At 40.7% G+C, this 71,447-nt stretch overlaps 3 protein-coding genes and 1 long non-coding RNA gene across 4 annotated transcripts; all 4 read right to left on the bottom strand.

Annotated features, from left to right (window-relative positions):
* Positions 1–30,633: 30,633 nt before the first annotated feature.
* Positions 30,634–57,233, bottom strand: LOC148743489 (uncharacterized). Its single transcript, XM_088726541.1, has 26 exons — positions 57,168–57,233; positions 56,328–56,399; positions 55,945–56,016; positions 52,339–52,410; positions 51,822–51,893; positions 51,116–51,187; positions 50,365–50,436; positions 47,988–48,059; positions 47,234–47,305; positions 46,766–46,837; positions 46,008–46,079; positions 45,553–45,624; positions 45,175–45,246; positions 45,034–45,105; positions 44,351–44,422; positions 35,918–35,989; positions 35,370–35,441; positions 33,916–33,987; positions 33,676–33,747; positions 32,481–33,438; positions 32,170–32,251; positions 31,951–31,998; positions 31,772–31,831; positions 31,391–31,459; positions 31,145–31,204; positions 30,634–31,023 (listed from the first exon to the last, which is right to left on the bottom strand). Exons 12-26 carry the CDS (start codon positions 45,597–45,599, stop codon positions 30,971–30,973), a joined length of 1,881 nt encoding a protein of 626 aa, XP_088582667.1. The 5' UTR covers positions 45,600–45,624; positions 46,008–46,079; positions 46,766–46,837; positions 47,234–47,305; positions 47,988–48,059; positions 50,365–50,436; positions 51,116–51,187; positions 51,822–51,893; positions 52,339–52,410; positions 55,945–56,016; positions 56,328–56,399; positions 57,168–57,233; the 3' UTR covers positions 30,634–30,970.
* Positions 57,234–58,063: 830 nt separating this feature from the next.
* LOC148743488 (uncharacterized) lies at positions 58,064–61,682 on the bottom strand. Its single transcript, XM_088745041.1, has 6 exons — positions 61,611–61,682; positions 61,337–61,408; positions 60,089–61,016; positions 59,573–59,644; positions 59,299–59,370; positions 58,064–58,979 (listed from the first exon to the last, which is right to left on the bottom strand). The coding sequence occupies exons 3-6, from the start codon at positions 60,244–60,246 to the stop codon at positions 58,904–58,906; spliced, it is 378 nt and encodes a 125-aa protein (XP_088601167.1). The 5' UTR covers positions 60,247–61,016; positions 61,337–61,408; positions 61,611–61,682; the 3' UTR covers positions 58,064–58,903.
* Positions 61,683–62,342: 660 nt separating this feature from the next.
* Positions 62,343–64,636, bottom strand: LOC148743487 (uncharacterized). Its single transcript, XR_015999593.1, has 5 exons — positions 64,556–64,636; positions 64,046–64,117; positions 63,666–63,737; positions 63,288–63,359; positions 62,343–62,412 (listed from the first exon to the last, which is right to left on the bottom strand). It is a non-coding gene; the product is annotated as an uncharacterized LOC148743487 (long non-coding RNA).
* A 1,200-nt stretch (positions 64,637–65,836) lies between these two features.
* Positions 65,837–69,344, bottom strand: LOC148743486 (uncharacterized). Its single transcript, XM_088751331.1, has 6 exons — positions 69,236–69,344; positions 68,727–68,854; positions 68,396–68,460; positions 66,603–66,926; positions 66,255–66,494; positions 65,837–65,964 (listed from the first exon to the last, which is right to left on the bottom strand). The coding sequence occupies exons 3-6, from the start codon at positions 68,436–68,438 to the stop codon at positions 65,837–65,839; spliced, it is 735 nt and encodes a 244-aa protein (XP_088607457.1). The 5' UTR covers positions 68,439–68,460; positions 68,727–68,854; positions 69,236–69,344.
* Positions 69,345–71,447: the final 2,103 nt, after the last annotated feature.

The raw sequence follows: 71,447 nt of genomic DNA, 5'->3' as shown, positions 1-71,447 counted from the left end.
TTGAAATCCCGACCGAAGTGAGCACACCTAAAAAAGTATCATGTTTACATTTTGAATGAAGTACAGCACTGTACATTGTAAGTATAGTCACTTCTTCAAGTCAATGTGGCCACGTCCGGATGGTTTTTAAACTATTGCCCAAGTTAATTATTAGTTACTTAGTTACTTAGTTACTTTTGGGGAAATATCGTATATCTAAACCTCGTGTGCAGCATGGCGACTTACACCTGCAGCAACTGTTTGATCGCCCCTTTCAGAGGACACGTAGAAGGGGCTCGCCCCTTTCAGACGACACGTAGAAGGGGCTCGCCCCTTTCAGAGGACACGTAGAAGGGGCTTGCCCCTTTCAGAGGACACGTAGAAAGGGCTCGCCCCTTTCAGAGGATACGTAGAAGGGGCTCGCCCCTTTCAGAGGACACGTAGAAGGGGCTCGCCCCTTTCAGAGGACACGTAGAAGGGGCTCGCCCCTTTCAGAGGACACGTAGAAGGGGCTCGCCCCTTTCAGAGGACACGTAGAAGGGACTTGCCCCTTTCAGAGGACACGTAGAAGGGGCTCGCCCCTTTCAGAGGACACGTAGAAGGGGCTCGCCCCTTTCAGAGGACACGTAGAAGGGGCTCGCCCCTTTCAGAGCACACGTAGAAGGGGCTCGCCGTAGGTTTAATGAGGCATGTACGAAAAAGGTTCTACGCTCTCCAGTATCAGAGTGAGAAACATGAAAAGAGCTGCTGAGTTTGTCCAGTGTGCTGTTGTATTGCACAACCTCTGCATTTTATTTAGCTATAATGGCGATCTGTTGGACGATGCAGATCTCGAAAATGTCCACGATAAGTCGGATATCGGTTCTGGAGAGGAACAAGAGGACAGAAGGCAGCAGCTGCCGCAGCACTTCCTTCGAGTAAGAAGATTTATACAAATGACGCTGAATTAAAAGCTGCAGCTGATTCAATATCGTGCCAAATAGATAGGCCATGTTTTATCCAATTACGATAATCATTACGTTATATTGCACAAAGTAAACTTATACCTAGTCTCCAAAGGAAAAAGTAAGTGTACTTTTAGGTTGTGGTTCTGATATCACCTATCACCAATTTCCAGTAGTACTCCGACTATCAATAAGATCGGCAAATGTCTAAGAGGTCGCTGATATCATTATTTTAATTTACATTTTGGACGCCATTTAATAACATTAATTTTCAAGATCCTTTCTAACTTTTTTTTACCTCCAATCTCAGCTTAACGTTTTCTAGTTGGAGCTTTCTCTTTCTGTTGTCTTCATGCCTGCAGCTGATGATTTCCCATTAGCCTGAGAGCACCTCTTTCCAGCTGATGGCGGAGCTTGACGTCTGATTTTTGACGGTTGGCGTTGGTGTTTCGGCGACTGCCTGTCTGGGTAACATTTGTGGTAAGCTGGCACCGTTATGTCCCGTTGCAAAGTTCTACCGGTACCGTTTCACCAATCCCAGTTTCTGCGGTAGAAACCTGCACTTCCTCAGTGAAACTTGCAACGCCACCTAGTACTAAGAAATTGAACGTAACGATAACTTCTTCATACGCTGGGTTAGCAGACGCTCCCGTTTGTCCGTGTTGGGAAAGGGTAAGTGCCGCGGGGTATGGTTTAAGGTTTCAGGATTGAAGAGGAGGTACCTCTTCCGAAACAACTTGAAGATTTTAGTTGGTTTATAAACTTCTACTCTTGTTTGGCATCGTAGAATAGTTCCTCCCCCTTTTGAAAACGGTTTTTGATTTGTACATGAAAACAAAATTATGGTAACAAGAATTCTCATTTCATTACCAACAAGGCACGCACATTTGGGATGGTTGAAACATCATCATAAATATGGGTTATAATTATTTTACCTTCAACGCTAGAAGTTGTTGTGACAACGATCTCCAAATCGTCGACTTTCACAGCTCTATATTTTCACTTTCGCGGCCTAAAACATCGAGTACAGTTTCATCTTGCTCGGTGCGCTCTCCACTCCCCCCTGCACCAGTCTTCTTAGATTCACTAACTTTTTTGAGTGTAGCCCCGCGAATATTGGCCCATAAAGCATCTCGGAGTGTTTTGACGCTGTCCATGTTTGCGCCAACGCCGTTTAATTGCGTGTAAATCTTTTTCCAAGCTACTTGCTTTACTTTCTTTGTCACTGTCGACAGAAATGGCGCCAAAACTGTCATTCTGGGTATCTTCACAAGCAGAGCCAAAAGCAACTTTTGTTGCTTGGATAACATGCTCAACGGATGTTTACGAATAAAACTGAAAGCGAAGGAAGCAAAGCCGCATATCTTGAAAGGATAGCAGCGATTTTTTATCGCATATGTAAAAAATCACTTATTACATTCTAGCGCAGTTTACAGTTTTAAGAAAGTCTCAATGGGGTGAATCGTTAGCCGTAAAACAACAAAAGAATTGCCGTTGGGCATGGAAATTGACAATTTTAACAGTTAGTCGTAAAAAAGTTACCCGAAAAAAATCTTCTTTTAAATTATCGGGAAGACATTACTTATGAGCTTTAAAATCCATCGCACCATTGCCGGAGACCCTCAAATAATTCAACAATTGTAATTTACACTTGTGTACTGACTCCAGATACACATGTAAATTCCAGTGGGGAATATTGTTTTCTGAAATCTTTCTCATTACAGGTCGAACTATACCCGTGTAAATTACACGTGTAAAAGCTTCAAGTGTATTTTCTTTAGCAAATTGACCCCACAGGTTTGAAGACGGCGTCCTTCTTGAAATTACCACAATCTTTGAGAATATCAAAATATCTGCGTTACGAAGTTGAGCAGATATTTGTTTTCTGCACGTTCTGAATGGCATTTTGTGTTCATTAAGGAATGTTTCGGAATGTCTCTTAAGTGTTAAGTTATTTAAATAGCAGTATTTAAGTTGAGTAATTGGGTTTTCGTCCTTCGGGTCTTTGAACGCATCTGCAGAGGCAGTTAATTTCTAGCATGGACGAACTTCAAGCATCTCGCTTCTCGTGCGCAACGTAGATGGTGTACCCGTATTGGATCCATCCATGAAGCAAATAATTAGATCTGTTATTTCGACGTCGATCGGTTCTTTGACAGAAAATCTAACACAAGTTGTCGAATCTAGGGAATCTAGGTAGTCAGTTTCGCCCAAAGTTTGTCAAAAAGTAACGTACCCTGCGAGCAGAGCCTTTTCTTCTTCTTTTCTTCTTTTTAACCCTTCAAGGGAAAAGGCTCTGCCGACATCCTGTTGTGGCTTTGAAATGCCGAAAGCCCAAAACTCCGGGCTAGTCAAGCCGGTTTTGCCTCCAGTCAAATCGGTTTTTGTGCGCACGCCCTTGTTTTTCATTTACACGTATGACCAAATCTGTTCAAGGGGGCCTGGAAAAGGATCCGTTTCTTGGCAACCGCCGCGCATGTTCAAACGAGCAACAACAAGATGTTGGCAAAACCTCTTTCCCTTTTCGATTCGAGGACGGGTTTGATAGGCTCTGCTCGCAGGGTAAAAGTAACGGTGTTACAGTCGAGCAAGCTGCCAAGAAGGCATTTCGTGAGAACTACACATGTGTACGGAATGGAAACCAACAGAAACTCGACCATGAACTTCAAGTCCTCGATAAGTTGGATGACGCTACGAACGCCCTGAAAAGCAGTTCCTATGGAGAAAGCTAAGCGCGCCCTATAAAAAGGTACTGCTTTAGTATCGAAAAGGATAAAGGCCATAAATTTAAAGTTAGCCGACAAGAGCGAGTTTGGTTGGCTTATGGTCAACGAATATCTATCTGGTGACTGACGATAAAAAGAGAATGTTTTGGGCAGAGAAGAGAGCGGAGAGGAAAGCGGTTAAGGACAAGTGTCGTCGACAACAACGGGCCAGTTCTTCGCGCAGACCATCTAGTTACTCAGACAATGTGATCCCTCAAACTTCGTCCAATTCCTTAGCAGGCTCTCACCCAGCGCGTAGGGATTTTGGCAAATTCCATGGTTTAGGACCTTGTTTCAAGATTAGTATCATATTTATTTCTTCTTCCATTTGAAACTTTCACCACATCTTTCCTAGCTTTGTTTTTTGCTTCAGATATATGGCGTTTACCACACAGGCCATATTCCAGTATTCTCCATGATTTGTAGTATCTTGCAGTCATTTTGATTGGTGCAGAAATTCAACCTCAGCGATTGACTCTTGTCGCAATTTTAGCCCTTTTGCAGTGTTTTTCCTTTGGAAGCATTCTTTGGTTTCTTGTTTTGTCAAACTTGAGCGATGCGATACGTATTGGATGAAAGGATTAATGTACGAGTATTAGTGCAGGTATTCTCACAACACGGCGAGAAGTTTCTACCTTATAAAGTCGGGTAATTTTTTCAAAGGTCAATCAGATAATGTATATTTCGTTCGCCAGTAAAGTATAAGTCTTGAGAACACGCATCATTTCTGGCAATGGACGGAAGCAGGTTAGTGTTTATCGACGTTTTTGAAAGCAAATAAAACTTTGTAAACTAATTCTCATAGAAAGCTGAGTCATTTAAAAATTCGAGAGAGGTTCTAGGTTGAAGCTCCGTTTCATAAAACCTTTAATTCTTTCCTGTCGCTTGTAGTTCTGCTCAGAAGCTGTCAATTACCAGTAGACATTCCATAGTGTAATTTAAATTTCAAAATCAGCTTCTTTGGTATTTTTTTTGGAAAATGTTGTCGCGAGGAGAACTATTTCTAATCTTTCATCCTCTTTGCTTAAGTTCGGCATTAACATTATGGCGAAAACGCAGTTCGTGCTCTTAACTAATAATTTGTTACAAACACAGGGTCTTAATAAATATTATTTTTGACAGAGAGTGAATCTATTGCTTGTTCATAGAAACGTTAGTTTCGAACATTGTGCGTAATAATGTGATGTCTAGAGAATTAAGAAAATATTTCAATTGAGTTCCTCCCGGATTGAGAGAATTGGCTTCGTTTAATCCTTAAAATCCCGAGATGGGATCGTCGATTTTCCCCTTTCAGCTGCTAAACATTTCTTTGTCAGTTAGCTGCGAGAATTTGATGTCACGTGGAGATAAAAACTTCTGTGATAAATTGAAGTATTCCTATTACTTGTTTCTTGGATAAGGTATGAATATTATAGGATAAGCTACATGTTATCACTTCTCCGAGAAAATTTTAGGTAAAATATTGAAACTCAGGGGTTAAGCGCATTTTCGAACTGAATTCTTTAGGGGTGTTACGAAAACCAAGACCCTCGAAAACGAAGACTAATTACTGACTTCTACGTTTTGCCGACGGTTAACATCAGCAAGTAACAGTAGCAACCCTAGTTCCACTTCACAGGTTTCGTAAGTTCTTACCCAAGAAGTGATCGGCAGCGGCCAGGACAAATTGGAGAACAATTCTTGGGGAGTCCTAAGGAATACCTGGTTGCGATTTCCAGTGTTGGTGATTAACTCCTTTGTTCGGAAACAGATAAAATCGATGTTACCACTTTCCCATATTGCAAGTACAGCAGTGTTTTTGCCCGATTGATCTGTTGGTTTTTAATTTAATGTTCTCGGTCGTAATTCGACTTTGTAGACATTTTACAGAATGGTTTGGTTTTCGTAATTACGAAAACTAAGACCCCTAAATTTACCGTTAAACTTGACCTAAAACTCGGTGGAAAGGATCGGACACGAGATAATTTGACAGATTAGACCTGTTTTGGTTACAATTTGACTTTATATTTCGACTGATTCGATCTTAGGGGTTCTTATTTTTCGTAATCTCGAAAACTAAGACGGGTCTTACGTCTTCGTTTTCGAGGGTCTTAGTTTTCGTAACACCCGTTCTTTAGCCCGCCAGTGTAAATAGCCAATTACAGCATGTCAACATAAATGACTCCTGAAGGGTTTCTTGCGGCAAAAATTGTGGTCCCTGAATTGTACAGTGATTACGCTGGGTGATGATGGAAAATTACCGTAGAGAACACGCCCCTGATCAGTTAGTCTCGGCTCTTTGAGTGCATTGGCTTTCAGATCGCTCTAACGCGCAGCCAGTTTCGAGCTATTCGATGTTTTCCCACCCACACCACCCTTACTGGTTTAGTTTATGGACCTCTAACTCCAGCGTCTTTTTCTGCTGGTCACTTTCTGTGTTGCTCAAACATCACCTGATTTCGGTTGCACGTGGAGATCTTTGCCTTCTGTCTGCGGTCTGCGTTTAAGGTTGCTCCCCACCTTCGGGGGCCGAAAAAAATTTTTCTATTAGGCCCAGTTCAGACACCGTACTTCAGCCGAGCCGAATCGAATTCAACTTTAGGCCGACCTATATTAATTACTCCCGACTGAATTGATTCAGAGGGCGAACTTATTTCGGTCGTATTAATTAACTGAAGAAAATTTGTGGCTGGAGCCGGCGCGGTTTGAAGTCGAAAACTAAGACCTAAGACCCGTCTTAGTTTTCGAGATTACTAAAACTAAGACCCCCTAAAATGGAATCCGCCGGCGTATAAAGTCAAATTGTAACCAAACTAGGTCTAACCTGTCAAATTAGCTCCTGTCCGATCTCTTCCACCGTATTTTAGGTCAAATTTAACGGTAAATTTAGGGGTCTTAGTTTTCGTTATTTGGAAAACTAAGACCGCCCACCAAACCAATCTGTAAAATTTCTACAAAGTCGAATTACGACCGTACTAAGACTATAATCCATAAAACAAGCAAAAACTACTATCATACGCATGCTAGACGATTCGCTTCTTCAATCAATTTGCAGACATATTACTATCAGCAGTGTACCTACACATACACTTTATTTGGTATAGCAGGTTAAATTAAGGCAGCTAAAAATAGCTGATGTGGACCTGCTGTTATCAAAACAATTTACAATCACAATATAAATATATAAAACCGCATGAATTCCATAGATAAGATCAGTGATACAAATGAAGTTTGAAATTATGAAGAAACTGAGAAGCAAAACATTTATCATAACTTTAGTAATATATAAAAGTTTGGAGATCCTTGTTGTTATTTGTGCATGTTCCTTTCACAAAAGAGACTTTCTGTAGCGCTATTTTGCTGTCAGATATTCTTAGAGCCCTTTTAAAAGTCCCAATGTTCTCACAGTCACGAGCTGCTTTATCCAAACAGTTCCAAACAACAGGACCTATAAATAAAGCAGTCTCTACCTAAATCCAATTTCTTTCAGTGTATTACTATCAGTTTTCCTCGGCGTCGTGACTCCGTGTTTTGAACGTGTGGGGAAAGTCTACTTAACACATTGTATACACTATACACTTGTATTCTCTCGTATTTGCTGCTAAGCGAATATCATACATCATACCCACTAAATCCTGTGCCGCGGTCCACGGGTGTACTCGTCCAGCTCTTGTCTTATTCGACATGGTGTTTTTTACACAAAAAGTTTTGACAGAATGTGTCGATGGCGAGTTTTTGTGAAAAATGATCCTCGCTCTTATTTTTGTCAGGTTTTAAACATTGCCCATTTTCATCACGTGGGATGTAGAGACGAAGCCATAACTACATTTATTTTTCATGTATACTTTGGGGAGATCTAGCATGGCTAATCGAACCCGCGTAAACCGAAACGCTTAATCTCCGGTCCAATTTCTCTTTTTTATCCCAAATAACTCATGCGTAAGAGTAAATCCCACTAAACTAAAAGAAACATGTGCAAAAGTCTGATATTTATAAATCACATATCCACCATTTAAGTATTGGAAAGGGATCACTGGCAAAATATATCAGTGATTCCTTTCCAATCTTTTTTTTGTATCACACAGACGTAACAAAATTATAGTATTTTACAAGATCTGGAATTTTTTTGTTTTTTTGAGAAAGTGAAAAACATCAGGGGAGGAAATTAGGCTGGCCCCAGACAGTGCCTAACACCTGGGCTACTCCATGTCCTAAAACAGATGAACTATACCATAAGGTTTGGAACAAGTCCACCGTTTTCCACGTTTCGCGTCTAGGTTTTCGGGTGTTCAACTAAAAACGTAACAACAAGTATGACTTTGCAGTAAATGGTTTGAACCCGGGGGTAACATGTGAAGGTGTAGTCTGATCGTCCGGGTGAGTGTAGTCCTGAGAAGGACTGTTGTCGGTGGTAGTGACTGACGTTTCGACAACCTGTGCGGAAGTCATCATCAGAGTCAAGTGAATGATTGTTGTCAGTAGAATGTTCTTATTCCAGTTCCATGTTCTTATTCCAGTTCTCACACGAAATCAGGGGCGCTGGAGTGGCATGCGTAAGAGTGAGTCCCACCGCGCTAAGAGGCACATGTGAGAAAGAAGGGTGCAGGCTTGTACTCATGCATGCCACTTCTACCAAACGCATGACAACGCAGCCAAACTGGAATCCCAGGCTCACCAGACCCAGGGAACCTCGGGACTAGACGCGCAACACTGGGAAATCAGGGGCGCTGGAGTGGTATGCGTTAGAGTGAGTCCCACCGCGCTAAGAGAAATATGGGAGAAAGAAGGGTGCAGGCTTGTACTCATGCATGCCACTTCTACCAAACGCATGACAACGCAGCCAAACTGGAATCCCAGGCTCACCAGACCAAGGGAACTTCGGGAATAGACGTGCAACACTGGGAAATCAGGGGCGCTGGAGTGGCATGCGTGAGAGTGAGTCCCACCGCGCTAAGAGGCATATGGGAGAAAGAGGGGTGCAGGCTTGTACTCATGCATGCCACTTCTACCAAACGCATGACAACCCGGCCAAAATGGAATCCCAGGCTCACCAGACCCTGGGGACCTCGGGAACAGACTCGCAACTCCGGTAAATCAGGGGCGCCGGAGTAGCATGCGTGAGAGTGAGTCCCACTACGCTAAGAGGCACGTGTGAGAAAGAAGGGTGCAGGCTTGTACTCACTTATGCCACTTCTACCAAGCGCATGACAACGCGGCCAAAATGAAATCCCAGGCTCACCAGACCCTGGGGACCTCGGGAAGAGACGTGCAACTCCGGGAAATAAGGGGCGCCGGAGTGGCATGCGTGAGAGTGAGTCCCACCGCACTACTGTGCACATGTGGGACTCACTCTCACGCATGCCACTCCGGCGCCCCTGATTTCCCAGTGTTGCGCGTCTATTCCCGAGGTTCCCTGGGTCTGGTGAGCCTGGGATTCCAGTTTGGCCGCGTTGTCATGCGTTTGGTAGAAGTGGCATGCATGAGTACAAGCCTGCACCCTTCTTTCTCCCATATGCCCACCGCACTACTGTGCACATGTGCAAACCAAGAAACGAGGCTTGTACTCACCCATGCCACCTCTACCAAACGCATGACAACACGGCAAAAATGGAATCCCAGGTTCACTAGACCCAAGGGACCTCGCGGATAGACGGGCAACTCCGGCAAACCGGGGGTGCCGGAGTGGGATGTGTGAGAGTGACTCCCACCGCACTAAGACACACATGTGCAAAAGAAGGGTGCATGCTTCTACTCACGCATGCCCCTTCTACCAAACGCATGACAACGCCGCCAAAATGGAATCCCAGGTTCACTAGACCTTGGGGACCGCGAGAATAGACGCGCAACTCCAGGAAACCAGGGGCGCCGGAGTGGCATGCGTGAGAGTGAGTCCCACCGCACTATTGGGCACAGGTGCAAACCAAGGAATAAGGCTTGTACTCACGCATGCCACTTCTTCCAAACGCATGACAATGCTGCCACACTGGAATTCCAGGCTCACTATACCCTTGGGAACTCGCGAATAGACGCGCCACTCCGGGAAATCAGGGGCGCAAGAGTGGCATGCGGAGAGTGATTCCCACCGCCCTAAAGGGCAAATGTGTAAACAAGGGTGCAGGCTTGTACTTACGCATGCCACTTCTACCAAACTTATGACAACGCAGCTAAAATGGAATCCCAGGTTTACTAGACCCAAGATATCTCGCGAATAGACGCGCAATTCCGGGAAACCGGGGGCGCCGGAGTGGCATGCGTGAGAGTGAGTCCCACCGCACTAAGAGGCACATATGCAAAAGAAGGGTGCAGGCTTGTACTCACGCATGCCACTTCTACCAAACGCATGACAACTCCGCCAAAATGGAATCCCACGCTCACTAGACCCTGGGGCCCGCGAAAATAGACGCGCAACGCCAGGAAATCAGGGGCGCCGGAGTGACCTGCGTAAGAGTGAATCCCACTGAACTAAAAGAAACATGTGCAAAAGAAGGGTGGAGGCTTGTACTCACGTATGTCACTTCTACCAAACGCATCACAACGCGGCCAAAATGGAATCCCAGATTCACTAGACCTAAGGGACGTCGGGAATAGACGCGCAACTGCGGGAAATAAGGGGCGCCGGAGTGGCATGCGTGAGAGTGAGTCCCACCGCACTAAGAGGCTCATGTGCAAAAGAAGGGTGCAGGCTTCTACTCACGCATGCCACTTCAACCAAGCGCATGACGACGCGGCCAAAATGGAATCCCAGGCTCACTAGACCCTAGGGACTTCGTGAATAGAGGCGCAACTCCGAGAAATCAGGGGCACTGGAGTGTCATGCGTGAGAGTGAGTCCCACCGCACTAAAAGAAACATGTGCAAAACAAGGATGCAGGCTTATACTCACGCATGCCACTTTTACCAAACGCATGACAATGTGGCCAAAATGTAATCCCAGGTTCCCTAAGCCCAAGAGACGTCAGGAATAGACGTGCAACTGAGGGAAATAAGGGGCGCTGAAGTGGCATGCGTGAGAGTGTCTCTCGCTACGCACCAATGGCCTAGATCGTGGAAAAGGGCAAGTATAAACCCACTGCCAAAAGTTGATGTTCCAGTGGCAAGAGGGGACTTCCGGGGGATCAACGTAACCCCTGTAATAGCAAGAGCCCTGGAAAAGGCAGTCTATAAGATTCACGCCCAAAGGCCGGTAGAAGAACAGCTGTTGAATAGTCAATTCGCGTATAGAGAAGGAGGGAGCTGCACAGATGCTCTGCTACTTATACAGAATAAGATCTGCAAGTTTCTTGATGATCCCAAGTGCAAGGCAGTGCGGATGTTCGCGATGGATTTCAGTAAGGCCTTTGACTCTGTGAGCCATCAACTCCTTGCTGAGAAACTTAAGAGTCTACCACTTAACCCGTATATCATAAACTGGTGGTTAGGTTTTTTGCGAGATAGAAAACAAAGAGTTATTTTCGGGAATCATGTCTGTAATTGGAAAACAGTTAACAAGGGCACAACCCAGGGTAGTGTTTCAGGACCTTATTTGTTCAATATATTTCTTAACGATCTGGAAATTAAATTAGGGAACGAGACACCTGGCTTCAAATACGCTGATGACTGTACGATTATTGCTCCGGTATATTATTATAAAGATCACTCTGTAGACTTAATAAATCAGTTTTTACAGTGGGCAAGCCAAAATAGAATGAATTCAAATTCTACTAAATGTAAAGAGCTTATTATGTATAAAAAACGTCACACTGCCGAGGCCTACAAAAGTATTTTTGGCATACCTCAGACTAGTACAATAACCATTCTTGGTCTCACGTTTCAGCCGAACTGCAAATTCAGTACTCACCTAAAAGAAAAGTTAGGTAAAGCTAATAAAGGGTTATACGTTATCAGATGCCTCCGCAAGGAAGGATGTAGCCAAGCAGAAGTAGATGTTTTATTTAATTCCATTGTCCTACCTAATATCACTTATGCTCTATCTGTGCATGGGGCCTCTGAGTCAGAGCTAACTATAGCCCAGCAGTTTTTAGATCGTTGTTTTAAACGTAAATACATATCTAAGAAATTAGTGATAGGTGACTTACTTAAAACGCAAGATCACAAAATTTGTCGCAAGGTTTCAACTATCCTGAGCCATCCTCTTAGAGCCTACTTCCCTGAGACCAAGATCACGAGGTATAATTTGAGAAATAAATCCCCTGTCATGCCCGCTATTCGCACAAACCGTTTTAAGAATACATTTTTTAATAGAATTGTTTTTAAGTATAATGTAGCTTTGTGAAAGTGTACTTCCTGTATTAGATGTAACATAAGATATGTAATTTTATCTTTTGAACAATAAAGACACACAGACACACAGAGTGAGTCCCACCGCACAAAGAGGCACATTTGGAAAAGAAGGGTGTAGGGTTGCACTCACGCATGTTACCTCTACCAAACGCATGAAAACGCAGCCAAAATAAAATCCCAGGTTCACTAGACACTGAGGACCTCAGGAATAGACGTGCAACTCTGAGAAATCAGGGGCGCCGGAGTGGCATGCGTGAGAGTGAGTCTCACTGAACTAAAAGAAACATGTGCAAAAGAGGGGTGCAGGCTTGTACTCACGCACGCCACCCCTACCAAACGCATGAAAACGCGACCACAATAAAATTCCAGGCTCACTAGACCCAGGGAATATCGCGAATAGACGTGCAACTCCGGAAAATCAGGGGCGCCGGAGTGGCATGCGTCAGAATGAGTCCAACCGCACTATTGGGCACAAGTGCAAACCAAGGGGTGAGCCTTGTACTCACGCATGCCACTTCTACCAAACGAATGACAACGCGGCCAAAATGGAATCCCAAGTTCCTTAGACGCAAGGGAGCTCGGGAATAGACGCGCAACTGCGGGAAATCAGGGGCGCCGGAGTGGCATGCGTGAGAGTGAGTCCCACCACACTAAGAGGCCCATGTGGAAAAGAAGGATGCAGGGTTGTACTCACGTATGCTACTTCTACCAAACGCATGAGAGCGCGGCCAAAATGAAATCCCAGGTTCACTAGACCCTGGGAACCTCGGGAATAGACGCGCAACTCCGGGAAACTAGGGGCGCGGGAGTGGCATGCGTGGGAGTGAGTCCCACCGCACTAAGAGGCACATGTGCAAAAGAAGGGTACAGGCTTGTACTCACGCATGCCACTTCTACCAAACGCATGACAATGAAGAGAAAATCGAATCCCAGGTTCACTAGACCCAAGGGACCTCGGGAATAGACGCGCAACTCCGGGAAATTACGGGCGCCGGAGTGGCACGCGTGAGACCGAGCCCTACTGCGCTCACAGGCACATATGCGAAAGAAGGGTGGAGGCTTGTACTCACGCATGCCACTTCTGCGAAACGCATGATAAAGCAGCTAAAATAGAATCCCAGGCTCGCTAGACACTAGGTACCTCGGGAATAGACGTGCAGCTCCAGAAAATCGCGGGCGCCGTAGTGGCATGCGTGAGACCTAGCCCTACTGCACTCACAGGCACATGTGCAAAAGAAGGGTGGAGGCTTGTACTCACGCATGCCACTTCTACGAAACGCATGAGAAAGCGGCTAAAATTGAATCCCAGCTTTGCTAGACGCTTGGGACTTCGGGAATAGACGCGCAACTCCGAGAAATCTCGGGCGCCGGAGTGGCATGCGCGAGACCGAGCCCCACTGTACTCCTAGTTACATGTGCAAAAGAAGGGTGGAGGCTTGTACTCACGCATGCCACTTCTACAAAACGCATGACAAAGCGGCCAAAATGGAATCCCAGGTTTGCTATACCCTAGGAACTTCGGGAATAAACGCGCAACTCCGGGAAATTACGGGCGCCGTTGTGGCATGCGTGAGACCGAGCCCTACTGCACTCCCAGGCACATGTGTAAAAGAAGGGTGGAGGCCTTCACTCACGCATGCCACTTCTACGAAACGCATCACAAACTGACCAAAATGGATTCCCAGGTTTTCTAGACCCTAGGTACCTCGGGAATAGACGTGCAACTCCGGGAAATCACGGGCGCCGCCGTGGCATGCGTGAGAACGAGGCCCACTGCACTCCCAGGCACATACGCAAAAGAAGGGTGGAGGCTTCTACTCACGCATGCCACTTCTACGAAACGCATGAGAAAGCGGCCAAAATGGAATCCCAGGTTCGCTAGACCCTTGGGACCTCAAGAATAGACGTGCAACTCCGGGAAATCACGGGCGCCGGAGTGGTATACATGAGACCGAGCCCCACCGCACTCCGAGGCACATGTGCAAAAGAAGGGTGGAGGCTTGTACCCACCCATGCCACTTCTACGAAACGCATGAAAAAGCGGCCAAAGTGGAATCCCAGGTCCGCTAGACCCTTGGCACTTCGGGAATAGACGCGCAGCTCCGGAAAATCACGAGCGCCGTTGTGGCATGCGTGAGACCGAGCCCCACTGCACTCCCAGACACAAGTGCAAAAGAAGGGAGGAGCCTTGCACTCACGCATTCCACTTCTACTAAACGCATGACAAAGCGGCCAAAATGGAATCCCACGTTCGCTAGACCCTTGGGACCTCGGGAATAGACGTGCAACTCCGGGAACTGACGGGCGCCGGAGTGGCATGCGTGTAACCGAGCCCCACTGCACTCCCAGGTAGATGTGCGAAAGAAGGGTGGAGGCTTGTACTTACGCATGCCACTTCTACGAAACGCATGACAAAGCGGCCAAAATGGAATCCCAGGTTCGCTAGACACTAGGGACCTCGGGAATAGACGCGCAATTCCGGGAAAACACGGGCGCTGGAGGGGTATGCGTGAGACTGAGCCCCACTGCACTCCCAGGCACATGTGCAAAAGAAGGGTGGAAACTTGCACTCACGCATGCCACGTCTACCAAACACATGACAAGGCGGCCCAAATGGAATCCCAGGTTCGGTTGGCCCCTGGGACCTCGGAAATAGACACACATCAAAGATGAAAAGTAGAAAGAAAGTAGCAGTGCAGCTAATACAGCGACATAACCTAACTGCTCTGCAATGGGATTGTTCACATCAGTACCCATCGTCTTTATGTCTAGATGACTTTTCTGTCTCATTTACGAGTTAAGGTTAACATGCCTATTCAAGTTTGTTTGCGTTCAAGTGCAGGTCGTAGTTAGTTGTGGTGACTGAACGGTTGCAAAAAACCAAATTGTAGTGCCGCTTTAAACATCCATATCAATGATACATGGACTGTTTTTGTGTGCTTTGCCGAACGGAGATAAAAAAGAGGAGAGGGAGAAAAATGTCATTTAAGAAGTAGGAAAATGTTCAGGGTAAATCAAAAATTCTTATCTTTTCTATGGAAATTGTTCATTGTAATTGCTCCAACCATGGCTAAAGGAAAAGAACATATAAGCTTGGGAGAAACGATTTTCAAAAGTATTGAAGCACGATCCCCAAAACTGGTAAGAAGTCCTGGGTTGGCCTGTCAAAACCTGATCCCAATTTTTGGAAAGAATCTCCTGAAGCTGCTTACGTTGGACAAATTGCTATCTCGCCCATAAGCCCCCCTCCCCTTCCTCCGCCTCCCCAAACTTAGTATACAATCTTGATCTGTTTTTATCCTCTATTTATTTTCTTATAAAATGATGATAAAAATAAGAAAAAAAAAACATTGTCGGCTGACTTTACTTGACTAGTTCATTAAACTTTCTTTGGTAAGGATTTTATGTAAGACATTGTGGTAGAGTTGAATAAGATTCTAAAATAATAATGATAGAGATCCAGCTGTCTAAAGAACGAAAAGGAAGTCACTATACGATTGCTAATAATATGTTCCGGACACGAATGAATTGATTTGTATAGACATGAATTTATATCAAGTATTTGAACTCAAACTACCGAATGTGGTTTTAAGCAATTTTGGCCAAATCAAACACGTAGCAAGATGATAAAACGATGAACTAATTTTTAACAAGTATCAAGAAAATAACAATTTGCACTTTTAGATGTAGAACCACATGCTAGAGGTAATAATCGAAAACGTCTTTCCTATAGGTGTCAGTAGACATTGACTGAGCTGACAGCGTTTTGTTTTAGCGAGGACTAGATTAATCTAACCCGCCTGTCGGCGGAAAACCAATAAGTTCTTAGTTATTTTGTTTTGTGTGTTATTACTTGAAAATGTTCTCTTCAATGTTTTCAACTGAACCGCGTGAGCAGTAGAAATGGAATAATGGCTTTTTTTTAATTTATTAATTTCATTTTTCAAGTTTCAATATCCAATGCAAAGTATAAAAAATATCATTATTTTATTTTCATAATTGTTATAGAACCAGGTGTTTTTGTCTTAATATTTTTTAATGTTCGATGCTAACTTTGGGAGTCTTTTCAACTTTTAAACGCGTTGACTTCCGTTACTGCTTACTAGGTTATTTCTTAGTGCTACTGTTGTGACACCAGCCACGGCGTACGTATATTTCCCACTTTACAATTTGCTCTCAAACACCTTGATATTTTGTCTCGCCTTGTCTAAGCTTATTGGAGTTATATTTGGCCCCTGGCAATACATTTTGGATCCCATATTATGCATTTGATGAACTCGTTTCACTAAAAGATATCGTGCGCTAATGAACACAAGAATTTTATTTACTATATACTTAACACCAGTTACGCTACTTAGCGTTATATTTGTATGTTCGGTATGAACAAGTCAGTAGGAAAGAGGAAGAAAACACGACTCGTCACATTCGTGTGGTTAATGAGTGGCGTGGCGTATCAGCAAAGGGGAGCAATCCCTCTTCATGAACCCAAAGGTTAAAACCAACTAGACGAAAACTTTAATCGAATTTACTCCGTATTTGAGTGCAATCGACACCCATCTCGAGTCACAAACTGCATTTGACATGAATATTAAAATATTTATGCTACCGCACAAAAAATGCGATTTTCGAGGAAACAGCTGTTAAACAATCGATGCTCCGCGGGGGGCCGAGATCAGATAAATGTACGGCCACAACAATCTTACATGGCTTAGTTCAAGAAATCTTTTGTAACCGAAACGCCCTGTTTATCTCACTCCTTCATGTTGTCTTTTATCTTCCTATTCTCGTTTACGCTTGCCATTGCTGCACAGTGTTTTTGAACAGAACCGAGTTTTGATTTTGCTAAACACCCCAGGTGCACCGCCACTTGGTGGAACTGGAACCAGTAAATATTATGAGCCCTAACATAATGAACGTAGTACGCATCGTCTGATTGTTCAGTTCAGTTTCCAAGCGGATACCTTATCAGTTTATAGAGTCAGCATGTACTAACTAGTTATGTCTTAAGCTAGCATTAAGAAATGGTTTCCATGAATTCAAAGTTACCAAGCATGGAATCAGAAGCTTAGCTATCCCAGGACATGACCCTCCTTTGGATATAACTGTTCATCAAGATATCTCAAAAAATCCTGGTCCTACTGGTTTTCATGGATTGCTTTATTGGTCAATTGATTCTACATCGATTATTGTACCACAGTCGACTACAGATCTCATGGATATATTTATTAATGATGACAGAAACATTAGCTCTACGCTAACTAACCAAGAACCAGATCTAATGGACTTATTTGCTGAAGCGTATACCAATATTCAAAGATTTCACTCTATTCATAATTCAACCTCAATCTCGTCGAATATGAATACTAGTTTTACGTAAGATTAAAATGACTCAGTTTTTGCGAGGATTATTCCACGCATTGATGCTAAATATGCGCCTTCCATCAACAATTACAGTTCACACTCACTGGTTCCAATTAAGTCAACTGCCACTACAAAGCCTAATCAAACTAACACTACAAAAAGCACATTATTTGCTCTATTTAACACCAGATCCGTCAGAGATAAAGCTATGGCTATGAAGGATTATGTTGTGGATAACAACATCGATATTCTGGCACATACCGAGACATGGCTTCGTCCTGGGAAGTATGATGAGTTAGAAATCGGCACATTGTGCCCCTTTGGCTATAGATCTGTTCATGTTCCAAGATTGCGTGGCAGAGGGAGGGGGAGTAGGCGTGCTGTTTAAAGCCAACCTCAGAATAAATTCTATACTTACAGATGATTTTCCATCTTTTGAAGTAATGGATCTTCGTTTTAGATCTATGAAGTGCATCAGCTTTTTGATTATTTACCGACCACCTGATTCAAACTACATAGCTTTTTTCCAAGATTTTTCACGACTCCTAGAGCAAGTTCATGCTGAGCCTACTAGTCATGTTATAATCGCTGGTGACTTTAATTTCCATATTATGACCCAGACAATCAACATGCGCGACAGTTTCTGGACTTACTTGATTCTTCGAACTTAAGACAACATATCATAGAGGATACGCATATACATGGTCACACCCTTGACTTGGTTATTTCAAGATCAGATGACTTGTTAATTAATTCATATAACATCATGGATCCTGGACTATCAGACCACTATGCTGTTCTCTGTGAACTACGCCCACAAAAATCTAACTTCGAGGAAAAACCGGTAACTAGTCGAAATCTACGCTCTTTGAATATGGAGAGTTTTTGCACTGACTTTATTGATGCTTTCTCTGATGAACAATGCACAGATCTGAGCTCACTGGTCGATAAATATGATAATACACTGCTCTCTCTAATTGACAAACACGCTCCAGTAAAACATCGTTGGATTACAGTTCGACCAAACGCTCTATGGTATACACCTGAAGTGACTGAGCAGAAGAGAATTAGAAGGAACCTTGAACGAAAGTGGCACCTAACAAGATTGCCTTCTGATCGTCTGCGTTATGTAAACCAGTGCTATGCTGTTGTTAATCACATTGCTAGACTAAAATCTGATACTATTCATCTATTATCGAACAGCACTCATCTGATCTAAGGGTGTTATTTTCTACCGTAAATAAGCTCTTGCAGAAATCAACTCCCAAGAGGTATCATATCTGTCATGACAACGCAGCGTTGGCCAACTCATTTGCTGATTTCTTCTCGGAGAAGATTGACAAAATCCACCATTCACTGTTAGCTAAACAAGATGCAATCAGCAATGATCTCACTTTGGAGCCACCTACTGAAATTTCAACGTCATTCTGTGATTTCGTTCAGGTAACAGAAAAGCATATCGTGGAGTACGCCGCCAAATCTAATAAATCTTGCTGTTTAGATCCTATCCTATCTATCGTCTTTAAAAGATATGTTAAAGTGCTACTTCCAGTTATTACGAAGATTGTTAACATGTCACTCGATACAGCTACTATACCTAAATCCCTCAAGATTGCTACTGTCTCTCCTCTCCTAAAGAAACCCGATGCTGATCACAGCTAGTTTGCTAATTTTAGACCAGTATCAAACCTAAGCCTTGTCTCTAGAATCACTGAAAAGTCTATGGCGGTTCAACTTACCGATCACATGACGAAGCACCACTTGGGTGAGATGTTCCAATCTGCCTATAAAGTTTTCCATTCTACAGAAACCGCCTTAGTTAAAGTGCAGAATGATATCCTACGCGCTGTTCATACAAACCATTCTATTGTTTTGCTACTATTAGACTTACCTGCGGCCTTCGATACGGTAGACCATTCTATACTGTTGTCAAGACTAGAACAAAGATTTGGTGTAAAAGGAAAAGTAATCCAATGGTTTAAATCTTATATCATGGACCGTGAACAGTTTGTACAAATTGAAAACTGTAAGTCAACGTTACGCAAATTGGTACATGGTGTTCCACAAGATCTGCTTGGGGCCCATTATTGTATGTACTATATACTTCTCCAATAGCTGATATTATTAAGAGCTCTGGTCTACAATATCATTTATACGCTGATGACACGCAAATTTATGTGTCTCTTGTCAAGTTCGCAAGATGAACTATCAACAGTTAAATCTAAAGTGGAATTGTGTGTAAAACACATTGATTCATGGATGATATTGAACGGCTTGAAGCTCAACCAAGATAAAACCGAATTGTTACTCATCAGTTCCAGGTTTCGTCACTCTCCTGTACTCACTTTTTTTTAAGTTGGGGATGAAAAGATTAGCCCAGCTCAATCTACAAGAAATTTAGGAGTGTTTTTCGATCAACATCTAACAATGGATGAGCAAGTTAAAAGAGTCTGTCAAGCTTCGTACTATCACCTATGGAACATAAGTAAGATACGAGAATATCTCAGTCCGGAAACTGCTGAAATTGTGATTCATGCTTACATTACATCTAAATTGGATAATTGCAATTCCCTTCTCTATGGACTACCTGACTATATGATTAACAAGCTACAGTCTATACAGAACGCTGCTGCGCGAGTTATTACTTTGACAAAGAAATGGGAACATATTACACCTGCATTAAAGAAACTTCATTGGCTACCTGTTAAGTATCGCATTATCTTCAAAATACTTCTACTTGTCTCTAAAGGTCTACATGGCTTAGCTCCAACTTATATTGCTGAACTGTTGCATCACAGGAATTATGGCTCTCGTATACTGCGTTCCTCGTCACAAATGCTCCTGATGGTTCCAAGAACATTTCGAAAGAACTATGGTGACCGTACCTTCTCCATTGCCGGTCTCAAGCTTTGGAACGATTTACCATATTCCTTGAAAACATCTGAATCTGTTGCAATTTTGAAGAAGACTGTGACCTTAAAACATACTTGTTCAAAGACGCTTTTTAATTTACGATTTCTTATAATTTAATTGCTATGTTAATTAGTCTATAATTTTGTAAAGCGCTACGGAGAACTATTCGAGCTTAGCGTTATATAACTGCTTTATTATCATCATTATTATCTTTGTCATAAAAGCGATAGCACGTATTATTCCGAGCTCTATAACGAGATAAAGCCTCTTGCGATAATTTAGGAACACTTGGAAAGCTTATAAGTCGCTTGCCTTCGGCTCGTGATTGATGAGCTTTCCTCGCGACCCCCATTTATCACGTTTTAGAGCATGGAGAAATGTGTTATATAGCTTAATTATGTCAATAAAAGGTGAGCACAGGGAAAACGATGCAGAAATGAATATCCCAGCATTCCCCTAATTCTCTTTTATATATTTTCATGAATATAATTAGCTTGACAATTTTCATTCTGTTTTGGTCGCAGGAGTTGATTTGAAACACTTACTTTATCTTTCAATTAAACATCTCAGTATTCAAAACAAACATCACTTCAAAATCCAAGATGTAACTTACTTTTCTTGCCGTTTTTTTATTATGATAGCGATAAGAGTAATCCAGTTTTAATACGAAGTAAATATGATATAGAAACATAGCATTTCATTAGCCATATACTCACAGTTCATCCAAATTGGTCAAATCTTTGAACACGTCTCTGGGTAACGTTCCAATACCGTCTTCTTGAAGCCATCTGATTAAAAGTTAAAATATAATAGGTCACCGCCTATCTCCGTTAATTTTCGTTACATCGTCTATTTATGGCGAGTTTTCCACCCCGATTTCAGATCCCAATACAGCCAGACACTTTACTGAAGTTTATTTCTGATCATTTTTGATGTCTGCGAGAGCTCGCTTGCAAACCAGTTTTGTTTTTTCGTAGAGTGCCACACTGCTGTTATTAATTGTTTATTAGTAATTGAAGACATTCTTGCTGCGGATTATTTTGCCCATTCATCCAATTAGTACATTACATGGTATATGATCTCTTACAGCGATATTTTTGGATTTTATGCCATATTTTTGGCATAAAAGTAACCAGGCGATGTCGTGGCTGCCACATGTAATTTAGCTCTAGGGTTTTTTTATCCATTCCAATGTCGATTCCAGAGACCCTCCGTGGATGAGCCCATTAGTGAAATCGCTCTTGAAGAAAAATACAAGATCTCGAAAAGGCGGCGGGAGAGAGAGACCTAGCTGAACTGACGGAGAAGATAGCACGTCTAATAGCTGAAAATCGCTGAGCTTTAGCGTCAGGGAAACTTGGATCGCTAGCCTGGTGGAGGAAAGTTTATCGAGTGTCCATGCGTAAAGACAAGAGCAGCTGCGAACCAGACAAGGATTTCATCATTGGTTTAAATGATTATTTCGGTGCCACTTGCTTTGATAGAGAATATTCTGAACGAGCTCCTGCTGAGATTGATGCGAACACCCCTGCTGCACAACTATCTACATTTCAAGTGTTTATTGCCTTATCACGAACAAAGCGTACTGCCACCGGACCTGATGGGATTCCTTTCTGGATATGGAAATATTATGCTGAGAAATTTACCCCAGTGATTGAGATTTTATGGAACATGTCTCGTGCTCGGCAGATTTGGCCAAGCCGTTGGAAGGAGGCTAACATCAATCCACTCCCAGAAGTCGAGACACTAGTGGAATACGCAGACTTTAGAGGAATCAATGTTACTCCAATTATTGCCAGAACGTTTAAAAGAACAGTATACAACATTTTTAACAAGAGGCGCCTGGAGCAACATCTGAATCACTCTCAGTTTGCGTACCGCTCAGGTGGAAGTCGTGTAAACGCTCTGTTGAAAATGCAGCATACATTTCTTGCGGCATTGGATAGACGGGACACCTTAGAGGTGAGAATGTTTACGATGGATTTTTCAAAAGCCTTTGATAACGTTAAACACAATCTCCTAGTTGAAAAGCTGAAACGCAGTCCACTTAATTCATGCATTGTTAACTGGTATGCCAACTTTAACTTAAAACTTTAACGATAAATACTCCCAAAAAAAGGTTTTTCAGTATCTATTTACAAATATAAATGCTAACTATATCTGACAAGCTATTGTTAAATTCTAACTGTCACTCGATCATTCGTTCATGGCAAGTTTCAGGACTTTCTTAAAGACCTTTGCAGATGTAACGTTTCTCAGGTCTTCGTCTAACATGTTCCATAGAGATACTGTGAAACATGTTACTGTGGAACATGTTATGCGATTATGTACAGAGGATCGTTTTTTAAACTTAGCACATAGATATTCAGGAGCTAAATTGTTGACACACTTATAAGCTATAACAGCGTCTCTGAATTTGAGTATTTTGTCAACTGGAAGCCAGTTGACTTCATCCAGTAATGGCGTTACATGGTCAAATTTCCGAGCGCCGCAGATGATTTTGCAGGCGAAATTCTGGATGAGTTGCAGCTTTTGCATGTTCTTAGATGAGGTATTAGACCACACGGACGAACAGTAGAACATTTTGCCAAAGACAAGAGCTGTAATAATTAAAACTAAAGTCCCTCAATCGAAACAGTATTTCACGCGGTTGATCTAAACCAGTTTAGTCAAACAAGAACAGACTAGGTGGGAGATATGAGTGTCATTGGTCAGATGTGAATCTATGTATACTCCTTGATCTCTTGCCGATTCGACGGCCGTGAGAGTCCTTCCAATAAATGAAACAGTAAAATGAACAGAATGTTTACTTATCAATTCCTTAGTGCCGATCAACATGAACTTCGTTTTCCCAGGGTTTATTAACAAATCATTTGCCCAACACCATTTGGCAACATTACGCAAATCATCTTCGAGCTTGAACTTAGCGTCAATAACGTCGACTACGGGAAAAGATAGCAAAACTTTAGAGTCATCGACGTATGACTCGAGCTGGCAGAATTGAGTAGCGTTTGGCAGATCATTTAAATAAATACAGAAGAGGAGCGACGAAGGAATCGCTCCCTGGGGGACTCCGTGAGTGATTAATAATGGATCTGATAACACAGAATCTATACGCACTGATTGGATCCGATCTGAAAGGTAGCTGCGGAACCACTGAACTACGGTGGGTGAGGCACCTACATCGGAGAGCCTCTGGAGTAACTTATGATGGCAAATACTGTCGAGAGCTTTTGAGAGGTCGAGTAAGACTAATGCGCTGATTTCCTTTTTGTCCATCATCTCTAAAATTAGATCGGTAGTATAAATATTCAAGGTGTCAGTTGAATGGAATGACTTATTGCCGCTTTGATGGAATGACAGACGGTTACGTGACGTTAGGTAGGTGATAAATTGTTCTAGAACAATTTTCTCACAAATTTTAGACATAACATTAAGTAGTGACAATGGCCGATTATTTAGAGGTTCTTCTTGATCTTCCTCTTTTAGGAGTGGGATGACCTCAGCGATCTTCCAGTCTGATGGAAAAGTAGAGGTACTGAGTGAGCAGTTGATTATCTCAGTAATAAGCCCGAGTGTTACTTGTAGGGCGTCTTTGAAAACTTTAGCTTTGGTTTTGTCGGGTCCTGGTGCTCTGTTTAATGGTAAGGACAAGATGACACGCCTCACAATTTCGATGCTCAGGGGAGTGTACTCGAGGCAATCATCGGAAGATGATATAAGATCTGGTGTAAATGAGTTTGAAGGGATGATATTATTTCCTAATGCCAGCTTTGCAACAGCTTCAGCCGTACGACTTCCAACGGATGAAAAACATGAATTAAACTAGTTTGCCACGGTCTTGAGGTCTTTAGAATAGACGAGTTTCTCTTGTGTTTTCGATGGAATGTTGTTGATCACTTTCCAAAGGGATCTCGAACTATTCATATTGCTTTGGACTTCTTGATATGTATGATGTTTTTCAGCTTCAAAGAGAGTTTTTTTCACAATATTGCGGGAGGTTTTGTATTCTGCCCAGTCGAATTCATTGCGCGTTAAGAGAAAGCGACGATGAAGACGGTTTCTTATTTTCATAAGATCCTTGATCTCTTCGGTGACAAATGGGCATGGGCGGCTGCGAATCTTGACTGTCTTTACCGGAGCGTGTGCATTAAGTACTTGGCGAAAAGCGTTATTAAAAATGTCTGACTTGGTGTTTACATCAGGTGCAGCAAACACCGAAAGTAAGGAGTCAGAATGAGACGTTAAGTCCAATGTGAAATTTTCGGGATCATAGCCCTTATAGCTGCGCACTGTTATATAATGAGGAAAGATCTTGGGAGATTTCAGTTTCAACACAACGTAAACTTGAAGGTGGTCACTAATTGGAAAATTAATGACACCACTCTTACGAATATTAGAGGGGTCTGAGACTAAGATGACAACTAATAGTAACTCGTTGGTGGTCGTAATCCTGGTCGGTTCCTTTTCTTAACAGCTGTAGGTTCATTTCACGCGTGAAACTACTGATAGCTGCATACTCGTCACAAGAGCTGTCAAGCAGGTCGCAATTTAAGTCCCCAAGGATGATTATTGGCTTGTTCATCAACAAGGCTTGGGTGTAGATCGGTTTCAGTGTATCTTCAAAGAAGCTTAGAGGCGCATCATCCGGGCGGTATGCTACACAGAGCGCGATCGACTTGGATTTTTTGAACTGAACACTAAGCCATAGTTTATGGAGATTGCGATCTGAAATCTAAAAATCTTTCAGTAAGTTGGACTTAAGCTCACAACCTACAGAAGCACATACTCCACCTCCTCTTTTATGCAGACGATCCAAGCGAAATAGTTAATAGCCATCAAGTTGTATCTCAGTGGATGTGATGGTGGTGTTAAGCCAAGATTCAGAGATTGTTATGACATCAAACTGTTGACGTTTATTTGGTTCTTTTAGCTGAGATCGATCAAGGGGAAACATTTCGGAGTGAACGAATGTTTACGTGAAGGATTTAGGGGCCGGATCGTGGCCTTTCTGAGAGACGAATGAAAGAACATTCGCTGTGATCACATATGTTGACATTTAAACGGTTCAGTGATCGTAGATTATGCAAATTCGCTCTTCGGTTAAGGTTATAGACATGTGGCATGCGTGAGAACATGCCTCCCCCCTACGTTTTTACAGGTGCCACAGAGTGTAGAGGGGCTCATTCGCACGCATGCCACACCGGCGCCCGAGATTTCCCGAGGTCACGCGTTTATTCCCGAGGTCCCTTACGTCTAGAGAACCTGGGATTCCAGTTTGAGCGCGGTGGCATGCGTTACAGAGATGTGGCATGCTTAAGAACAAGCCTCCCCCGTTCGTTTACACAGGTGCCTCAGAGTGCAGGGAAGCCCATTCGCATGCATGCCACTCCGGCTCTCGTGATTTCCCGGAGAAGCGCGTCTATTCCCGAGGTCCCTTGGGTCTAGTGAACTTGGGATTCCATTTTGGGCGCGTTGGCATGCATTACGTAAAAGTGGCATGATTGAGAACAAGCCCCCCTTCCTTTGCACAGGTGCCTCAGAGTGCATGGGGCTCATTCGCACGCATGCCACGTCGGCGACCGTGATTTCCCGGAGTAGCGCGTCCCTTCCCGAGGTCTCTTGGTTCTAGTGAGCCTGGGATTCCATTTTCGGAGCGTTGGCATGCATTAGGTAGAAGTGGAATAAGGGAGAGCAAGCCTCCTACCTTGGTTTGAACAGGTGCCTCAGAGTGCATGGGGGCTCATTCGCACGTTTGCCACTCCAGCGCCCGTGATTTCCCGGAGTTGTGCGTCTATACCCGAGATCCCTTTAGTCTAGTGAACCTGGGATTTCATTTTGGGCGCGTTGGCATGCGTCACGTAGAAGTGGCATGCGTGAGTACAAGCCTCACCCCTTGGATTGCACAGGTCCCTCAAAATGCAGTGGGGCTCATTCGCACGCATGCCACTCAGGCGCCCGTGATTTCCCGGGTGCGTCTATTCCCGAGGTCCCTTGGTTCTAGTGAACCTGGGAATTCCATATTGGGCACGTTGGCATGCGTTACGTAGAATTGGCATACGTGAGTACAAGCCTCACCACTTGGTTTGCACAGGTGCCTCCGAATGGATGGGGGCTCCTTCGCAGGCATACCACTCCGGCGCCCGTTATTTCCCGGAGTTGCTCGTCTATTCTCGAGGTCTCTTGGGTCTACTAAACTTCTGATTCCATTTTGGACGCGTTGGCATACGTTACGTAAAAGTGGCATGCGTGAGTACAAGCCTCCACCCTTGGTTTGCACAGGTGCTTCAGAGAGCACGGGGGCCAATTCGCACGCATACCACTCCGGCGCCCGTGATTTCCCTGAGTTGCGCGTCTATTCCCGAAGTCCCTTTGGTCTAGTGAAACTGGGATTTTATTTGGGCGCGTTAGCATGCGTTACGTAGAAGTGGCATGCCTGAGTACAAGCCTCACCCCTTGGTTTGCACAGGTCCTTCAGAATGCATGGGGGCTCTTTTGCACGCATGCCACTCCGGCCTCCATGATTTCCCGAAGTTGCCCCTCCATTCCCGAGGTGCCTTGTGTCTAGTGAACCTGGGATTTCATTTTGGGCGCGTAAGCATGAGTTACGTAGAAGTGGCATGCCTGAGTACAAGCCTCACCCCTTGGTTTAAACAGGTGCCTGTGTGTGCAGTGGGGCTTATTCGCACGCATGCCACTCCGGCGCCCGTGATTTCCCGGAGTTTTGGCGTCTCTTTCCGGCGTCCTTTGGGTCTAGTGAACCTGGGATTCTATTTTAGGCGCGTTGGCATGCGTGAGTACAAGGCTCCACCCTTCCTTTGCACAGGTACCTTAGAGGACATGGGGGCTCATTCGCAAGCATACCACTCCAGCGCCCTTGATTTACCAGAGTTACACGTCTATTCCCGAGTTCCCTTGGGTCTAGTGAACCTGGGAATCCATTTTGAGCGCGTTGGCATGCGTTAGGTTTAAGTGGCATGCGTGACTAGAAGCCTCCACCATTGGGGCTCGTTCTCACGCATGCCACTCCGGCGCCCGTGATTTCCCGGAGTTGCGCGTCTATTCCCGAGGTACCTAGTGTCTAGCGAATCTGGGATTCCAATTTGGCCGGTTTGTCATGCGTTTCGTAGAAGTGGCATGCGTGACTACAAGCCTCCACCCTTCTTTTACACATGTGCCTCGAAGTGCAGTGGGGCTCGTTCTCACGCATGCCACTCCGGCGCCAGTCATTTCCCGCAGCTCCGCGTCTATTCCCGATATCCCTAGTGTCTAACAAACCTGGGACTCCATTTTGGCCGCTTTGTCATGCGTTTCGTAGAAGTGGCATGCGTGAGTAGAAGCCTCCACCCTTCTTTTGCACATGTGCCTGGGAGTGCAGTGGGGCTCATTCTCACGCATTCCACTCCGGCGCCCGTGATTTCCCGGAGTTGCACGTCTATTCCCGAAATCCCTACTGTCTAGCTAAACTGGGATTCTATTTTGGCCGCTTTCTCATGCGTTTCGTAGAAGTGGCATGCGTGAGTACAAGCCTCCACCCTTCTTTTGCATATGTGCCTAGGAGTGCAGTGAGGCTCGCTCTCATGCATGCTACTCCGGCGCCCGTGATTTCCCGGAAATGCACGTCTTTTCCCGAAGTCCCTAGTGTCTAGCGAACCTGGGAATCCATTTTGGCCGCTTCGTCATGCGTTTCGTAGAAGTGGCATGCGTGAGTACAAGCCTCCACCCTTCTTTTGCACATGTACCTCGGAGTGCAGTGGGGGCTCGCTCTCACGCATGCCACTCCGGCGCCCGTGATTTGCCGAGGTTCCTCGTCTATTCTCGAGGTTCCAAGGGTCTAGCAAACCTGGGATTCCATTTTGGCCGCTTTTTCATGCGTTTCGTAGAAGTGGCATGCGTGAGTACAAGCCTCCACCCTTCTTTGCATATGTGCCTCGGAGTGCAGTGGGGCTCGCTCTCACACATGCCATTCCCGCGCCCGTGATTTCCCGGAGTTCCGCGTTTATTCCCGAGGTCCCAAGGGCTTAGCGAATTTGGGATTCCATTTTGGCCGCTTCGTCATGCATTTCGTAGAAGTGGCATGCGTGAGCACAAGCCTCCACATTTCTTTTGCACATGTTTTTCGGAGTGCAGTAGGGCTCGCTCTCACGCATGCCACACGGCGCCCGTGTTTTCCCGGAGATGCACGTCTATTCCTGAGATCCATAGTGTCTATTGTACCTGGGACTCCATTTTGGCCGCTTTGTCATGCGTTTCGTAGAAGTGGCACATTCTTTTGCACATGTGCAAAAGAATGTGCCGACGCCCGTGATTTCCCGGAGTTGCGCGTCTATTTCCGAGATTCCTAGTGTCTAGCAAACCTGGGATTCTATTTTTGCCGCTTTGTCATGCGTTTCGTAGAAGTGGCATGAGTGAGCAAAAGCTTCCACCCTTCTCTTTCACATGTGCCTCGGAGTGCAGGGGGGCTCGCTCTCATGCATGCCACTGCGGCGCCCGTGATTTACCGGAGTTGCGCGTCTATTCCCAAGGTCCCTAGTGTCTAGCGAACCTGGGATTCCATTGTTGCCGCTTCGTCATTTGTTTCGTAGAAGTGGCATGTGTAAGTACAAGACTCCACCCTTCTTTTGCACATGTGCCTTGGAATGCATTGGGGCTCGCTCTCACGCACGACACTCCGGCGCCCGTGATTTCCCGGAGTTGCTTGTCTATTCCCGAGGTCCCAAGGGCTTAGCAAACTCGGGATTATATTTTGGCCGTATCGTCATGCGATTCGTAGAAGTGGCATGCGTGAGTACCAGCGTCCACCCTTCTTTTGCACATGTGCCTCGGAGTGCAGTGGGGCTCGCTCTCACGCATGCCACTCCGGTGCCCGTGATTTCCCAGGGTTGCGCGTCTACTCTCGGGGTCCCCAGTGTCTAGCGAACCTGGGATTCTATTTTGGCCGCTTTGTCATGCTTTTTGTAGAAGTGGCATGCGTGAGTACAAGCCTCCACCCTTCTCTTGCATATGTGCTTCGGAGTGCAGTGGGGCTCGCTCTCACGCATGCCACTCCGGCGCCCGTTATTTCCCGGAGTTGCGCGTCTATTCCCGAGGTCCATAGTGTCTAGCGAACCAGGGATTCTATTAAGCACCATTTATGCCACTCCGGCGCCACTCCGGCGCCCGTGATTTCCCGGAGTAACTGAAATTTTCCTATTAGAAACTATTCGCTGCATTATTATCAGTTACTGAAGAAGTAGGTCATAAGATCAATAATAATATTTCTACGTATGATGCACCATCCTCGCAGTAGAGAGCGCTATTTATGCAATAGCGAAAATCAGACCTGAAAAAAATCAGGCCTGGACGGGATTCGAACCAATGACCTCTGCGATTCTATTGCAGCGCTCTACCAATTGAGCTAACAAGCCAACTGGGAGCAGGCCGTTAAGTTGATTCGTAATAAACCCGTGATGATAAATCAGATACAATGTATATATGAAGTCCATATATTTTGAACTGCGGTATTAGATACGCATGATGCACGATCCTCGCAGTAGAGAGCGCTATTTATGCAATAGCGAAAACCAGACCTGAAAAAAAAAATAATACCGCAGTTCAAAATATATGAACTTCATATATATACATCTTATCTGATTTATCATCACGGATTTATTACGAATCAACTTAACGGCCTGCTCCCAGTTGGCTTGTTAGATCAATTGGTAGAGCGCTGCACTAGTATTGCAGAGGTCAATGGTTCCAATCCCCCACAGTCCTGATTTTTTTCAGGTCTGATTTTCGCTATTGCATAAATAGCGCTCTCTACTGCGAGGATCGTGCATCATACGTATCTAATACCGCAGTTCAAAATATATGAACTTCATATATACATTGTATCTAATAATATTTGTAACAAATAAGACTTTACGGAGCCTATACATGTTATTTATAAGCACTTCTCAGCAGTTTTAACCACGTAGAAGATACACTAGGTAGATGGTGTTCTTTCCAGTAATGCTGCGGTCTGCCCCCATATACATGGTTTGATTAAGGATTCTCGAGGGTAGCTCTGGGTCAAATCAAGATCCTGATAATTACCCGACAGGATTATCAAGTATTGATAGGTTTGCTAAGATTTATGAGCAAATGTCAATACAATTTCGACTGTTTTTTTCTAATTAATATTTCTATCCTCTATAATCATTTTTGGGCAAGAAAGGATATGTTTTTTGGTTTAAAACATGGAGAAAAACCGACTGAATCAATTGGCCAGTGATATGAAACACGATCACTTTTATGAAATGATGAGCCTTGAAAAAAAGTTTCCCGTGATCTGACCAGCAAAAATAGGAAGCTAACCTTGCTTTAGGGAAACTTACTGTGTTCGACCAAAATATTACTGATCGAATATTTCTTTCTACAGGTAACCGTTCGTTGATGATCCAACATACTGCTCTTTATTGACTGTTTGATGGTGTGCTAAACAAGAAAATCTTGGTAGAGGTCAGGATTAAATCTATTCCTAACCTTTTAGTCCTGACTATCAGATAACCTTATCTTGCAATTTCAAAGTGTCACACAGCGAGCAGGTGACTAGAATTCAATAGTGCTATAAGCTAGACTTAATAAGCTAGACTCTATAAGTTCTATAAGCTTAAGTCTCGTAACTAATATAATCACAATGAAATATAAGAAAGGATAACTGCCAGATAGATCTAAACAGTTTAGGGTTTAAATGTTGTTAGCTTCATATCCATTCATCGACCAATGATTACAATTTTGTATCATATTCCAGATCAATTTCTTCTCCTTCGTGATCATCTTCTGAAAAAAAATGTGAAACCACAACAACACTATCAGAGTATGATGGTAAAGCCATGACAGAATGAATTGTTCATATTTATGTTATTGTTCAACGAACAGCAATAGAGAAGTTATGAAGAACCTTGTTCCTGAGGCGGCATACTCAAAAACTGAATCTCTATCAGTTCAGCTCCTTGCTGATCTAAGTACACAGAAAAATAGTTGGGTGAATAAGCCTCTTAATGTAATGAAAAAAGCAAAACAGAAACGATTTTTGCAATTGTAGGGCAAGTTTTTGAATGGAGTCGATGATTTTGATATTAATACAAACATTGTAAAAAACAATAATGATAATCATTATTGTAATAATAATAATAACATTACATACTTTCCAGGTGAAATTGTTCTTCAGTTCCAACTCGATCTTCGCCATGCTGCACTTGTTTGTCTTGTTCGTCTTGATCAATGGATAAAAAACAATAGCGAAAGAGTAAAATCATGTACTGAGAAGACAAGCGATTTCGAGACAAGTGATGGACATAATGGTAATTAGATGCAAAAAGTAATTGTAGCAAACGACAACTTAAAAAAATATGTCAAAATGCTACTGACGTTCTATCTGACGAGCCTTGCTATATTTCCCCGCCAAAGTTCTTTGCGCTGTTTTTTTTTCAGAAAAAAAAAACAGCCGGCTGTTTTAAGCCAAGAGACCTTCGATTAATATCTTCTTCGTTTGGGACACTAATCGAACAAATTCAAGGTTAAACACCTTGTTGTGGCTGTAGCAATCCAAGAAACTGCTTTTCCATGACCTCTCCTTTTTGTTCATCTGAGGAAACAAAGATAAAAAGCGACTTGAAGGACAGCATCATGAAAATAAAAATGTACATGGAATTGTTTCTTGAGGTAAAATGCAGTGGCACAAAGAACTCAGTAAAATGCTGTTACCTTCTTGTGGCCCGTTGTCCTCAATCTCTTGTGGATCTTGTTGTTGTTCTGATAAAATAAGACATGAGTATATCAACAGATTAATGCCATTGCAATGTGATATCTGTCTAGAGAATGGCGCTAGTCTAAGAAAGAAAGCTTCGCTAATAAGAACAACGTTCACGGTTTTTATTCTTTAAACTTATGTGATACAAAGAATGGAAAAGTGGGCATTACTACCCTCTAGCTCTTCACTGCACTTAAAAGTGCTGCGTAAGAAGCTTTTCAGCTTTGCTACTTTGCCTCCTAGATACTCTTGCACCTGGAGAGAAAAAGAAATTAGCCAAGAACGACATTCATTAAATGACCAGTTCTCCTTATCAATTGTTAAAGAGTGAAAAGTGCCAAGAAATGAAAAGTAACTGTACGAGTGTCAAGCCCAAGAGACCCACACAGTGTGTTGAAGAGCCCAGTGTGTTAATCGGTACACCACCGGGTTCTTTCTTAAATTATTTAGATTTCAAAGATGATAAAGAAATGTTATTCTTTACCTTTGGTGTTGCTAAAGTGTACAGAATCGGGTTTATCGCTGAATTGATGGGCAGAGCAAAGACGGCAATCCACACAGCCAGATCTCCTGGTGGTTTGGAATTCTCCTCCAAAACCGACCTCAGACCAAACACGATGATTGGCATCCAGCAGAGACAATCAGTGAAGATGATGAAGAAGACTCTTTTGGCAAGACCTGTCTCTCTCCTTGTGTTGGCTGATTGGTTTTTGACCCAGACTCTGCTTATAAATATGCTGAGGTAGGCAACCGTGATGAACATGAAGAGGAAAAAATTGAGGCCAATAAATACAGAAACAGAGTACTCCCAGCCTTTCGTTTTGTCACGAGAGAGCTGTAAGGGAAGGCAGACAACGCTTTTTCCGTAGTAGCTGTGATGTGCTTCTGAATTTTCGAAGTAGCTCAGGCCAAACATTGGAAAGAATGCCAGGAGGAAGCCGACGAGCCAAATGATGGCGCAAAAAAAGTGTGTCATGTTAAGAGAAAGCGCCCCACCTCTGAAGGGGAACACAATGTTCTTGAGTCGGTCAGCAGATATCAAAGCCATCAGCATCAGAGAGACCTCACTGGATAGCAAAGAGGTAGCGCCAGTTATCTGACAAGCCAAGCCAGACCGCCACTTGGAGTCATGTAAGTAGTACTCTCCTCTCCACAACAAATCTTTGACAGCCAGTGTGATTAAGTATGCTCCCATCAAACCATCAGAGACTGCCAAGTGCAATAACATGATTGACTGTGCCGTGTTTGTACCGTGTATGGAACGCCATGTGATGACAAACACAGACCCAACCAGAGAAAGGGAGCCGACTACCCAGATGCTCTTCCTTGGGGTTGGGTTCTTGAACATGCTCTCACAGTTAGCAAAGTCGTCGTTGTAAATGAAAGCGCAGTCAGCGTCCTTCTTATTCATGTGACAACACATCAGATTTGTGTCGAGACTCCTGCAATCGTAAAATAAGACATCGTCCAGTCAAATAAGGTATTTCAAATTACTATATGTAGTAGCGAACCGCAAATGTCCCTTCATCAATATAAGAAGTTTCTCGTAGAATGCCACGTCTTCCATTCTCGATGGGCAGTTGTTGCAAAAATTAAATTAAAAGTGTTTTCAGACCGTCCTCTATTTACAATTTATCCTTTAAACTTTAGATCGTAGTATAAATATATTAAAATCGTACACTCGCTGTATATCCTTCTGCACTTCAAAAAATCCATGAGGAAGCTCTCTAAACTTGTTGTAATGCATGTACCTGGAATGAAAATTTGTGAACAGAAATATAGCTATGATATCATTAGATTGTAGCAATCAAAGCATTTTAGGTGTGTTTTGCAATACATGTTCTAACTATTTGAACTTTTCAGGGTTAAACAGTGCTTTTCATAACTTTTAAATCATTTTGATTCAAGAAAATACTTACATAATTTTCAGCCGTTGATTTTCTTCGAAGGTGTCGATGGAAACTTGTTTAAGTTCGTTGTTAACGATTTCTCTATCAAAAAGAATGCTCAACAATTTAAAATAAAAAGCGCAGCTATGTTATGTTGTTGAAACCATTCTGTTACTATTGTTTCGATTACTGGCATCGAGATAAACAGCCAGTCTCCGCAAGAATTTAATCAGCAAAAGGTCATATGTTTCTATCGAAAAGTGTTACACCAAACTTAGTGGCATCTTTTATGCTATTTGGAATAGAATTTTCTTCTATCTGGGTTCCTCTGTAACATTTACAAAACGGGAGGCCACCGTTTTAAAATTTAGCGCCCCTGCTATAATCATCTCGCGCCCTGCTGCAATCACCTCGCCTCAGGCTCATTGAATATTGTTGGATAATCCCTTTAACTTCGTCTCGGTGGTTATTCTACATTATAGCCCACCCATTAATTTTGGTGCGATCTTATTGGTTACTTTACGTCATGTGGTGCAAAATCACAGGACAGTTATCACGCAATAACTCCCGTCCGCGTCGATATTTGTCCTCCGATTTTTCCGTGAAACAGAAACATAGTCAACAGAGTTTCAACTTTTCCGTTCTCCTATTTACATGAAAGGAAACCAAACTCGGATGTAATTTCTTTTTCAGTCCTCACAGTGACAATGGAAATGATTTGATTATTTCCTGAGACTGATAAACATTTCTTTCTAGTCAAGTTTTTGAACAGCACGTCGGAAAATGTGAACCCAAAGCGCTAAGTTTTCGATATTTTGATATAAGGGGCGTTGTGAGAGTTAATTTCAAATGACAGCTCGTCAAGTTTTGGTCCAATCACACTGAAAATAAAGTTATTTAAACCAATCAAATGTACTTGCTTGCTTGCGTCAATCACGCGCATTCACTATCAGATCACCACTGGCTTTTTTATTGTGTTTACGCGCAGTTTAATTGCGATGTGAAAATTAATGGAAAGTTTATAAAATAAATAAACCCTCTTCTGGCTAGCTGATATGTCGGCTGATAATGTCTTTGGCTGAGATAATAATAATAATAATAATAATAATAATAATAATATATATCGATTTCTATGGCGAATTTCCATGTCAATGCTCTAATGCGCCTTACAACACTGTGTGGGGGACTTTTCCAGACTGCCGGCGGATATTTACAATTAATAAGGGAGAGACAATCTGTCATCCGAGGACATTATCAGCCGACATACCAGCTGACATACCAGCCGACATACCAGCCGACATACCAGCCGACATACCAGCCGGCATACCGACATACCAGCCTACATACCAGCCGACATTATCAGCCGACATACCAGCCCCCCGTAGGGGGTTTATTTACTGAATATTTACTTCGCCTTCGGCGAATTATTGTGAAATATCATTCCGATATAGGCAAATATCCCATGTATTTAATAGTACACTTACATAATCGAAAGCTCTCTTAGGCCTTTAAAAATTCCTCGTGGCAAATTTTCCAGCTTGTTGCCTGACAGGTAACTAGAAAAACGATAAAGGATAACGTGAAAGTAGAACCATGTGAATTGATAAATGGGACATTTTTTAATTCGTTTTCATAAGCACGATAAAGCATGAAAAAAAATACCACGATGTGATTCGTTTCTCTTTTTCAAATAATGAATCTAAGTACAAGAATTTTTTAAGAGCTTTTTTCAGAAGGGCATGGTCATGCTTTTACCGCCCAAATCAGCCAAAATGCTTCCCAACATCAGTTAGAATGTCTACGACACAGGTAAAAACTGGAAATTCACAAAGAAATGATGAAGTGAAATCAGGGGAATTTAAATTTCCATAAAAATGAAGAGTTAATCGGGGTAGGTGTTTTCCATACACAAAGTGTTTAGTAACAAATTCGACGATCAGATTAAGTTTCATGACCAGTAGAGTAATACATTTTCGAACCAGATTTTCAGAGATAAGACAAAATGAAACAACAACATCCATGTGCTACTTACAGGTCATGCAGCTTCGCCAATCCACAAAATTGTACGGGGTGAAGCTTCTCTAACTTATTCGTTTCCATTTTCCTGTTGAATTGCAAAACAGAAACCTTTTTAAGGTCAATTTTCATTTGAATTGGAAAATCGAATTTTTATCAACAACCAGGTCCCTCGTCATTTGTTTTGAAATTTCATTTTCCTTTTAAACCTTTCCTTTTAACCCTTTAACTGCCATGAGTGACCAAGACGTAATGCTTTCTTCCTCTATCAATACAAAATCAAACACATTAGGGATGAGAATAAAGAAATAAGTCACTTTAGAGATTATTGGTTCATCGAATACCAAATTATCACAACAAACATCATACGAGTTGTTTGGCAGACAGAAACAACAACATCTTTTATTTATAATCACGATTTAACTTCTAGATTAAGACTACTTGCAATATAGCGAAGCTAATCGAGGCAGGTAGTATGAAAAACGTGTCAATTACATATTATGTTGAGCTAACATAATATTATGTTGAGCTATCCATTATGTTGAGCTATCCATTGAGCTAACCGCCTCCCGGTTAGCTCAATGGATAGAGCGCTGGACTGTTGTGCGGGAGGTCGAGGGTTCGAGCCCCGGCCGGACCAACACTCAAGGTCTTAAAATAATTGAGAAGAATATGCTTCCTTTCTATAACATCAAGAAATGGTTAGATATTCTAGTCTTCTCGGATAGGGACGAATAAATGGAGGTCCCTTCTCCTACAGGGTTAGGGGTAGGAGACGTTAATTTCCCACGCACGAGATTACTGTGTGATGGATGTCCTCCCCTGGGGTGGGATGGGCGGGTTAGGATTGATTGTAAAGCGCTGTTGATCTGTCACTGTAAATAGCCCTCTATAAGTGATAAATTGTAATTGTAAATGTAATATTAAAATAACGTTATTCTAATGACAAAATTAATAACAATTACAAAGGTACAGATGTCAATTACAAAAGTGAATACAAAAATATAGGTATACTAATTTCGAAGCCACGAGCACATAATTAAAAACGGGAAAAGCTCAAAATGCTCTTTATTTTAACGAAATCAAGTTTCATGACATTTCATTTATTAATGTATCAATATCAGGCTAAGAATCCTGGTTTAGAAGGATTTGAAGTAAAAATTCGGTTATTTTTTTCTTGATGCCATATTTTGGGAGCTGCCTTAAAACATCAGGAATACAGTTCCAAATTTATGCGCCCATAGAGGAAAAAGAATTCTTATAGTGATTTAGTCGAGAGTAGTTTATATAGAAGTTACCAGTGGTAGAAGATCGTGTGTTATAATGATGAGCATCTCTAATGGGTCTAAGGAGAGCAGAAATGTTAGATGGCACGACTTTGTTATGGACATCATGCATTAAGATAGAGCAATTTTTAAAGTAAATTCAAGGTAAAGGCAGAATACTGGTAAAGATGAAAAGTGGAACAGTGTGAACATTAACCTTAGAGAAATTCATCAAGCGGACTACCCGTTTTTGGAGATGGAGTATCTTGTTTAGGTGCGTTTTGGCTGCCTGTCCCCAGGCAGTAAGGCCATAGGAGATACATGGAAGAATAAGAGATCTATATATTTATATTAAGCAAAGTCACGAAAGGAGTGAAATGCCTTAATCTAGACATTATACCTATATCTCTACTGATCTTTGACTCGATGTGGCTGATATGATATTTCCAACAGAGATTACTGTCCATTAGTACCCCTAAGTACTTAACATATGATTTACGTTCTATATTTATCAGTCTATTACTTTGGTTGTCATATATATTAATTTTAACTTCATAATCTAAGCGTTTTTGGTATGGATGAAAGTAGCAAAATTAGTTTCTTTATATTTAAGGAGAGTTTATTAGCGTTTAGCCAGTCACAGACGTTAAGTAGCTCCACGTTTACAACAGATTCAAGTGATTTTAAATTCTTATCAGCAAATAACAGGTTTTTATCATAGGTAGAATTCCAGTTTGTTTAAAGCCTTATAAATATCATTAATATAAATCAGAAACAATAAAGGACCCAAAACAGAACCTGTGGCACTCCACAAGAGGTTTTTTTCTTTTTTAGAATTATAGGCACCGACCTGAGTGGTTTGGGTTCTTCCATTTAAGTTTGAACAGAACCAATCATTGATTATACCACGAATTCCGTAATGAGCCAGCTTACGTAATAAAATATAATGTTAGACAGTATCGACTGCCTTTTGCAGATCAATAAAGACCCCACACGAACATCAAGATTCAAGCTAAAAAGTTCAATGTCATGAAAACTAGGCAACCGATCCAAATACTTTTTAGTTGGGAGATCGTTTAACTGGATAAGATTATTGAATTGCCCATGGTAGAGAGTCATGTTTTGACCAAAGTAGGGCAATTCATGGAGCAAGCTTTTATGCTCTTTAACTTCATTTAACAATGACAACGAAAAATATTAAAGTAAATAAAACAGAGTTATTAAACAAGACTTATCTCAGAAGAAGAAGAGTTCCGTCTGATCTGATCTTGTCGCGTTAAGTTGGCCAGATGATCTTGACTCTTGGTCAGCGGTCATCCGCTGACTCTTGACTCTAATAGGGTGAGAATCAGCCGTCTTGCGGAGAAGTATGGATCCATTTTTTACCCAGCAGAACGCGAATTCATATTGATTTTTGAAAGCTTTTACGTCCACAAAAAGTTTCTGTAATCTGGGAGTCTGATGCTCAACCACCCTGGCGTTTGACATCCGATCTTCATCAAAACCGATAACAGCCGCGCTGATCTTGTTGGCCTCCTTGCTCAAGATCATAACCTCATTTCTTACTAACCGTCGTGTAAACTTACAAATAATTGGTCTCGGACCTCCTCTCGATGAATCACGAAGAGGGACGCGGTGTGCAATGTCGATGTCTCGTTTAGAAACAGACGTACCCATTGCATTAAATAATCGTACACACAATAAACTGGTATCGGCTGTACTCTCCGAGTCAGACAGCTCTGGGACACTCAATGCTTTGACGTTGAACGAATAGCTATGATTCTGAACGTCATCGAATGTAGATTCAAGGGTTTAGCACTCGTTCCTCGAAATTGGTAAGCCGTTGTTCGATGTTGGCGAGGGATTCCCGAATTCTTTCCAACTGTAGCTTAGTATCATCAAACTCTTGACTAACGAATTCAAGGCTCGCCTCAGCTTCTCTATTCAAGATGGCCGCAGCGCGTTCTTCACTATTCACATTTCTTACCATACATTCTTGTTTGGTAACTCGCTGCTCCAGGTTCTTCAACTCTTTTTGAGCTTGCTCGAGCTTCCTCTTCATCTCTACGTTGCTCTTTTTAAGGGATTTTACCGAGTCCGGCATTAGAAGTTAAAGAGAAATTATCAGGAGTAGGGAGTGTGAAAAGACACGTCCTGACATTACACGCTCGTGTGCATAGAGGAGAATTATTAATGAGATCTTGGGAGTGACAGTGTTAAACTTACATGGATACGTTTTTTTTTGTTGGTTTCCCAGTTAGTTTTCTATGTAACATTATACAACCTCAACTTTGTGCTTTGCGTTTACCTTAACTGAAATTGAAAAAAACTGTCGAAGTGTGTTGTCTCTTTTCTCAAAATTACAAGAAATAAGTCTTGAAAAGCGTGCATCTTAAAATCAGAGTCAAGGTAATCTCAAAAATAGATAGTCAACGACTACATGTGTCTACTTGTTCTACTTGTGGGAAGTTTGGAATGCTCCTTTTTTTAAAGGAGAGTCTGGTGATGTGCCTTTCTATCGTAAATTTTAAAATTTGAGTCTCACAAGATCGAGTAATATCCAGGATTGCACGCGGAAGGGGGCCGCGCTATTCGATGATATGTATCACAAAGTGTCCTCATGTATAAAAGTTCATCATAACACACATAATTCTCTCGTATATGAGGCAATATGAAATTGAGAAATTAGTCTATCACATATGAAATATTTGTTAAACAACACTTGCATGCAATCCTGGATATAAATGACAAGATCAGGAGATGGACAATCCCGTCAGGTGATGTAAAGAAATAAAATTAATGAACTACAATCTTGGAAATTTCAAATTAAAAATTAACCCCTTCCCCCAGTTTAGCAATGGGTAAATGGCACGTTTTGGTATTCTCGCAAATGCATCTTTGAATTGTGAGGAAGGAAGGTGCTATTTCCCTTGTTTTATTCCAGTCGAGATTGGCTGACTCTAGGACCTTAAGTCGTCTAAAGCCGCATTAAGTTGCCTGGAACCAACTCAATTCGAGGTAAGGTAAAAGTAGTTAAGCGTGTGGCAGGAAAATAAACGTGCGAAGCATGGAAACCAGCTTACGACTGGAGAGGAATTGTGGGAGAATCGAAATAGCGGAGACCAATACAATATTGTCATCTTTATATTGTCATTTGCCTTGTATTCGTTTGTGATCCATTATTCTCTGGAAATTGTTTAGGTAATAATTACTTCTACACTGGTAACTCTGTCATCAGATGCAAAAATAACAATTACTTAAAGTGCTACTGAAACGTAATTTTCATATCCGAGATTTTTGCAATATAATAGAGTTTGAACGTTATTTGCAAACGCTGTGTACCTTTTTTGGGCCAACGCATAGCGGAAAGTACATTTTTAACCATTCGAAGTTGACCGGCTGAGATCAAAATTGGCGGCCATCTTGGCGCGGCCAAAACAGCCCTGTGACGTCACTGGTTGTGTACTTCTGTGAAGGAAGGGTAAAAGCATGGAGTGTGGCTTGCATGTTGGGAGGCCGATAAAGAGGATTTCGGGCAAAATGCCATCCTCGTCTTATTCATCGGCGGCCACATCGGCATCTTGGCTATCTGCGGGAGGTTCGCCCGGATAGGGAGCAAAATTCCCGACTGATACCGAGAACGAATCTCTACCAGTCTATTTAGTTAATCGGAAACTGACGAGATCCACAAGATTAGGATCGGAAACCGTGGTCTTGCTTGACCATCTACAGAAAACGTCGAGAGACATTATAACTGTAGATGGGCAACTAAACGCCCCGAGCCAAAGCAATGGCATCCAGAGAATGAAGTAAACATTGAAGCTTCATACGACACCGCCACTGAAGATGATCTACTCGGCAAGTCTGAGGATAACGAACAAATCCCGGTTCTGTCCTCGTGTACCGGTTCATAAGAGCCGATGCAAAAGACCAAACAATACACAACAGCTAACCAATGACTCCTAAATAAAGAAAGAACAATACACAACAGCTAACCAATGACTCCTAAACAAAGAAAGAACAATGGTAATTCCCTTGTGAACCGGTACACCAGGACAGAACCCAAGTCCCTCTGTACCAAATGCCTCGCAGAACATGCCCAGAGTCCCTACAATATAGGGCGAGGGCCAAAATAAGAGCAGACGAGGATTTCAAAAATGAGATAAAGCAAATCCTTAACAACGCGGAGCAAGAAACAGTAAAGGCGATCATGTGCTTCTATGAACGTGAAATCGGTCGTTTTAATACCGAAATAAAGAAAAGAAAACGAACCAAAACGGCTGGAACACTGAACACTAAGAACTGTACTACGATCGAATCAGCGCGCATGACACAAGCCGAAAGCAATCAAGACAACTTAACGATCGAGACAGTCAAAAAAATAGCTGTACATCTACAAAGGCGAACGATTCGAAAAAGACGCAATCCCTGATGTGCGTACTCAGTGCCACACATAAAGCAAATTCTCATGAAAAACTGGCATTTAATAGAAACACAACCACTACTGAGCGAACTATACAAAAATCCACCGCTCGTATCTTACAAAAGAGGGCGGTCGCTCAAAGACATACTCGTGAGGGCTAAACTTTGAATAGGCTACTCTAAACACACGCTTGGGAGTCGTGTAGGCCTGTCAACCCCATTTTACGCCACCATCTTCGTCTTCGCTACTGGAGACAACTTCGCTTCGTTCAGAAGAAGATTCACTTGACAAAACTTCAATATCTGCCATCTCCTTCGCCCACGAATACAAACAAACAGTGAGTGAAATAAACCACGCTATCGGAGTGAACACAACCAGTGACGTCATCAATCCATTTCGCTCGGTACCAGGGCCCGGACATGGTTTTGTGTAAAATTTTTTATTTTAACGTTAAAAAAGATATCTTTCGCTTCTTTTTGGCCAAAGCAAATTATCTCATGATGATCAGCATATTCAAAACTACAGGTTAGAGCAAATATTTCAGATACGAAAATTTCGTTTCAGTAGCACTTTAACTTTGTTTTAATGTTTTTGATAAAGGGAATGTATAGAACTGCAACATGCTCAATTTTACTGTATAAAAACACAAGACATAGCTTTGTATCACAAGAACTTTGAAATAATTTTTGCTGTCTTGTCCACAATCATTCTTTGATTTTCTGCCTTTAATAATAACTTATTTTAGGTTGTTTGGTGGAATATCTGCAATAGGTGTCCTATTCTTGATTTTGTCTAGAAACTCTGTGCGGCATTATTAAAGTAGGTATTATTTCTCATGCCATCTTAATTAGTGTTAACTAGGGTGCGACACATCAATTTGGTTTTTAACAGGCACAACAGCGTTGTTACCTGGCAACTACTACAATTGACTGATCATTTCTTCATCTGAAGCTTTTGTTGGAGGTATTTGTTGCATACCGCACAACAGGCTGTTTTTTCTTTTCAGGTCTACACCCATGCATAGGCCTGTAAGGCTGTTTTCCTTCAGTTCTGGGTTATCAATACTGATGTTGTTACAGGGTTGTAGCTAGAATTTTCTATAGATGAAAGAATATTTTGTAATCGGCGGCAGGCACCAGAAGCCGCTTGTATCGGCACGTGACCGCGCTGTAACGTATGATAGTTGCATAACATAACTCCGTAACCAGCAAGTACGTGTAATCAGGCATGTATTTACATAAAGCGAAGCAAACCGTCGAAATGTACCAAATGCTTATCTTTCTGAAAAACGAGCCTTATGGTTAAGAAAAAGGTATTGATGAAAGGAGCAGATTCTTTGGTAAATGTGCACAGTTCTGTGTTCAGTTCGACAACACAATATTTAAGAAAGTATGCAGACACGGCGAGTTGACTGTCTTGATAGTCGGTATTCACGACATGTACTCGCTGCTTGTCTTGTCTCTTAATATATTTGATACACCATTATCTATAACTTGTAGTTATGCTATGTAAAACAGATGAAACAGGAACTGACTTTCTGAGCATTTTCTTGTGTTTACTTCTTAATATTCTGCAGTGCAATGACTTGATAACTTTTCTTGGTGATATCCTGGATGGCTCTCTATATCTAGCCCTGTGTTTTACTCGTGAACGTAGCTGAAAATATCTACTTCTTTATATACATTTAAGTGTCATGAACTGATTTACTATACTAACTCGATTTGCATATCCATTATTACTACATGTATCAGCTTCAGAACCAGGCACAACTCTCGGGGATGTTTTTTACATGAAATGTTTATATCAATTGTCCCATTGCTGAGATTATTTGTCTCCCGAGGGAGGTTTTTTTTGTCGCATTACCGGGATTATTTGTCTCCCGAAGAAGCTTTGCTGTCCTATTGCTAAGATTATTTGTCTCCAGAAAGAGGTTTTTTTTCCCCTTTCTCTGACTGTTTGTGTCCCGAAGGAGGTTTCTTGTCCCACTGCTGGAATTATTGTCTCCCGAAGGAGGTTTTTGTCCTACTGGGACTGTTTGTCTCCAAAATAAGGTACTTTATCCTATTGCTGGAATTATTTGTCTCCCGAAGGACCTTTTCTGTCCAATTTCTGGGCTTATTTGTCTCCTGAAGGATATTCGTTTTCCTCCAGGAATTGTTTAAACCTTTAAAACGTCTACGAAACGCCAAACACTGGACTTGGCGCCACTGAGTTGCGTATGAAGCCATTCCACAATAGCCGCGAAACAAACACTTTGATTCATTGTTCTTTCTTCTGGAAACTTTTCCATACAGATCTTAAAAATATTCTATCAAAGACATGCCTGGTTCTACTTACATAGAACGTAGAGCGTACAAGCATAGCACAAAGCATACACAAACGTGGCGCAAACAAACAAACCAAAGGACGCGACGTATCTTTGACGTTTCAGTCGATAGTAAGTCGAAAACTGACGAAGAATCACGTAGCTGCTGATGACTGATCGACGATTACCGATTTGGCACGACGACCTCGCCGACTGTTGTCGATTGCCATCACCAACTATTTCAGATTAATTCTTAGCTGATCAATATATTTTTGTCTTTGAACACCTGGTAATTTTTTCAAGTATTTTATAAATACTTTCAAATATTTACAATAGTTTTCTTTCCTAAAGTTGCGAATTAAATAAATAATCGTGTCAATTATTAATCAATTTACGAATGGTCAATCCCTCAATCAAACGCCTAATCAGAAAAACCTCATCACAATGACTACTCACAATGTCCTAAGCTTGGTTAGGTTAGCAAATATCATTGGTGGTAAGTCTTCGATTTGATTGCTGGATAAAATCCTGTAAGATTACAAAATTTAGCGAGATACTGATAAAGAATAAAGCCGTAATTTTAGTTTCAACGGAAAACAAACTATCCACGGATATTAATGGTGGAAAAGAGAATTACCTCTGAAGCGTAAATTAAAGTGCTAAGAGAAACTCATGAAAAATCCGCTGGGCGTTAGCCCTAGTAAAGGGTATCAGGGAACCGCACGAGGTAAAGAAAACATTCTTATGACCTTGGTGGGAATCGAACCCCTGACCTCCGGATTAGATCTACCGTTGCTCTGCCTACTAAGCTACAAGGTCGGACAGATCGAGAAAGTCGTGGTCGATTAAGGTGGTGAATCACGGCGAAGAGAAAGTAAGGGTACATATATAAATGTTGTGCCGCGGAGGTAGTGGGTTCGATTCCCACCGAGGTCATAAGAGTTTTTTCTTTACCTCGTGTGGTTCCCTAATACCCTTTACTAGGACTAACACCCAGTGGGGTTTTTCATGGGTTTCACCTGGCACTTCAATTTACGCTTCCGAGTTAATTCTCTGTTCCACCATTTGTGTTCAAAGTGCTACGTGGTACAACATTTATATATGTATCCACGGATATTGCCGAAAGTTTTGTTCCTTACAGTGTTGTGAGCTTCGTTAGGTTGCAAAAGATTCCGTCTAGCAGTTTCTCCACTTTGTTATTAGAAAGATCCCTGAAAGTTGCAGGGAAAATGAGTTAGAGGAAAGATATTGAAACCACAGATATAAGTTTTGTTCCTCACAGTTTTGTGAGCCTCGTTAGCTTGCTAAAGATTCCTTCTGGCAGTTTCTCCACTTTGTTATTAGAGAGATCCCTGAAAGTTACAAAGAAAATGAGTTAGAAGTTTCAGAAACATCTTCAATCCACAGATATAACGCCCATAAGAAAATAATAACAGAATAAGGAAAACAATAAAAAAATATCTAAAATCGTAGTGGATTTTGTTGTAGCCAACCCACGCCTCTCCTCGATCTCTACATAAACGAGCCGCATCGGATCCTAAGTTAGAGCCTAATAAGTCATGGAACATAACTCAATGGAAGTATTTTATTTTTTGAAACTCGTAATAAGTTAAATGTAAATACTGTCTATTGCATTTACTTGAAATAACAGAACCTACAGTTCATCTAAGTTAACCAAATCCTTGAAAATGTCCTTGGGTAGCATTTGGATCACGTTGTCCTGCAGCCATCTGAGTGGAATTGTAAAAATTTGAGTTCAGATACCCAATGCTCACCGAAATCTTATTCCTGTTAATGCTAAGTGGGAACGAGCTTTTCTTCCTTATTTAGATCAAGGTATACAGCACTGCTGAAATTAATTTTTTTTACATCTGCGCTTGGCATTAACTTTCACCTAACTGGATCTGCTCATTTAGTAAAATATCAAGTGTGATTACAGTTCAGAAAACAAACTAACGCGAAAATGTTTGATAATCTCTTACACCTCTATTTTGGCATGTTGATACTTTGCACACTAATTCAAAAATAATCAATTAAGGTCTCACGGAAACGGCATAGACATTTAATTCTAATTGTAATTTTGCTCGTGGAAAGCTTGGTTTTCTTAACTCACAGTTTTGTTAAATTCCACAAGCCATCAAACAATCTCTTTGGTAATTTTTCCAGATTGTTGATGTGAAGGCGTCTGCATAAGAAGAGGAGTTCAAGGAGTGTCGTCATGATAAAAATTTAGCAAACAATATCAAAAAAAAATGAGGAAATTTGCAACCCCGGATTTGAATTATAACATAAATCACGTAAAGCGCGCGCTCTAATTGGTCAACTCAGTGTCTACTATTTGCTCATGGGGGTACGCTGCTGACGTGAGCAAATGTTTCCAAGTAAGTTAATGTTTCGGAAGAAATTGTTTTTTATGTTATAAAACAAATGGTAAACACCACAGCGTACACAATGGAGTTATGGATGCACGCAGGAAGTTGCTAAGCATAAGAGAAACGTAAGAGTCGCGCAAGGCGATGGTCGAGAGCGATTCTAGCTTCTTGTGGTGGGATGCGGTGTCTACCATTTTTTAACTAATGAACAACTATTTAACAGATTTCGACCAATCCGCCTCTGAAGCTCAGTTTCAACATTACTAACTTCATCAGTGCTAAGTTACTTTAAGATGTCTCCTTTTTAAATATCAAGACATGCATTAAAAATCATGCGACTAGCTCCTATATTTTACTTCGGCTCGTAATCAGTCCTTGTGCCACCAAATATTGAAGGGTTGTATAATCTACCCTTAAAATATCTTTATCGCTGTCCTTAAAATGTGTAGTATATTGCATGCGCTTATTTGGTTGGTAAAGAAACACACACTTCACTTACAACTGCTGAAGCTTTACTAACTGAGTCAATAGAGCATGATGCAACTCCTTGATTCTGTTGTTGTCCAAGGATCTAGAAGAGTTAGAAAGTATGCAAAACAGTTACACGAGGAAGTGTAATAAATCTGTTCACGTTTCTCTGTGCGGCTGAATTAACAGGCAAAATTCGAAAGAGAAACCAGGAGAAAATGGAGTGAGGAAAAACAACCCTCATAGGGGCAAGATTTTGGTTAATGGAACTCCAAACATACTTCAAATAGGAGTTATTACTCTTATCTGCTCGGAACTGTCAATCTGTACACCATATTATCCTCTCTTACTTCCTTTAAGACTGACGACACTCGGCTGTAATTTAAATATATTTTCGCTAATTAATGAAAACGAGTCTCAGCATATGGTGGGTAAATGTTAGCAAAACCGATATAGTCTTTAGAAATAGAATTCATTGATTATTTAATTGAAAACTTACAGGTAGGTCAACTCGGTGTTGTTGTTGAAGACTCCCTTCGGTAGTTCCTCTATCTGATTTTTGTCTAGATATCTACGAGTATGTACAGGTCTGTGAGTTGAACGTCTTACGTAACTGTTGTTGTTCCTTTCAGTGCTTGTGAATTTAAGGTTTTATTCATGTAATATAAGCGTCAAATGACATTGTTTGACAGGTTGAGCCAACCACATGTCAATGAATAATCTAAAAAGACAATTCATAGTTGATAACCAACCATGGATGTCTTTTCTTCTCTCCTTGTAGTTGAATATTTTTTAGTTGCGTTGCCCTGGAAAACTCCTAGTACACTCGATTTATTTTGAAATTAGTATTTATGGTATTACAAAACTAGTCTCAAGCCGGACTTAACCTTAAACAAAACGATAGAGACAGCAAAGGACGTTGTAAGTGCTGCGGATTAGAAACTGGGCAATCGCCGATGGATTCTTCGATTGCTTTAACTGATTACTTGAAAGAGACCTAGTTTCACATTCTAAAACACATACATACGTTACAGAATTTTGACTACAAATTTATTGCTGGTATGCGGTATGCGGTATTGCCGATTCTCTGAAATGATTTAAAAGGCCTTTTCAAGTAAAACTTAATGAATAACCAGATTCTGTACTCATGGTGGATGAGTGTTTACATCATAGCTGCGCATTATCGTTAAGGATCAACTGGTTATTGGTTAAGACTTTTAACAGCGATAAATATTCAAAGGTTCTTCACTTACAGCTCGTGTAGCTTGACTAAAAGATTAAATAAATCACTAGGCAACGTCTTAATTTTGTTCTCTTTTAACAACCTATAAAAGTTTAGAAAACGTTTCTTGAGGGTGACAAGATAAAACATAAAGAACTTCTCAAAGTTTTCAGATTTTGATATTCTAGGAGTATAGAGGGTTTTCTCAGTCACTAACAAATATCTGTTGTGTTTCAAGCAAGGTTCTTTGCTTACAACGATTATAACAAGGTCATTTTCGTTTTATCAACTGAGTTAATAATGTAAATTGACCACCGAAAGAGTTTCAAAGCTGACGTTTCGAGCGTTAGCCCTTCGTCAGAGCAATGGAGGAATTGTAGGTTGTGCGTGCGTCAACACGCAAAAATGGAGTTACGCTATTAGTGGGAACATGGTGACGAGAAAAAAAAAAGACTAAATTAGTTGAATGAAAAGCGTTCGTTGATACCGTGGGGATTAACAGTGCCGATTTGAAAGATAAACTTTTGTTCCAGACTTTTGCGGCTTTTCGAACTACATAATTGTAAGGAAAATCTGGAGACTGCGATATGCTGCTTAGTATGATAAGTCAGATTAAATTGTCTAGCGACTCGTTTTAATGCGTCCCTGTCATTCCTTTCTATTGTCGTGAAGGTGTTCTCGGAATCGGTCATCTGAGCAGGGTTGTTCAAAACACGGTTAACCTAACCTGGGGCTAGTATAAAGTTTTAATTTAGACTTATAGCTCTACAAAGGAATTATTCTTTTGTATTTTTTCCCCATTAGTTTCGAGTCATATTGATATAAAACCCAACTAAACGCTAGCTCTTGTACACGCCCCCTTACAAGAGAAATTAAAGGCAAGGTTAACTTTAAATCCCTAGACTAACGTTAACCCCTATCGATCAACCCGGCCTTTGTTGTCGTCCTTTTTCAGCAATGAATATCTTTTTGTAATAAGTGCAAGTTATGCAATAGATGACTTTGGCGGAGGTGCACGTGAAGTAATCAGTAATCTTAATTGATCGTGTGGGTCCCGATGTTTTCTAACTTTATGAATGAAAGGACAACTTTTGCATCGTGCGCGAGTGCATTTAAAACTTGCGGGCTGATCATTTGTTTGTAGTGAACTTCTGACCAAAAAGTTGCCTATGTTTTTGAAGCTTTTGAATGAAGTAAGTGGAGGTTGTGAAAAGATAGCACCGGTCTCTGAATCGTTTTGAAGTTATTTAAATTTTTTAAGAATGATGGATTTAACTGCGTGGTTGTGAGGGTGAAATGTGAGAGTGAATAGAATGTGGTCAGTAGTTTCCTTATGTGACGTTTGTAGTGCTGATTGTCGATCAATTAGTTGGGCGCGATGGTGGCCCGCCTGAACGACAGAAACAGGTTTCTTAATAGTGCCTTGATCAAAAAAGTGTTTGAAGCCCAGGAGACCTTCGCATTTGGGAATGACAGCATAAGTAGAGAGATGTAATATCCATGGTCAAAAGAAGTTTGTCTTCAACAATAAAATTAAAGTCTAAAAATTTCGGGTGCGTGTTTGCTGTCTTTAATACCTGATGGTAAAGTTTTGACGTTGGGAGCCATAATTTTGTCTAAATAGCTGGAAACAGGTTTAGTGGGACAACTGCAGGCCAAGACAACGAGTCGAGCTGGGTTGTTAGATTTGTCAATTTTTGGTAAAAAGTAATACAAGCGTTCTAGGAGTGGTAATGGTGAGATTATTCGCAGTAGCCGGCAATTCTAAAGTAATAAGTAATTGAATCACCACGCAATTTGTTGTCGTAAAACAGCCTTTGAGTATTTAAGAATTAGTAACGATATCGACACTGATAATAATAGTATTGAATGCGTTTATGCACAATGGATTTGTTAAACACCTACAAGTTAGATAACGAGAAATTCCTTCCTTCGGCGAAATTCGTTGCACATGTCAAGAAAATCAGCAAAAAAGACTCCTGATGTTATTACATCACACAGACCGCTGAAAGTGAGGTACACTCCCAGATTTCCGCGCATTACGCAAACATCCATTTCTTTTAGCTGATTTTCTTGTATTGCGAGACGGATTTTCCCGAAAAGGAGGGATTCCAGGAGATAAATCCTTTATTTGGTCGTTGTATCACACCCTACGAAAATGACTATTATTCCTGATTTTAAGGTCCGTTCTAAGTCTCTAATCTATCTTTTAAGAGTCGGTTGTTTAACATAGTATTTTCTGTAGGGAAATTTGAACAGATTGCTAGTGTTCCCTTTTAATAAGTAATTTTCATTTCCTTATCGACCACAAGATAAGGAGAATTCTAACTCTTGCCATGTAAATATCAGTATTGAGCAGGTATAACATTTCAATACAGTATTAAGTGGTAATTAGATTGGTGACTTACAAGTCGGTCAACTCCGTGTTCTTATTGAAGACTCCAGGTGGTAGCTCCTCTATCTGATTGACGCCGAGATTTCTACGAGAACATACGGGTTAGTAAGTTAAACGTTACTTTTGTTGCTTCCTTTTGAGGTTGTTAATTTAAGGCTTTGAGATGAATCGGAAAATGCAAGATTTTGTAACAATCTTTAAAAACCTGAAGCAAAGTGTACTCGTCATAGAAGCGTCGACTAACATTGCTCGACTGGTTGAGCCAACCGCACATGAATGAATGGTTATTTTCAACCATTTCATGGTTGATAATAATTATGGGTTTAACGTCTTTTCTACTAATGTTGTTGTTGGGTATTTCTCTTTTCGAGACAAACGATACATTTTGGAATTGGTATATTTTATATCGCGCAATTAGTCTCAAGCCGGACTCAACCTTAGACAAAACAATGGTGGCAGAAAAGGATGCTGAAGTTTAAGATAAGAAATTGAAGAATCGACAATCGACGGTGCCTCCAAAGAGGAGACCCAATTTCACACTATAAAACAGGTACCTACTGTACAAAAGTTTGAATAAAGCTATATTGTCCGTGAGCGAAGTTTCCTTTCACTGATTCTCTGAAATGAGTTTAAGGCCTTTTTGAGTAAAATTAATGATTAACCAGATTCTATGCTCATGGTGGATGACTGTTGACACATTCCACAATCTCTGGTTATTATCCAAGACTCTATCAGTAATAAATGTTCATAGGCTCTTCACTTACAGCCACTGAAGTTTGACTAAATGAGCAAATAAATCAATACGCAACTTCTTGATTTGGTTTTTGTTTAACCACCTACAAGAGTTTAAAAACGTCTTTTTAGGGTAAAAAGACAAAGCAGAAAAAACTGCTCAAAATTTTCAAATTCCTTGATTGTGTTATTGCTTAACCGCCTAAAGGTGCTTAAAAACGTTTCTTGAGGGTAAAAAGACAAAGCACGAAGAACTGCTCGAAATTTTTCAACTATAATAGTCCAGGCGAAAAGAGGTGAAATGTAAGCGTTACGTCCATTTTTTTCGCTGATTTTCCTGACTTGCGCGATGAGTTTTGCCGAAAAGGAGGGATTGCTTGTGGTCTATTTCAAGTTGACCAATTCGGTTTTTTTATTAAAGAGTCGAGGAGGTAAATCCTTAATTTGGTTGTTCTTAAGTCACTAGGAAAATGACTGATATTCCCTGATTTTAAGGTCTTTTCAAATATAGTTGCTAATACAGCCTTTTACAGTTGGTTGTTCAAAATAGTATGTGCTGTAGGGTAATTTGAACAGATTTCCACAGAAGAGTGTTTTCTTTTAGTGTAAGTAGTTCTCAGTTCCTCGTCGCCCACTAAATGAAGAGAGTTCTAACTCATGCTAAGAAATATATTAGCATAAACCGATATAACATTTCAATAGAGTATTATCTGATTATTTTAAACTTTGGGGACTTACAATTCGGTCAACTCCGTGTTCCTATCGAAGACTCCAGGTGGTAGCTCCTCAATCTGATTGGCATCGAGTTTTCTACGAGAACATACAGGTTTGTAAGTTGAACGTCTTGTGTTGCTTTTGTTTGTATCTTTTCGTGGTCGTAAAGTCAAGGTTTTGTTTGTCATTGGAAAATGTAACCTGTCTTAAGTTATTAAGCCGGACTTAACCTAAAACAAAACGACAGTCACAGCAAAGGACGGTGCATAGGCCTTAGATTAGAAATTGAATAATCGGCATAGTGCCTACGATCACCCAAAAGAGAGACCCAGTTTAGCTCTTTTAACACGTACGACTACACAACAATTTTGACTCGAAGTATATTGCCGGTATACGAAGTTCTCTGAGACGTGTTTAGAGGCCTAAGTTAATGATAAACAAGATTCTATGCTCATGGTGGATGACTGTTGACACATTCCACAATCTCTGGTTATTATCCAAGACGCTATCAACACTAGATATTCATGAGCTCTTCGCTTACAGCCACTGAAGCTTGACTAAATGAGTAAATAAATCACCACGCAACTTCTTGATTTTGTTTTTGTTTAACCACCTAAAAGAGTTTAAGAATGTTTCTTTAAGATAACAAGACAATGCAGGAAGAACTGCTCAAAATTTTAAAATTTTAATAGCTTAGGCAAATAGAGAGTAAATATAACCATCGTACGCGTCCATTGAGAGTTGTGATGCGAACATGATGAAGTCTTTCTCAGTCGCTAACAAATATCTTTTAGGGTTCTCGTGATGATGAACCTAAAAGTAAGGTTCGTCACACAGAAGGATTATGGCTTGACTGACTCAGTAATTAAATCATAATGCAACAAGTTGTCGTTCGACAATCCTTGAGTATTTTATAATCAATAAATGTAAATAATAAATATAAAGATAAGGATAATAGTAAAATATTTAAGTTAACTATAAACTTGTTTACTGCCTTGTAAGTTATACTACGAGAAAACCCTCCTCTTTAGGCAAAATCCGTTGCGCAAGTCAAGAAAATCAGCGTGGAAAAAAATTTATGTAAGCACGCCGCACGGAGTTCTTGGAGTCGCCTCACCCCCATAGTTCTGCGCCGTGTGCTAACACGGGATCAAATGTTTCAAGAAAGTCAAGAAAAAAAGATTTGATATTACCACACCACGTGGAACTCTGGGAGTTTGGCGCACTCCAACAGTTCTGCACCGTGCGGTAACAGCAATTTTTTTCCCTGAATTTTTAGACTTGCGCGACTGATTTCCTCGAAAAAGGAGGACTACTCGTAGTCTATTTCCAGTTGACCAATTCGGTGTTGTCATTGAAGACTCCAGGTGGTAAATCCTTATTTGGTTGTATTTTGAGTCTCTACGAAAATTACTGATATTCCCTGATTCTAAGGTCTTTTCTTAGTTACTAATTTAGAGCTTCTTAGAGTCGGCTATTTAAAATAGTATGTGCTGTAGGGTAATTTCAACAGATTCCCACGGAATAGTGATCTCTTGTAGTGAGTAACTTTCAGTTCCTCATCGACCTCTTGATTAAGAGATTTTTAACGAAAGGCTTATCAAAAGGAACCCAGTGATATAGGGCTGTAGTAACGGTAAGCTCCTTCGTGAACCGATCTATTTTTTAGCGAGTAGATAGCGGAGAAAAGAGAGAGACTTTCACAAAAATATTTTTATTAGTATAATGATAGAGGTGATTTAAAGGCTTCCAAAAAAACATTTCTGTTTATAAGTATCGGTAATGATCTGGCAACTGACAATTACAGAGCGAAAAAAAGCGCACGGACACTTTCGATTAAATGGCAAACAAACACTTGTTGAATGAATATCGCGACGAGCTTCTCAACAAAAACAGTCAGTGATCCTGCGGAAAGTATTATTTAATTCCAGCCAAGATTCATCTTTAAAGATTTAAATCTGTTTAGTTTTAAATGGCAAGGAAAGTCGTTGAAAGGAATTTCAAAATGTATGTTTTGAAGTTTGGAGAATCTGTTTATTTGTTTATTGCAATGGCGTTTGTAAATCATGATCTTGTCTTTGCTCCACCGAAAAACTTAAGTCAAATGACACAATTTTCCAGCTGGACGCAAAGGGATTTAATGCGGCTTTTAATTGAATTGAATTTGAAATGAATCTTTATTAAGGCATAAAATAAATAATCACATATCCTATGTTACAACATTAAAAGAAACTATATATATAAATTACAGAGAAAGTCATGATAAAAATTATAAGACTAGATTATGTTTAAAAATTAAGCGGTTGACAAACGTGTTTTTGAACCTATCAGTGTTTATTTTAGGATGGTGACTTGTCTCTTTCCTCAGATTGTACTTGGTTGACTTCTTTTTTGGCATTATAGCTCTTAAAGGATTTTTTGTATTATTAAAAACATTCTTGAAGATACTGTGTCTTGTTGATCTAACAATTCATAGACATTAATGTGGTCGGATGTATACTTGCGCTTATAACATCGATCTAAGAAACATTGGATTGTTGTTAATTCTAAATTTACAGCGCCAAATACGGGCAGCCCGTATAATATATTTGGTAGAACCAGATTTAGAAACAGATGGTCTACTTCGGCCTGACTGTACCCTTCTTTCCTTAAAGATCTTAAAATGAACAGGCACTTGTTTGCTTTGATTAGTTTTTCCCGAATATGTGTTATAAACCTACTATCTTCCTAAAATGTTACCCCAAAAATAGTAAGCTCTTTTGTCTGTGGTATTCCAGACACAATAGGAAACTCTATTGTAAAACCTTTCTTGCGGAATATTATTTCCTTGCACTTAGATGGATTACTACTTATATCATTACTTCTAGACCACTGGGAAAACTGATTAATCAGTGCGATAGAATTGTCTTTATCACTTATCACAGGCGAGATAATGGTTGTATCATCAGCATATTTTACCAGTACGCTCTTATTGTCCAAGTGTATCTCTAAATCACTGAGAAAGACATTGAACAAGTGCGGCCCGTTGACACTTCCTTGGGTGGTACCTTTGTTGACACTTTTCAATTTACCAATAAATCCATTGCTAATGACTCTCTGCTACCTGTCTTCCAAAAAGCTTAGATACCAGTTAATTATATAAGGGCTTAGGCGGAGTTGCTTCAATATGTGTGAGAGGAGATCGTGTTTCAAACTGTCAAAAGCCTGGCTGAAATAGGCGTACCGCTTTGCACTCTGGGATATCAAGACATTGATTGACAGTATGTTGGATAGTCAGTAGAGCATTCGAACAGCTCCCTCCCTCTATGTATGCAAACTGTGAGATCCCAGAATGTTCATCGAAGGTCTTCCATGCGTGTGTTCCTTAGACAGCTTTCTCAAAGCACCTTGCGATGACAGGTGTCACATTTATTCCGCGGAAGTCTGATATTCCCTTAGGTAGATCAACCTTCGGCAAGGGGTTCAGGTCTGACTTTTTCCAAGAGACAGGCCAGGCGTGTGTTCTAAGAGACAGATTCCAAATCCTGGTGATAACTGGAACGAATAGCTCGGCGTAGTCTTTCCATATAGTGTACGGGATACCATCTGGTCCGGTTGCTGTTTTCTTTATACGCATGAGAGAATTCAGGACTTGTCGCTCTGAGATTTCTGGGACTTCCTGGTGTTCACTAATCTCCAGAGGTGTTGGCTTTATGTAGGCGTGGTCAGTAAATAGGTCACCAAAGTAGTCATTTAACGCATTGAGTTCGTCGTGGCCAAGAATTGAATTCCTTCATTGAATTCCTTCCGAATCGTTTTCTGTAGTGCAATGTATGGTAGATGTGCCCAAATTCGAGGAACTTAATTGTTTATTTGCAGAAGGACTCAAACTTTGCTTGACGATTTATAACGGACAAATTGTTTACAAGAATTAAGATATCAAATAAATGAAAGTTACAGTGATCAACTGTAAACACCTTGCGTTTTAACTTTCTAAGTTACTTTTTGTGGAGAATGATTAAATTATACACGGCCAAAAATTGAAATACTCGGAAAGTCAGGACCGCTGGAGCGCACGAATAAGCCAATAAGATTCGAGGAGTAAGGATTCCGGACCGCTGAGATGTTTGGAAAAAAATAATGGTTACTCAAAACTTTGGTGACTTACAAGAACTTCAGCTCCGTGTTGTTGTTGAAGACTCCATGTGGCAGTTCCTCTATCTGATTGCCATCCAGATGTCTACGAGTTTATACAAGTTAGTGAGTTTAACGTCTTCCTTTCCTGTCGTTTGTATCTTTTTGGAGTTGTAAATGTAAGTTTTTGTTTTCCATCGGAGTTACTTTTTCAGGAGGATTATTAAATTACAAACGGTTATTAGGCAACAGATTGCAATACTCGGAGCGTTCTGCACCTGGGGTCTGAATGGGAAAATCCGGACCGCCGGAGCGCGCGAAATTAAATTAGCCAATGAAATTCGAGTAGTTAGGATTCCGGACCGCTGAGATGTTCGGGAAAACAATAAATGGCTACAATAAACATTAGTGACTTACAACTGGTTCAACTTCTTGTTGGTGTCCACGAGTCCAAGTGGTAACTCCTCTATCTGATTTTCACCTAGTTGTCTACAAGCATATACAGGTCAGTGAGTTGAACGTCTTGCTTTGCTCTTGTTTATTGTTTTTGAGTGGTTGTACATTTAAGGTTTTGTTTTCAATCAGAAAAATAAGAAATTGTGACAATCGTTGAAAAGCAGAGCAAAGTGTTCATGTCAGCAAAGGACGCTGCATAAGATAGAGATTAGAAATTGGACCATCGACATGGATTGATCGGTGCCTCCAATCACTCAAAAGAGACCCAATTTCACGCTGTAAACCAGGTATGTCCTGTAAAGAATTTTGAATACTTAACGGATCGACAGCGGTTGAGCGTGGTCTGTGCTCTTATCGACAACGATATTCGTCATAACAGTGGTCAAAATCCTGTTGGAATCCGCAACAAATTTTGTCCAAGGTACGATGACGAATATCGTTGTCGATAAGAGTACAGACCACGCTAAACCACTGTCGTTTCGTTTTTACCGCAATATGGACGTCAGTATTGACGAGCTGATCAATGCATTACGTGACACGTCTTGCTTGACTACGGCAAACTGGCCAATCAGATTGCGACATTACTACCAATTGTGCTTAAAAAAACTTCATCGTCGGTATGTGAAGTTTACATTCAAAGATCATCTGAAGTCAGTTAAGGCTTTTCAAGTAAATTGATGGTTAACCAGGGTCTATGCTCAAGGTGGATGACTGCCGAGAAATTCCACATTCTCGTTAAGGATCAACTGGTTATTGTCTAAGACTTTCTGCGCGATAAATATTCAAAGGTTCCACACTTACAGAATCTCAATCTTGACTAAAGTAGTAAATAAATCACCACTCAATTTCTTGATTTTGTTATTGTTTAATCCCCTACAAGAGTTTACAAACGTTGCTTTAGGGTAGCAAGACAAGGCAGAAAAAAAACTGCTCGAAATTCTTAAATTTTGATAGACTAGACGAATAGATGGTAAGTATAGTACACGTCTATTGAGAATAGTTCAATGAACACGGTGAAGTCTTTCGCAGTCATTAAAAAATATCTCTTACGGTTCTCGCTTTCTCGCGATAGTGAACATAAAAGTAATGTTCGTCACTCACGATTATGGGCTAGCTTATTAGGTAATTAAATCTTTTCGAAACTTGAGATGCAATGCGATTGCGCAATAGTTGACACTGCAAGCGAGTCTTACGCAAAACGCGAAGTAGACTATTTCATGTCTGAAAGGTTCATATTTTCTATTTTTCAGAAATGTGTTGCTTTCAGTAAGATATAGACTGAGATTATTCCATATAAAGTGCGCACAAACGATTTTTATTCGCGAGTTATAATGTATCAAAAAACAATCGAACAAGTAAGCGCAGCGAACGAGGTGGGTAGTACGGAACCTGAAATTTGTCACCTGAGAGGGAAAACCTTCAAAGACGATCACATTTCGCTCTCTCTCCGCCTCCCCTTTCCACGTGGGCAACCCAGAATACCTCGCGTTTGCAAATGAAACAAATTCACCGATAAAAGTTAGAAAGTTGAATTTGAAAATTCCAGTCTATTGAAAACCCTCCCACCCTATTCCATTACCTTTATGGTTCACTAACCTACCATGCGTGAGTTATATAGCAATACTTGTCACATCGCGCGTCAATAAAATAAGCACAAGCATAGGTATAGATATTGTTTACTTACAGTTTGACCAACTCTGTGTTGTTGTGGAAGACTTCAGGTGGTAGCTCCTCTATTTGGTTTGTACCCAAGTCCCTAAAAGGAGAATACATCCTGCACTGAGGTTGAACATTTAACCTCCTGTTTCTTGTTGTTGTATATTTTCTCAAGATTAATACTATAATAGTCATCTAAAAACGGGTGCTCTCATGCATGTAAAAACGGATATACTTTTCACTCACAGCCTTTTCAGCTTGACTAACTGGGAAAAGGAGTCACCTCGCAATTTTTTAAATGTAAACTAGTGAGCAGAAATTCTGCGAGCAGTAGTTCTAAAACTTCTTTATTCTCCAACGCGTTCCGTCTAACTGTCGTAGATTTCTTCAGGGAGTTTTACAAGTATAACTAAACGCTTGTGAAAACGCCTCTAAACGCCTCTAAAACCGTGGTCCACAAAATATTTTTGTCACCTAGCCTTACACGTTTTAAAATTTTTCACAAAACTTTGCCTGTTCCTGTTGGTAAGTGAGGCCAAGCCTCTATGGTCATTGGCCCCCGTAACTCTGGCTTATAAACACAGGCATTTAGTTGTACTTGTAAAACTTCCTGAAGACGTCTATGACTACGACAGTTGGAGTCGGATAATAAAGAAGGATCAACTAGTTACTATCTGTAATGTATTGCGTTACACAGCTTTATAATTACCACTGTAAGGACAATTCCTAGTAATCAATCGTGTTGTAAATGTACTTTCTTAAGTAAAAGTAGAATGACAAATCACGGAGTATTGTGTGGTAAATATACTATCTTGATCATCTAATAAACACTCTACACTGTCCAAGACTTGATCAGCGATAGATATTCAAAGGTTCTCCACTTACAGCCTCTGCAGCTTGACTAATGGAGTAAATAAATCACCACGCAACTTTGTGATGTTGTTTTTGTTTAACCATCTATTGGTGGATAACAATACAAAAGCAATCAAGGCATATACAATTGCTCTCAGTTTTCAAATTTAAATAACGAACCAAGACTAGGGAAATAGAGCGTCATAGAGGGTAAATATAACCATAGTACGCTTTTTTTTGTCAGTCGCTGACAAATATCTATTGTGGTTTTCGCGATGGTGAACACAAAAGTAATGTTCTCACTCACGACGACTATGGTTTCGTTAAACAGTATTTCGATTATTTTATAAATAATAACGATAACGATCATGACAGTAAAAAAACAATTTGTCAAGATCGAGCACAAACGTGTTAACCGCCTTACAATTTGACCAATTCAGTGTTGTAGTTGAAGATTCCTGACGGTAGCTCCTCTATTTGGTTCTCTTTTAGGGTCCTATAAAAATGATACATAATGAATTTTTGGGTGGAACTTTTTAAACGTCCGTTAATTATCGGCATTTCTTCAAATATTAAAGAAATTCATTCAGTCCCGTACTAGGTTTGCGATCGTTAACTTTTTTAAATTTATTTTCTGTAAGAAATGGTACGATCTGAAACACAAAATGGCTGATATAAGAGTACCAATTTTCACTTACAGCCATTGCAGCTCCATTAACTGAGAAAATAAATCACCACTCAACTTCTTGATCTTGTTACCGTCTAACCATCTGTAAATGTTGAAAACTTTGTCTTACCATCATATAGGAAAATACGACTGCTAAACTGGTAAAACTAGAAAACGACGTGGGTAGTACGGAACGTGAAAGATGTCACCTGAGAGGGAAAGCCTTAAGAGACTATCACATTTCGCCCTCTCTCTGCCTCCCCTTTCCACGTTGGCAACCCAGAATACTTCGCATTTGCAAATGAAACAAATTTACCGATAAAAATTGGAAAATGGAATTTGAAAATTCCAGTATATTGTCATTTATGAAGATGGAAGGATGCTCTACTCCTCTCTGTCGATATTGCCCCAATCTGAAAACCCTCCAACCATATTCCATTACCTTTATGATTCCATAACCTACCGTGCGAGAGTTATATAGCAATTCTTGTCACATCGCGCGTCAATAAAATTACCACAAGCTTAGGTATAGGTATTAGTTACTTACAGTTTGACCAACTCTGTGTTGTGGTGGAAGACTTCAGGTGGTAGCTCCTCTATTTGGTTTGTACCCAAGTCTCTAAAAGGAGAATATATTCCACATTGAGGTGAAACATTTAACTTCCTGTGTATTGTTGTTGTACATTTTCTCAAGATGAATTTCATAAGAGACAGCTAAAAATAGGTGCTCTGATACATGTAAAAACGGATATACTTTACACTCACAGCCTTTTCAGCTTCACTAACTGAGAAAAGGAGTCACCTCGCAATTTTTTAAATATAAACTAGTAAGCAGAAATTCTGCGAACAGTAGTTGTAAAACTTCTTTATTCTCCAACGCGTTCCGTCTAACTGTCGTAGATTTCTTCAGAGAGTTTTACAAGTATAACTAAACGCCTGTAAAAACGCCTCTAATCGCCTCTAAAACCGTTGTCCCCAAAATATTTTGGCACCTAGCCTTACACGTTTTAAAATTTTTCACAAAACTTTGCCTGTTCCTGTTGGTAAGTCCGGCCAAGCCTCTATGGTCATTGGCCCCCGTAACTCTGGCTTATAAACACAGGCGTTTAGTTGTACTTGTAAAACTTCCTGAAGAAGTCTATGACTACGACACTTGGAGTCGGAGAATAAAGAAGGATCAACTAGTTACTATCTGTAATGTATCGCGTTACACAGCTTTATAATTACCACTGTAAGGACAATTCCTAGTAATCAATCGTGTTGTAAATCTACTTTCTTAAGTAAAAGTAGAATAACAAATCACGGAGTATTGTGTGGTAAATATACTATCTTGATCATCTAATAAACACTCTACATTGTCCAAGACTTGATCAGCGATAGATATTCAAATGTTCTCCACTTAGAGCCTCTGCAGCTTGACTAATGGAGTAAATAAATCACCACGCAACTTTGTGATGTTGTTTTTGTTTAACCATCTATCGGTGGATAACAAGATAAAGCAGTCAAAGCATGTACAATTGCTCTCAGTTTTCAAATTTAAATAACGAACCAAGACTAGGGAAATAGAGCGTCATAGAGGGTAAATATAACTATAGTACGCTTTTTTTTGTCCGTCGCTAACAAATATCTATTGTGATTTTCGCGATGGTGAACACAAAAGTAATGTTCCCTCACTCACGACGACTATGGTTTCGTTAAACAATATTGCGATTATTTTATAATTAATAACGATAACGATCATGACAGTAAAAAAAGAATTTGTCAAAATCGAGCACAAACGTGTTAACCGCCTTACAATTTGACCAATTCAGTGTTGTAGTTGAAGATTCCTGATGGTAGCTCCTCTATTTGGTTCTCTTTTAGGGTCCTATAAAAATGATACATAATGAATTTTTGGGTGGAACTTTTTAAACGTCCGTTAATTATCGGTATTTCTTCAAATATTAAAGAAATTCATTCAGTCCCGTACTAGGTTTGCGATCGTTAACTTTTTTAATTTTATTTTCTGTAAGAAATGGTACGATCTGAAACACAAAATGGCTGATATAAGAGTACCAATTTTCACTTACAGCCATTGCAGCTCCATTAACTGAGAAAATAAATCACCACTCAACTTCTTGATCTTGTTACGGTCTAACCATCTGTAAATATTGAAATCTTTGTCTTACCATCATATAGGAAAATGCGACTGCTAAACTGGTAAAACTAGAGAACGAGGTGGGTAGTACGGAACCTGAAAGTTGTCACCTGAGAGGGAAAACCTTAAGAGACTATCACATTTCGCCCTCCCTCTGCCTCCCCTTTCCACGTTGGCAACCCAGAATACTTCGCATTTGCAAATGAAACAAATTCACCGATAAAAATTGGAAAATGGAATTTGAAAATTCCAGCATATTGTCATTTATGAATATGGAAGGATGCTCTACTCCCTGTCAATATCGCCGATCTGAAAACCCTCCAACCCTATTCCATAACCTTCATGGTTCACTAACCTACCATGCGTGAGTTATGTAGCAATTCTTGTCACATCGCGCTTCAATAAAATAAGCACAAGCATAGGTATAATCCTTAGTTACTTACAGTTTCACCAACTCTGTGTTGTTGTGGAAGACTTCAGATGGTAGCTCTTCTATTTGGTTTGTACCCAAGTACCTAAAAAGAGGATATACCAGGCATTGAAGTGAAACTTTTAGCTTCCTGTGAATTTTTGTTGTATATTTTCTTAAGATGACTTCAAAAATAGTCAGCTGAAAATGGGTGTTCTTATCCATATAAAATCGGGATATACTTTTCACTCACACCTTTTTCAGTTTGAGCAACTGAGAAAAGGAGTCACCTCGCAACTTCTTGATCTTGTTATTACGTAACCATCTGGAAGTGTTGAAACTTTGTCTCATAAGAAATTATCAGTGTTCTATTAATAAACAGAGGGAAGAGGTGGGAACTACAGAGCCGTAACATTGGGATCTGAGAGAGAAGACTTGCATGTACGTCTTTCTTTTGTGTTCTCCCTTTCTGTCAAATTTGCTAAGAACGTAGAAACGCTGGAACATTCGCGTAGTTTGGAAGTCTTAGCTCGCCGTAATCCCCTATATTCTCTTTTAGTGAGTAATTTTCAGTTTATCATAGACCACTTCATTAAGTTAGAGAATTTTGACGAAATGCTTCTCAAAAGGAACCGAATGATTTAGGGCTGTAGTAACGGTAAGCTCTTTCATGAACCGATCAACTTTTTAGCGAATAGATAGCGGAGAAAAGAGAGAGACTTTGACAGAAATATTTTTATTAGCGTAATGATAAAGGCGATTAGAGGGCTTCCAAACAAACTTTGAAACATTTTTTCTTTATAAGTATCGATCATGATCTGGCAACTGACAATTACAGAGTTTTCTGTAGTGCAATGTTTGGTAGAAATGCCTACATTTGAGTAACTTGTCTTAAGTGTGTATTTGCAGAAGGCCTCAAAACTTTGCTTAACGATTTATAACGGACAAATTGTTTAGGAAAATTAGGATTTTAAATGAAAGAAATTTCCAGTGATCAACTGTAAACACCTCGCGTTTTAACTTTCTGAGTTACTTTTGTGGAGAATAATTAAATTATAAACGGCCACAAATTGAAATACTCGGAAAGTCCGTACTGCTGGAGCGCGCGTAATAAGCCAATACGATTCGAGGATTAAGGATGCTGGACAACTGAGATGCCTGGAAAAAAAATAATGGTTATTCAAAACTTTGGTGACTTACAAGTGGTTCAGCTCCGTGTTATTGTTGAAGACTCCAGGTGGCAGCTCCTCTATCTGATTGTTCTGTAGATCTCTACGAGTATATACAGGTTAGTGAGTTTAACGTGTTGCTTTCCTGTTGTTTGTTTCTTTGTGTAGTTGGAAATGTAAGTTTTTTGCTTTCCATCGGAGTTACTTTTTGGGGAGGATTATCAAATTACAAACGGCTTTTAGGCAACAGATTGCAATACTCGGAGCATTCCGTACCCTGGGTCTGAATGGGAGAATCCGGACCGCTGGAGCTCGTGGAATAAGCCAATAAGATTCGAGGATTAAGGATTCTGGACCGCTGAGATACTTAGAAAAAAAATAATGGTTATTCAAAACTTTGATGGCTTACAAGTAATTTAACTCCGTGTTTTTTTTTAAGACCCCAGGTGGCAGCTCCTGTATCTGATTGTTCTGTAGATCTCTACGAGTATATACAGGTTAGTGAGTTTAACGTGTTGCCTTCCTGTTGTTTGTTTCTTTGTGTAGTTGGAAATGAACGCTCCTCTATCTGGTTCTCCTTTAGGTTCGTATAAAAATGATACCTAATGAGTTTTTACTTGGAACTTTTTAAACGTCCGTTAATTATCACCGTTTTTTCAAATCTTGAGGAAATTAATTCAATCCCGTACTAGGTTTCCGGTAGTTAACTTTTTTAATTCTATTTTCTGTAAGAAATGGTACGTTCTGAAACATAAAGTGGCTGATATAAGAGTACCAATTTTCACTTACAGCCACTGCAGCTTGATTAACTGAGAAAATAAATCACCACTCAACTTCTTGATCTTATTACCGTCTAACCATCTGTAAATGTTGAAAACTTTGTTTTACCATCATATAGGAAAATACGACTGCTAAAGTGGTAAAACTAGGGAAAGTGGTGCGTAGTACGGAACCTGAAAGTTGTCACCTGAGAGGGAAAACCTTCAAAGACCATCACATTTCGCGCTCTCTCTGCCTTCCCTTTCCGCGTTGGCAACCCAGAATTCTTCGCGTTTCCAAATGAAACAAATTCACCGATAAAAAGGGAAAATGGAATTGAAAATTTCAGTATATTGTCATTTATGAAGATGGAAGGATGCCCTACTCCTCTATGCCAATATTACCGATCTGAAAACCCTCCAACCCTATTTCATTACCTTTATGGTTCACTAACCTACCATGCATGGTATATTGTAATTCTTGTCACATCGCGCGTCATTAAAATTAGCACAAGCTTAGGTATAGGTATTAGTTACTTACAGTTTGACCAACTCTGTGTTGTTGTGGAAGACTTCAGGTGGTAGCTCCTCTATTTGGTTTGTACCCAAGTCTCTAAAAGGAAAATATATTCCGCATTGTTTTCAAACTTGAATTTTTGCGCTCTAAAAGGTACTATTTTCTAGTGAAAACAGTCTCGGAATCTGGGACCTACTTCACGGCCTTCTTGACGTAATTTTGTGTACACAAAACACTGAGTTGCGGAACGTGTGGAGGTGAGAGCCGAGTCATTGATTCATTTGAGCGAGTGTCACTCTGCTGATTCTATAAATTATAGAATCATATCACTCTTTTTGCCCATCTGTAATCCATGTTGGTTTCGATGGCTGTACACAACTTGGCGTCACGAAAGAAAATCACGTGACATTTTGGCCGCGAGGAAGAGGGGACAATTTCGTTCGCAGATAGCGCGTGTTTTGAACTACAAAAATGGGGTTTGAAGACATTTCCGCCTGGATTGAAGGTTAAATTCGTTTTTTATATGCATCAAGGTAGGAATTCCGAGAAAAAAAAAATTCATGTCAGGGGCACTTTAACTTCTGCTTTCGTGTTGTTTCTTTCTTTTTGTAGTTGGAAATGTAAGTTTTTGTTTTCTGTCGAAGTCACTTTTTGAGGAGGATTATTAAATTACAAACGGCTGTTAGGCAACAGATTGTAATACTCGGACTACTCCGTACCCGGGGTCTGAATGGGAAAATCCGGACCGCTGGAGCTCCCGAAATAAAATAAGCCAATGAAATTCGAAGAGTTAGGATTTCGGACCGCTGGGATGTTTAACTTTAGTGACATTTGGTTCAACTTCTTGTTAAACCGCCTCCCGGTTAGCTCAATTGGCTAGAACGCCGTATTGTGTTGTGCGGGAGGTCGAGGGTTCGAGCCCCGGCTGGACCGATACTCATGGTCTTAAAATAAATGAGGAGAATTTGCTACCTTTCTATAATCAAAAAATGGATAGATATTCTAGTCTTCTCGGTTAAGGAGGAATAATCCGTAGGCCCCGTCTCCTGCAGGGTTAGGGGTAGGAGACGTTAATTTCCCGCGCACGAGATTACTGTGTAGTAGATGTCCTCCCCTGGGGTGGGATGGGTGGGAATCGGCCCTGAAAAGCCCCAATGGGGAGTGGTGAAGTAACGTATGTATGTATGTATGTATGTATGTATGTATGTATGTTGGTGTCGGAGAGTCCAGATGGTAGCTACTCTATCTGATTTTCACCACGATATCTACGAGTACATGCATGTTAAACAAAACGAGTTGAAAGGCTTACAATTTCACAGTAGAAAGGGGAAAGTCCCATGGAACTGACTTTAAATGTTTTCCTCTGCATTCAATGCGGGTAGCTGCACTCATGATTCCAACTACTGTGGTGCATTTGCAAGGATTTGGGCAGCCTAGAATATGGCAACAAAACTTGTTTTTATTTACCTGCTGTCTGTTGAAATTTAGGTTTTTTGGTTGTAATTGCTGAGTTTCGCTCTCGTTATCTCGTGAATCCTCAAGGCTATTTCATTGTTGTTGGGTCGCTTCAACGATAATGTCAGTCTCGCAGTTGCGAAGGCAGGTGAAAAAGCTTTAGGATTTGCTCATTTCACCAGCGAGGCATGGAAACTTTGCAAATCTGCAATGTATTTCCTTCTCAGCCCTATTGGGTTTAGAATCAAATATTTCCAAATAAACTCACTTTCAATGACGAGACGAATTTCTTTTTTTTCATGTCTGTTCACTTCACAGCTGTACTTATCATAGTTTTCTCCAGTAATGTTCAGCTGATACTGTACACTTGTACTGTTCTGTACCACTGTGCCGTTCTTTCTCCAAACAATAATTGGTGCCGGTGCACCTTGTGCTGGACACCATAGAGACGAGGTTCGGTTAAAAAGAACAAACTGAGTTGTAGCCACGTTGTCAAGGTTTGGGTAGACTAGAAGGGAACAAATTAATGACATATACTTACACCTCTGTCATGTTCTGTCGACTTAAAAACATTTTAAAACAAATTGTTTTAGTTTGTAACTTCAGCAGACAATACCTGTTATGTTAAGTGTTTTGTTGATGTACGAGCCCCAAATACTGATTTTATGCTTGGAAAAACCAAACTTTCTGATCCACAAGTTTTGTCCACTAGATCGCACAATACCAGAAATGTTCCTTCCACAAAATCTTCCAAGAAGATGGGCAGACTTGTTGTATCCATCGCGAATCGCAAGGTACATATCATCAAGGCATGGTGTTGGATGTGACGTCTCCAAGGTGAAATTGAGTTCTACATAATGTCCCTTTGGAGCTTGGAAAAGTTGACTTGAGTTAAACGATGGGACAACTCTCTGAAGGCTTACTTCCGCTATTGGCGCAACTGCAAGTAGAATCAGAGTAAACGAGAGGACAAAGAGAAAAGTTCCCCGCCCGGGTCTTGGTATATGTTAATTTCGCCGGAGCATTGCAAGACAGCACCTCGAATTTTCCAGAAACGTTCAGAACGGAGAATATAACCTACAGGACGTTTCATTGAAAGCCATATATAACAAATTACGCCGTCATTGGTTATGTCCGTGAAAACCTGTATTAGTAAGATACAGGTTAGGATATGACCTCCCACCTGCAAGAACTGATACATCCGCATCGACAAGAAGTAAAAGGAAAGAAACCACACAGACTATTTATATCTTGGTTTTGGACGGGTTCAGCCGGAATACTTGCTGATGCTTTGAAACCTCGCTTGATCTGTTACATAGGCAGGGATATTTAGACATAATTTATCTACTGGTTTTTAATTTCAAGCACAAGAAACATATTGCTCGTTTCAGCATCATATTAAGTGCAAGATATTAACCAGCGAGAATGTATCGCGCACCGATTGAAATAAACGAGCGGATAACAAATTCATGTTTGTACACATGTAGACCTCATCCTATGTTCTCGTGTAATTGGTATGGAGATATTCTTTTCCGTAAAATACACATATGATCTTTTCTTTCGATCTTTTGGTTCACTACTGATTCATTAACCTTGCGATGAAATTTTCTACAAACGCATTTTTAATAAACTTGTCTCTCCTCATGACGGATATAAATGACATTATTACGTGAGCGCACCTTTGATGCCGAACATCAACAATAAAAATAATTTGCTTTCTCTAGGCGCAGGGGATACGGCTGGTTGCTTAATAATGAGAGAAAAAACTGTTTTGCAACACGATTTGGTTGAAAATTAAACAAAGAGCCATTAAACTGTATTTTGCTCAGCCAAACGCTTGCGCTGCATAATTTGAATATTTTTTATGTCACGCACATGGTCTGCTGCTGGCTCGTTAAGCCCGTTCCTACTCATGGGAGGATCGTAGACCGGAAAGCCGTGAAAGCGACCAAAGTAGGACCTTTGTGCTGGATGTCACCTAATTTAAGAAGGAGCAGTGGAACATGTTTCGGGTCCCCGTCCAACAGTCGCCTTCCGCCAAGTGTTTCTATCGCGCTGAGATTCCTAATCTTCTCGCGAGTGCATTCTATTCAGATCTAAACATTTAAGCAACAAGGCTAGATAAGAGCAGATGATGTAACAAATTTGAGAAAATAAATGACATTTTTAAAAGTCATGTTTCGAAAGTAATTACTGTCATCTTCAGTTAAAAATATTACTTCGTAAATATTTTAACTGAAGATGATGGTCGAAACGTGTCTTTTAAAAAATTAATGTCATCTAAGCAACAAGTGCAGGGCAAGATACCTTGAGTCTTATATCAGCTTGTGATTTGCTCTGGAATAAGCTAATGTGAAATATTTATTCTTTTGGCTCGATATCCTTTTTAATAAACATAAAAATGCTTACAGAAAGCAATTAAGAAACCCCATATGGTCCTTCTAGACGCCATCTTCCTGTTTTCAGTTGTTAAGCTGAGGGGAAGTGAAAATAGTCACTTGCGTGTATCCCTTCATTTAACATTTTAGTACAACTTAGTTTATGTACATGAATTAAGTTGAAATATTTGATAAAAACAAAAGCCTTTTCCTTTTCTGCTTAAATCGCCGTACATGTTAGCGGAGGCCATATTGAAGGCACCGCTCTACACATTTGCAATTCGAGAACAATTTAAATTACCATATTCGGTTCATGTCATGACGGTAACTAAGGAATTTTATAGCATTCCAGTTACACTTACCTTTCCAGGCTTACCTTTGCAATTACATTTCCGCAGTAATATTTCAGGTAATTCCTCCAAAGATTACTTATTTCTTGATCTTCCGATTTAGTTGTCCGCGCCACCAAGCACGTGTCTTCAACAACTGACTGAACACGAAAATGTAAATATGTTGTTATAATTCTTATCTTATTCCAGCGGAGAGAGCCTGAATAACTAACACACCACTATTTATAATAACACATTAATAAGTAAATATATTATTATCATTATTATTGGAAAGCGGCATGGGAAACGTTAGTAAGTGCTTAATGTCAAGCTAACAAATCTAGAGATGTTTTGTAGCCCCGTAAATGAAGAATGGCTGAAGTACTTCATAATTGCCTTGAGTTAAACATCGAGGATGCAAAAAGTGCAGTTAATTTTTCCGATAGGTTTGATATTTCCGTCCTTCACTCAATTAAGTCCGTGACCTATTTTGCTAACATTTCACCCTATCGATATTTGGAATATTAGAAAGAAGTAAATACCTGGAGTATATTCTCGCTGCTCCCTCACTTCAACTCAGATCGAACTGTCGAACTGTCTTAAACAGCGTTGAATTCACATACAGAAGGCCGTCTGCATACAGCTGTTCCAGATCATTATCTTAAGCCAGTTTTGCAATTCTATAAATATAGTCGTCACGGTAATGAGTGACACATTACGGGTGTTTAAGAAAACAATGTTGGTTTGACAATAAAAAGGAAGTACTTTCTTCCAACATCTTTCAAAATGCCCTTATCTTTCAATAAGGGGAAGCTTATGGGTCGTTCTTTCATATTTCAAATCGCTTTTTCGTTTTTGCGCGAAAAAAGATGGCTTTTAAAATTTGGTGTCATTATCAGTTCGCGGTTTTTATTTTTTTCTTAGTACTTGGTTTTGGTTTTCGGGAAAAAACCCGCAGTTTTTCTGACTTGATATCCTATTCGGACCTATTTGGTTTTCTATTTTTTTTTCCAAAAGGAAATAATTCAGTATACATTGACTTTCTTGACAGCGTTTTGTTTTTTTTCGGACCAAACTAATCAACCCGCCTGATGGCGGAAAACTAATAAGTTTTCTGTTATTTTGCTGTGTGTGTTATTACTTGAAAATGTCCTCTTCGATGTTTGCAAATGAACCCCATGTACAGCAGGAATGAGATAGTCGCTATTTTCTTTTTTAATTTTTAAATTTTATCTTTCAAGTTTCAATATTTAATGGAAAAAATAACACTATTTCATTTTCACAATAGTTATGGATGCAGGTTTTTTTGTCTTTTTAATTTGAATATTCGTTGATAACTTTAGGAATCATTTTGACATGGAGAAAAACAGCAGAAAGGTAAATGGATTCCCAATTGTTGTTGTGTTTTGAGATACCAACTAACCTTAGTAAAGGAATCGACTAATTTTATCACATTTGACTTCTGTTACTGCTTACTGGGTTATTTCGTAATACTACTGTTGTGACACCAGTGACACTCACTTTCAAGTCACAAGTCGAACAGTGCGGTCGTGTCTTGGTGGCGTTCTCATGATATGCCTCTTATCGTATCTACTTGCTGTGCAGCTGTCAATAGGTCGTTGGAATCTGGCGAATAAAAAAATTTGGAGGCTTTAGTGATTGCTAAAGATACGAATCAGGTGGTGATAAATCCTAACGTAAGAAGTTTGAAATCTAGCGCGAAAGAGTCCTTCAAGATGGCGCCCGCTCCAAAGCTCACACGTGCTCTGCGCTTCTTTAATATCATGCTGGCTGCCAATTTGATCTTCCTTTCGAATGATGTTGCTTTGAACCCTGGTCCCATCGAATGATGTTGCTTTGAACCCTGGTCCCATCTACCTACGCGTTTCAAGTCAGGGCAGAGGAATAAGGATTGGGCAATGGAACATTCAACACCTAACAGACGCTAAGTTTGAACAACTCACTCTCGTTGTAGCTTAATGCCCACAAGGATTCAGCAAACAAAGTTGACGTACTAATCTTAACCGAGACCTTTTGTAGCAGTGAAAGGCCCGACTCGTTTTACCAAGTACATGGATATGACTTATTCCGGAATGACAGAGTTGGAAAGCAAGGGGGAAGAATAATTATTCATGCGAATGACAAACTACAAGCAAAAAGTCGCCCAGATCTGATGACAACTGAAATCGAAATGCTCTGGATTGAAGTATGCCCTTTTCAATCAAAGCGCTCATTGCTCATTGCTGGTGTCTATAGACCCCCGTCGTCCACGTCTGAGGTTGACTCAAGCATTGCAAAAACATCGAAAAAGCCTATTTGTTGAACAAAGAAATGGTTCTCTCAGGAGATTTTAATGTTGACTTCCTAAATGCAAATCAGGCAAGTAAACACAAGCTCATTAAAACACTAACTAACCTGCCACACCTAACCCAACTCGTCAAAGAAGTTACAAGGCCCGTTTCAGGAAAGTGTCTAGATCATATCTGGTGAAGTTACTCGGAAAGGTTAACGTGTGTACAAACAAGAATATTAGAATGTCAGATCACCTTCCAACAATGGTGGTTCGACGCTACAAAGGTCTGACTCCACAAAGGAATAACTCGAGTAACACTGCTAAAAAATTTGTAGATGATTTGAGCAAGACCCCGTGGGACACCGCTTTTGTTTTCGAGGATACTTACGACAGCTTTTGTTTTCGAGGATACTGTCGACAGCTGGTATAAAAATTTCACTGACATCCTTGATTCTCACATC

The sequence above is a fragment of the Stylophora pistillata genome, chromosome 1 (assembly GCF_964205215.1).
Source record: "Stylophora pistillata chromosome 1, jaStyPist1.2, whole genome shotgun sequence".
Classification (NCBI taxonomy): Eukaryota; Metazoa; Cnidaria; class Anthozoa; order Scleractinia; family Pocilloporidae; genus Stylophora; species Stylophora pistillata.
Note: the sequence above shows the minus strand (reverse complement) of the source record. Positions and strands in the feature narration are given on the sequence as shown.

What these genes read in the sequence shown, in the direction of transcription:
- LOC148743489 (XM_088726541.1), bottom strand. Translation starts at nt 45,599, where the DNA reads ATGCTACCCAAGGACATTTTCAAGGATTTGGTTAACTTAGATGAACT. An exon ending in CTAACGAAGCTCACAACACT is followed by an intron (nt 44,423 to 45,033) that starts GTAAGGAACAAA and finishes GTAATCTTACAG; the next exon opens with GATTTTATCCAGCAATCAAA. An exon ending in CTAAGAGAGCTTTCGATTAT is followed by an intron (nt 33,988 to 35,369) that starts GTAAGTGTACTA and finishes TCTTTTTGATAG; the next exon opens with AGAAATCGTTAACAACGAAC.
- LOC148743488 (XM_088745041.1), bottom strand. Translation starts at nt 60,246, where the DNA reads ATGAAATTCATCTTGAGAAAATGTACAACAACAATACACAGGAAGTTA. An exon ending in AACACAGAGTTGGTCAAACT is followed by an intron (nt 59,645 to 60,088) that starts GTAAGTAACTAA and finishes CAACATTTACAG; the next exon opens with ATGGTTAGACGGTAACAAGA. An exon ending in AACACTGAATTGGTCAAATT is followed by an intron (nt 58,980 to 59,298) that starts GTAAGGCGGTTA and finishes ATCCACCAATAG; the next exon opens with ATGGTTAAACAAAAACAACA.
- LOC148743486 (XM_088751331.1), bottom strand. Translation starts at nt 68,438, where the DNA reads ATGGCGTCTAGAAGGACCATATGGGGTTTCTTAATTGCTTTCT. An exon ending in GGGTTTCTTAATTGCTTTCT is followed by an intron (nt 66,927 to 68,395) that starts GTAAGCATTTTT and finishes TTCTACTTGCAG; the next exon opens with TTGCGCCAATAGCGGAAGTA. An exon ending in CAAAACACTTAACATAACAG is followed by an intron (nt 66,495 to 66,602) that starts GTATTGTCTGCT and finishes GTTCCCTTCTAG; the next exon opens with TCTACCCAAACCTTGACAAC.